Source organism: Oncorhynchus masou, chromosome 5, assembly GCF_036934945.1.
Source record: "Oncorhynchus masou masou isolate Uvic2021 chromosome 5, UVic_Omas_1.1, whole genome shotgun sequence".
Taxonomy (NCBI): Eukaryota; Metazoa; Chordata; class Actinopteri; order Salmoniformes; family Salmonidae; genus Oncorhynchus; species Oncorhynchus masou.
Window position 1 is genome coordinate 50516564 of NC_088216.1, and position 72089 is coordinate 50588652.

The window sequence follows — 72089 nt, forward strand, 5'->3', positions numbered from 1 at the left end:
GGAGCCACTCCTGCGTTGAAGCCGTGGAATATTGCATACTTTCTACTAAAAAGTACATGCTAAATAGTATGCAACGATGATTACATAGTATGCAGTTTAAGCATGTATTATGCTAGTATGGGTATTTGGACACGGCCAGCACTATTTTCAACAACAAAAAATATGGATCGTTTTTAATACAGGATGCTGATTGGTTGATAGCAGGGTGTTATCCATGACAATCCCAGTGTAATACCTATTAAGAGTTCCATTTTTAATTATTATTGTACATCCACTAGGGTTGTGATCAATACATTCCAAATGATTTTAAATTCCAATTCAATTCTTTAATTACCTAATGGAGTGGAAAATGTATGTTGAATTAAATTAGATTTGTAAAAAACTTCAAGTTATGGAATTGGAATTGAATTGGAATTAGACTTTTAAATTTGAATTGAATTTGAATTGGAAAAACATTTCATCTTCGGAATTTAATTGAAATTCAATATTTGTACATTTCCCAGTTAATGGAATTGATGCACATATGAACAAATGTTTAATGTAAGATTTGTTTTTAATCATTCCAACGTGTATTCCTATATTTCCTGTATAGCTAGGCTGTCTGAACAGTGATCAGCCTGAAAGCCTGAGAGAATTGAATTTGAATTTGTGCAATTGGTGGGGATAATATTGAATTGAGATTTGAATTCTTGGAATTGAACTAAAATTGGAATTCAGAGGAATTTAATTCTCTAAATTGAAAGACTGACCTGGAATTTGAATTGTATTAAATGGAATTTAAAATGCAATTTGTGGAATTGACCACAACCCGGGGATTAACTGTCCTACAGCCCAGCCAGGCAATTCATAAACTTAATCTCCTCTGGAGCATTATTTCCCCATGATTCTAGTCTTTAGTCTGCAACTGTGGGGTTTTGTCTGAATCTTGCTGCCTGCCTCCCCAACCTGAGCAACAATGTGTTTTTCTGTTTATCTCCACAGTGCGGGGCCTCCCAGGTGGCGCAGTGGTCTACGGCACTGCATCGCAGCGCTAGCTATGCCACCAGCGACCCTGGGTTCATGCCCAGGCTCTGTCGCAGCCGGGCGTGACCGGGAGATCCGTGGGGCTATGCACAATTGGCCTAGCGTCATCCAGTTTAGGGAGGGCTTGGATGGTAGGGATATCCTTGTCTCATCACGCACCAGCGACTCCTGTGGCGGGCGCAGTGCGTGCTAACCAAGGTAGCCAGGTGCATGGTGTTTCCTCCGACACATTGGTGCATCTGGATTCCGGGTTGGAGGCGCACTTGGTTGGGTTGTGTTTTGTAGGACGCATGGATTCGACCTTCGTCTTTCCCGAGCCTGTACGGGATCTGGCAAACATTTCATAAAACAACTCAGGAACTCACGATAATCCCCGGGTACTCATGCCACTTCAATCTCTCCTCCTCCAAAAGTGTGCACTTCTTCACTTCCCTTCACTGATTTGAAAGACAATGATTATAATGATTATAATAAATATGGTGGGAATCAACTAGCCCATGCCTCCATCAATCCTATGCTTTTAGATTGATGGGAAGTAGTGAATGAGTGTACACTTCAGGAGCAAGGACATATTATCAGGATGCACCCAGGATTTCTATCGCTACAGTGTATTTCAGTATGGACATGCTTGGAAAGCTATGTTTTTACGGCAATTTACTAATTTACTCATCATCACAAAGCATCATACATCCATTATAAAAGCTTAGATCTTGTTTAAATTATTCTTTTCTTCACATGTAGGGTCTTGAGACAGCCCCAAAGGCCTTATTTCAAATCCACAGTGTTACTCTGGAACCTGCAGGGGGAGCCAAATACCTTTAGAAGACTTTCAGAGACTGAACATCTTCAGTGGCTTTTAAGATCCCCCAACCCTGACATCGTTCCCACAACCTACATAGATGGTTCCTATCTTTTGGTTCCTATCCAGTAGTGGGTGGAAGCCAACTGACAAAAACGTTGCTGCTTTCAAGATCCCTCATTCCTGACACCTTCCCAACACAACAGTATTTAGGCTGGGTTTACCTGTAGCCGCCTGTAGGGGTGTTAGCCACCTCTCATGGACGTATACAAGTTGTTCATCTCCCTCTAAAGAAGTTGGCTGGCTCCCCGGCCACCAGATCAGGCCTGTGATAAATGTATGGAAAGTTTTCGAAAAATACAAATATTTGAATACAGATCCCTCCAAAAGACTACTTTTTAAAGCTATTTGCATACAGATCTCAGAAGTGGCTACTTTTTTAAAATTCAGATCTGAGAAAAATATATTTCAATACAGATCTAGAAAAGTGACTACATTTCAGACACTATCCGTTGATCATCCTTGAGATGTTTCTACAACTTTATTGGAGTCCACCTGTGGTACATTCAATTGATTGGACATGATTAGAAAAGGCGCACACCTGCCTATATAAGGTCCCACAGTTGACAGTGCATGTCAGAGCAAGAACAAGCCGCAAGGTCGAAGGAATTGTCTGTAGGCACAGATCTCGGGAAGGGTACCAAAACAATTCTGCAGCACTGAAGGTCCCCAAGAACACAATAACACAGTGGCCTCCATCATTCTTAAATGGAAGAAGTTTGGAACCATCAAAACCCTTCCTAGAGCTGGCTGCCTGGCCAACTGAGCAATCTGAGCAACTGAGCCAACTGAGCAACCAGATGGTCACTCTAACAGAGCTCCAGAATTCCTCTGTGGACAACCATCCCCAAGGCACTCCACCAATCAGGCCTTTATGGTGGAGTTGCCAGACATAAGTCACCCCTCAGTAAAAGTCACATGACAGCTTGCTTGGAGTTTGCCAAAAGACACCTAAATGACCCTGACCATGAGAAACACGATTCTCTGGTCTGATGAAACCAACATTTAACTATTTTGCCTGAATGCCAAGCATCACTTCTGGAGAAAACCTGGCACCATCCCTACGGTGAAGCATGGTGGTGGCAGCATCATGCTGTGGGAATGTGTTTCAGTGGCAGGGACTGAGAGACTAATCAGGATCAAGGGAAATATGAACGTATCAATGTAGAGAGATCTTTGATGAAAACCTACTCCAGTGTGTTCAGAGCCTAAGAGTGGGGCGAATGTTCACCTTCCAAAAGGACAACAACCCTAAGCACACAGCTAAGTCAACACAGAAGTGGCTTCGGGGCAAGTCTCTGAATGTCCTTGAGTGTGCCAGCCAGAGCCGCTCCCCATCCAACCTGACAGAGCTTGACAGATCTGCAGATCAAAATGGAAGAAACTCCCAAATACAGGTGTGCCAAGCTTGTGTTGTCATACTCAAGACAACTCGGGCTGCAAACGCTGCCTAAGGTGCTTCAGCAAAATACTGAGTAAAGGGTCTGAATACTTATGTAAATGTGATTTTTCAGTTTGGTATTTTTAAGAAATTTGCAGTAATGTATAAAAAACGGTTTGCTTTGTCATTATGGGGTATTGTGTGTAGATTGATGAGAAAAAAAATGTAATCCGTTTTAGAATAAGGCTGTAACGTATCAAAATGTAGAAAAGGTTAAGGGGTCTGAATACTTTCCGAATATACTGTATTGCGTGTGCCAAGTTTATAAATCTATATATTTGTGAAAGTCAAATCAAATCAAATTGTATTTGTCACATGCACCGAATACAACAGGTGTAGACCTTACAGTGAAATGCATACTTACAAGTCCTTAACCAACAGTCTTCTTAGAAATAGTGCACACAGTGCACATATCTGTATGTGAAATGTATACAAAAATTATAAATGAGATCCCACGACTTCCGTTGAAAGGTTTGTTATGCCACACCTTTCAAAAGAAAATCAAATTAATTCTCCCCTAGAACAGATCTGCCCCAGGAACTTTCAATTGCATTTGCCAGGTAAACAAATCCAAAGCATGGATTGCTGTTATACCGTGTGTTATGTACTTGAGTGAAGACCCAAAAGCGGTTTTAACAGAAAACAGAGTTCTTTAATGAAAAACAGGAATGGCATAAATCCTCTTCCAACGTTGACAATGGAACAAAAAGAACGTAGTATAGTGCAGGATGCACCTGCCAGGCAGACTCCGACAGGATAGGACAAGGTGGAAGCAAACGAGACGACAGCTTGCTTCTGGCATCAAAAACACAAACAAGAATCAGACACTGAAAGTAGCAGGAACAGAGAGAGAAATAGAGACCTAATCAGAGGGGGAAGAGAGAACAGGTGTGAAAGAGTGAATGAGCTAGTTAGGGGAGATGTAGAACAGCTGAAGAATGAGAGACAGAGAAGGTAACCTAAAAAGACCAGCAGAGAGAGACAGAGTGAAGAGAAAGGACAGGAACAGACATAACAAGACATGACAGTACCCCCACTCACCGAGCGCCTCCTGGCGCACTCGAGGAGGAAACCTGGCGGCAACGGAGGAAATCATCGATCAGCGAACGGTCCAGCACGTCCCGAGAGGGAACCCAACTCCTCTCCTCAGGACCGTACCCCTCCCAATCCACTAGGTACTGATGACCACGGCCCCGAGGGCGCATGTCCAAAATCTTACGAACCCTGTAGATGGGTGCGCCCTCGACAAGGATGGGGGGGGACGACGCGCGGGGGCGCGAAGAACGGGCTTAACACAGGAGACATGGAAGACCGGGTGAACGCGACGAAGATGTACGCGGGAGAAGAAGTCGCACTGCGACAGGATTAATGACCTGGGAAATACGGAACGGACCAATGAACCGCGGGGCCAACTTGCGAGAAGCTGTCTTAAGGGGAAGGTTCTGAGTGGAGAGCCATACTCTCTGACCGCAACAATATCTAGGACTCTTGGTCCTACGCTTATTAGCGGCCCTCACAGTCTGCGCCCTATTACGGCAAAGTGCCGACCTGACCCCCTTCCAGGTGCGCTCACAACGCTGGACAAAAGCCTGAGCGGAGGGGACGCAGGACTCGGCGAGCTGAGATGAGAACAGCGGAGGCTGGTACCCGAGGCTACTCTGAAAAGGAGATAGACCGGTAGCAGACGAGGGAAGCGTCGGGGGAGGCATCAGTTGTGGGCGTACTCTGCCCAGGGGAGCTGTTCTGACCAAGACGCAGGGTTACGAAAAGAAAGACTGCGTAAAATGCGACCAACAGTCTGATTGGCCCGTTCGGCTTGACCGTTAGACTGGGGATGAAAGCCGGACGAGAGACTGACGGAAGCCCCAATCAAACGGCAAAACTCCCTCCAAAATTGAGACGTGAACTGCGGGCCTCTGTCGGAAACTTACGTCAGACGGAAGGCCATGAATTCGGAAAACATTCTCGATAATGATCTGAGCCGTCTCCTTAGCAGAAGGGAGCTTAGCGAGAGGAATGAAATGAGCCGCCTTAGAGAATCTATCGACAACCGTAAGAATAACTGTCTTCCCCGCTGATGAAGGCAGTCCGGTGATGAAATCTAAAGCGATGTGAGACCACGGTCGAGAGGGAATGGGAAGCGGTCTGAGACGGCCGGCAGGAGGAGAGTTCCCAGATTTAGTCTGCACGCAGACCGAACAAGCGGCGACAAATCGACGCGCATCACGTTCCCGAGTGGGCCACCAGAAACGCTGGCGAATGGAAGCAAGCGTACCCCGTCACGGGGTGGCCGGCTAACTTGGCAGAGTGGGCCCACTGAAGAACGGCCGGACAGTAGGAACGGGAACGAACAGAAGGTTCCTAGGACAAGCTCGCGGCGACGGAGTGTGAGCGAGTGCTTGCTTTACCTGCCTCTCAATTCCCCAGACAGTCAACCCGACAACACGCCCTTCAGGAGAATCCCCTCGGGGTCGGTGGAGACCTCAGAAGAACTGAAGAGACGAGATAAAGCATCAGGCTTGGTGTTCTTTGAGCCCGGATGATAAGAAATAACAAACTCGAAACGAGCGAAAAACAGAGCCCAACGAGCCTGACGCGCATTAAGTCGTTTGGCTGAACGGATGTACTCAAGGTTCCTATGGTCAGTCCAAACGACAAAAGGAACAGTCGCCCCCTCCAACCACTGTCGCCATTCGCCTAGGGCTAAGCGGATGGCGAGCAGTTCAAGCGATTACCAACATCATAGTTACGTTCTGACGGCGATAAGCGATGAGAGAAAAACGCGCAAGGATGGACCTTGCCGTCAGAGAGAGAGCGCTGAGAAAGAATGGCTCCCACGCCCACCTCTGACGCGTCAACCTCAACAACAAACTGACTAGAGATGTCAGGTGTAACAAGAATAGGTGCGGATGTAAAACGATTCTTAAGAAGATCAAAAGCTCCCTGGGCGGAAACGGACCACTTAAAGCACGTCTTAACAGAAGTAAGGGCTGTGAGGGGAGCTGCCACCTGACCGAAATTACGGATGAAACGACGATAGAAATTAGCGAAGCCCAGAAAGCGCTGCAGCTCGACGCGTGACTTAGGAACGGGCCAATCAATGACAGCCTGGACCTTAGCGGGATCCATCTTAATGCCCTCAGCGGAAATAACGGAACCGAGAAAAGGGACAGAGGCGGCATGAAAAGTGCACTTCTCAGCCTTCACATAAAGACAGTTCTCCAAAAGGCGCTGGAGGACGCGTCGCACGTGCTGAACATGAATCGAGAGAGACGGTGAAAAAATCAGGATATCGTCCATGTAAACGAAAACAAAAATGTTCAGCATGTCTCTCAGGACGTCGTTAACTAGTGCCTGAAAGACAGCTGGAGCGTTAACGAGGCCGAAAGGAAGAACCCGGTATTCAAAGTGCCTAACGGAGTGTTAAACGCCGTCTTCCACTCGTCCCCTCCCTGATGCGCACGAGATGGTAGGCGTTACGAAGGTCCAATTTGGTGAAAAACCTGGCTCCCTGCAGGATCTCGAAGGCTGAAGACATAAGAGGAAGCGGATAACGATTCTTAACTGTTATGTCATTCAGCCCTCGATAATCCACGCATGGGCGCAGGGACCCGTCCTTCTTCTGAACAAAAAAACCCCGCTCCGGCGGGAGAGGAGGAGGAGACTATGGTACCGGCGTCGAGCGAAACCGACAAATAATCCTCGAGAGCCTTACGTTCGGGAGCCGACAGAGAGTATAATCTACCCCGGGGGAGTAGTTCCCGGAAGGAGATCAATACTACAGTCATACGACCGGTGTGGAGGGAGAGAAGTGGCCTTGGAACGACTGAACACCGTGCGCAGATCGTGATACTCCTCCGGCACCCCTGTCAAATCGCCAGGCTCCTCCTGTGAAGAAGAGACAGAGGAAACAGGAGGGATAGCAGACATTAAACAGGTCACATGACAAGAAACATTCCAGGATAGGATAGTATTACTAGACCAATTAATAGAAGGGTTATGGCGCACTAGCCAGGGATGACCCAAAACAACAGGTGTAAAAGGTGAACGAAAAATTAAAAGAAATGGTTTCGCTATGATTACCAGAGACAGTGAGGGTTAAAGGCAGCGTCTCACGCTGAATCTTGGGGAGAGAACTACCATCTAAAGCGAACAAGGCCGTTGGCTCCCTAACTGTCTGAGAGGAATGTCATGTTCCCGAGCCCAGGTCTCGTCCATAAAACAGCCCTCCGCCCCAGAGTCTATCAAGGCACTGCAGGAAGCAGATGAACCGGGCCAGCGGAGATGGACCGGAAAGGTAGTGCGTGATCCAGAAGGAGAGGCCAAGTAGTTGCGCTCACCAGTAGCCCTCCTCTTACTGATGAGCTCTGGCTTTTACTGGACATGAGGTGACAAAATGACCAGCGGAGCCGCAGTAGAGACAGAGGCGATTGGTGATTCTCCGTTCCTTCTCCTTGGCCGAGATGCGGATACCCCCAGCTGCATAGGCTCAGCATCCGAGCCGGCGGGGGAGGGTGGCAGTGATGCGGCAGGTGGCAGTGATGTGGAGAGGGGAGCAACGGAGAACGCGAACTCCTTTCCACGTGCTCGGCGACGAAGATCAAACCGTCGCTCTATGCGAATAGCGAGAGCTATTAAGGAGTCCAGACTGGAAGGAACCTCCCTGGAGAGGATCTCATCCTTAACCTCGACGAGGAGACCCTCCAGAAAACGAGCGAGCAAAGCCGGCTCGTTCCAGTCACTAGAGGCAGCGAGTGCGAAACTCAATAGAATAATCCGTTATGGATCGATTCCCCTGACATAGGGAAGACAGGGCCCTGGAAGCCTCCTCCCCAAAAACAGAACGGTCAAAAACCCGTATCATCTCCTCCTTAAAGTCCTGAAACTGGTTAATACACTCAGCCCTCGCCTCCCAGATTGCCGTGCCCCACTCACGCGCCCGTCCGGTGAGGAGAGAAAAGCGTAGGCATGCGGGCTGCGCTCCTGGAGTAAGTGTTGGGCTGGAGAGAGAACACACATCACACTGAGTGAGGAATGAGCGGCACTCAGTGGGCTCCCTGAGTAACAGGGCGGGTTGTTGATCCTGGGCTCCGGAGACTCGGAAACCCTGGAAGTGGGCGGTGGATCGAGGTGGAGTTGGTGAACCTGTCTTGTGAGGTCGGAGACTTGGACGGCCAGGGTCTCAACGGCATGTCGAGCAGCAGACAATTCTCCTCGTGTCTGCCTAGCATCGCTCCCTGGATCTCGACGGCGGAGTGAAAAGGGTCCGGAGCCGCTGGGTCCATTCTTGTTCTGATTCTTCTGTTATGTACTTGGTGAAGACCCAAAAGCGGTTTTAACAGAAAACAGAGTTCTTTAATGAAAAACAGGAATGGCATAAATCCTCTTCCAACGTTGACAATGGAACAAAAGAACGTAGTATAGTGCAGGATGCACCTGCCAGGCAGACTCCGACAGGATAGGACAAGGTGGAAGCAAACGAGACGACAGCTTGTTTCTGGCATCAAAAACACAAACAAGAATCAGACACTGAAAGTAGCAGGAACAGAGAGAGAAATAGAGACCTAATCAGAGGGGGAAGAGAGAACAGGTGTGAAAGAGTGAATGAGCTAGTTAGGGGAGATGTAGAACAGCTGAAGAATGAGAGACAGAGAAGGTAACCTAAAAAGACCAGCAGAGAGAGACAGAGTGAAGAGAAAGGACAGGAACAGACATAACAAGACATGACACCGTGTCCATAGACTGTTTACAGGGTAAGAAAAACATCACATAACTCTTCCTTTAAGTAAACTACAATCAGGGCCGGAGTACCTGCCGAACTCCAGGGGGCCCCTAACCCTCCCTGAAAAAAAATCTATGTTTTTGTGTTGTTGGGAGTCTTCGTGCCCTTTAGGGAATCCGGCCCTGGCTGCAATGAGCTAGAATGCTTGCTGATGTACTTTAAACACAACATTAAAGGGATAGTTCATCCAATTAACTTAACAACATTTAAATAAATACATAATCCTTACTTTGAAAGCATGGACAAGGGGAGACCGCAATCACATTTTTTATTTGTATTTATTTACAGTAAACTACTCACTGGGCAAAAACTGGTTGAATCAACTTTGTTTCAATGTAATATGTCAATGTGCCCTTGATCTACATGGAAAACACTTTGATTTGAAAAAAAAATTGTCAAACTGTTTTGCGGGTGACATTTCTAGCAATCAATCAAATGTATTTCTAGTATTATGTTGAATTTGTACCTTGAAAACAACGTCTATCAGGACTCAGGCTAAGACCCAGATGCAGAGGCGGATAGTACGAGCCTCAGAGTTTATTATAGTACAGTGGGCAGGCAAAAGATAAGTCAAGACAGGTAATGGTCCTAATCCAAATCAGAGTCAGGCAGGTACAGGACGGCGGGCAGGAGCAGGGTCAGGACTGGGAAAATTTCAAGAACAGCCAGCCAACAGCCAGTGCAGCCAGCTGGGTCTGATAAAGTCTGTCCTCTGTCCAGTTAAACGAGAGTCATTGTAGGCATTGTGTAGAACGGATTCCTACTGCTCTGGGGCTGCCTCCGAGGGGTCTGTTGGTCCTGCAGTCGTATCAGGTCTTATTCGGGGTAAAGCTGCATCGGGGGAGGCAGCTGAGCGGGGTGCTGTTGGACAACCAGGGCAGGTGCTGGTGCATTGGATACAGGGGTATAATAGAAAGGTGGAAAGTCATTATCATCATCCCTGTCTGTCCTTCTCTTCTTATCATCCTTCACCATTTTTCCTTACATTTTCTTGTCTGCCCTTCTCTCTAATTCTCTTTCCCACTTTCCTAAAATCCTCCCAGTCTATTCTTCTTGCCTTGCCTTTTTTGGTTTCTTCAAAGTCCTGTAACTTATTTCTACTGCTTATTTCTTCTGCTAATAAAGCTTCACTCAATGTGCCTTTTATGGGAACGCCTAATAACTTGTGCCAGAGCGGTACCTGTTCCAGAATGTCCCTGACCAACTTATTCAACATTACCTTCACCGGTCCAGTCAGAGGGTCGAGCAGGCAAAATTCTGTACCCATACAACATTTTGTATAGTAGGAAATACTGTATGTGTTGTATGCAGGTAAACAATTATTTCCCAAGTATATCCAATTCTCCTATGGCTCCATTGGTCAAATTGTGCAAACTTGCAGGAATATTTTCTTGCTTCTATCTCAGGACCCTTTCCTGGAATCAAATACTGTAGTTCATGCATTTACATCTGACGATTGCAAACCATGGCATATCAATAAATATTAAATAATGCACATTTACACAGGAATACCTCTGTTATAAAACAGCTTTTTCTCCACACACAGCCCTCCTTGTCACTATGACAAGGTCTTTTTCACACACAGTGAATTCTCCTCCACACACAGAAGAAACCTCCTTGTCACTAAGATAAGGTCTACTTCACACAGTGAAAACTCACACACAGTGAAACCATGTTATGTCATCGCATAGCCTCTTCTTTGCTTCAACAGAAACCCCTACCCTGGGTAACTCGTCCCAGAATATCTCCTTTAATTAAAGATATCTCTGTTTCAACAGAGTTCCGAAACAGAAATTCCATATTGTGATTCCATATGTGTTACTTCATAGTTTTGATATCTTCACTATTATTCAACAAGAACATTTTGAAAAAAGGGGCGGATCCGTAAGAGGTTTCAACATTTAGAATAAAGGAGCATCTTACTCAGTTTTGTCTTTTCAGAGCACTCTGCCATACAGTAAGTCCACATAGGCAAATATAGTGCAACATTCAAGTCATAAAAATAGGTTGTGAATGAAGTTGAGGCATCCAGAGGAAATGCTTGAAGAATGCTGCTCAGCTACAAAGCGTGGAGAATGGTGAGCACTACAGATTTCATTATTTTCTTTGAGCTAGATGTTTTGGTAACACTTATATTACAGTGCCTTTATTACAGTGGAATTATTCCTGTAAGTACAGTGCAACAGTATTGTAATTACTCATTATTATACTGTACTTACACTGTAATGTAAAATGTAACAGATTTTCTTGACGTGACCCTCACCTGAAGGTCACTGGATGTGTGTACACTACTTTAACATAATTACTGTGTCATTAACATGTTATTTCTTAGTAAATGGCTGGTCATTTATGTGCTGTAAAATACAGTTTGGACACACCTACTGTACTCATTCAAGTGTTTTTCTTAATTTTGTACTATTTTATTCATTGTAGAATAATAGTGAAGACATCAAAACTATGAAATAGCACATATGGAATCACACTATGGGCCTTAAAGAGGCCTTGACAGAATGCTTTTATTTAAATCATATTTCATTGGCTGAAGTTTTAGATTCCATCCACAGTCATTAGGCTCCGTCCATCAAACTAGCAATTGCTGATCATGCTGATATGTTGAAATACTACATAATGTACAGCATATTTAGACTGTTGAAATCAATGGACTTATGTAATACAAAATATATATCTGTCAAACTAGATGTAACATTATCACTCTCCATTACATTTCAATAGTTTTGCAAGAACTGTACATTAGATGTATTATGCCCCCTTTTCCAATTCATTTAAGTGCTCGTATTCTGTCACTTCTCTATCCTCTATCCATTGTAAAGTCATAATGCAGAGAGTTCATTTGTTCACATTCCAAAAATCTATGGGCAGCAGGTAGCCTCGTGGTTAGAGTGTTGGGCCAGTAACCGAAAGGTTGCTGGATCGAATCCCAGAGCTAACAAGGTAAAACTCTGTACTTCTGCCCCTGAACAAGGCAGTTAACCAACTGTTCCCCAGTAGACTGTCATTGTAAATAAGAATTTGTTCTTAACTGACTTGCCTTGTTAAATAAAGGTTAAAGCAAAAGCCTGCCTGCTGCTGTCGCTTTCACAGAGCAAATCTCCTCCTCTTCCCCTCAATGGAGGAGCCACTGTTACCTTGACTCAATAGCTCTGCCACACACAGGCACATGAACACACACTCCAAACTATCCACATGGGTTAGTTCTGGGAAGGGCATTTGACAGGGAGAAACGCAGGGTCTCGGTTTGCTTCCAATGAAAGGGACCAGAACAAGTCTTCCTTAATGGAGAAGTGTACTACTACAACAGACTTCATCCTTAAAACCTCTTCAGGAACGGACAATTTTCGCCAAAAATGACAAACCCAAAACTGCCTGTAACTGAAGCAAAGATGTGCAAATTCTTGGTGCCATTTGAAAGGAAACACTTTGAAGTTTGTGGAAATGTGAACGGAATGTCGGAGAATAACACAATAGATCTGGTAAAAGATCTCAAAGACAAAAACAACCATTCTTTTGTATTTTATTTATACCATCATATTTGAAATACAAGAGAAAGGCCATGATGTATTATTCCAGCCCAGCTGCAATTTAGATGTTGGCCACTAGATGTCAGCAGTGTATGTGCAAAGTTTTAGACTGATCCAATGAACCATTACATTTCTGTTCAAAATTGTGTATCATGCTAATCGCATTAGGCTACATTAGCTCAATGTCCCGCAGGGGACCCACTGACCCTGAAGAAGTAAGGTACTCTCTCTCTCTCTCGCTTTCTAGTCTCCTCCATTTCTACCAATAAACATTTTATTTAGACTGTTTATCACTGTTTGTATTTGAAATCTAGCAGACTTGGCAGGTGGGGGCTGTGATAACACCTAGACATCTCCCTGGTTGTATAGAGAGACAGAGACAGACATGAGGCTTCAGACAGTGGTACTGTAGCGTTCTCTCTTTCTCTTTCTCTCTCGCTGTCTCTCTCTCTCTCTCTCTCTCTCTCTCTCTGCAATCAGTAGCACTTGTTATAGGCACGGAATGAAGGCCAAAGGCTGCAGGCTCAGCAGTGCCAGTGAGAGAAGCAATGTCTTCCTGTTTTGTGCAAGTCTAATAAACGTAGAATTCCTCTTATCGCTTTCTTTCGATTTGAAAGCAGAATTACTGGTTGTTGATGTAGATATTAATCTCATAATTAAAGCTACAAACCTTAAGAAAAAAAAAAAAAAAAAACAAACACGACAGTAAGCTAAAATATTAGACAGAGACGACTCAGACATGAACAATGAACCTATAAAATCTAATTTATTTATCATGCCCTTTTTACATCATGTCACAAAATGCTATACAGAAACCCTGCCTAAAACCCCAAACAGCAAGCAATGCAGATTTATCCAATGCATGGAAGAAAGGGGCTCATGTTTTGCTGTACTAGACCTTCCCTTTTTCCCTCTATTCAATTTTTCTTACCAGTTGTGGTGGTTAATTTCTTTTCTATCAAATGAGGAGGGACAAAATTGTCACACAAGTCAGAGTTGTACTTAAACTAAATCTTTATTCACTTATTTAAAAAGGCGCAAGTCAATACAACACACACATATAAAGTGAATCGATTGAGTGCTCTATTTGTCTGGTCGACAAATCACCCTCAGATGATTCGTTGAGAGCCTCGAGATAAAGGTGCAAAGGTCTTTTATAGCCAAGATACACCAACTTCAGTCCACATTACAAACAACAGATGTATGGAATGGGTCACAAGGTAAACGTTTGTATGAAAGATACTTAGAATTCACAGCAGACAGTATCTGCTGAAAACACTGTTCTCATTGTGTAGAAACCAGGGTCTGGCCCCGAGCCATCTCTCCCTGCTACCTTATAGAACAGAAACATTAACTCATGCTCTGGAATGCGGTATCGCCCAAAGATGACGTGAATCTCCTGTCAGTGTTAAATCTCCCAGAGGCCCACTTTCAGTTCACACAAACACAATAGAGTCATTACAAACCTTCTATTCTGCTGCATAAAACAACTATTTGATGGAATTACAGTATTATAACATAATCTTACAATTTTGGGAGTCCTCTCAACTTAAAAAGAAAACTACAAGATTTAAAAACATTGATTCAGATGAAAAAATGCAAACATTCTTCATAAAACAAGAAGCATAAAAGCAATAATTCATTGCATGAGTTGCTGCACGTGACCGGCTGCTATAGCACTGGCTCAGCCTCCTCCCGAGAAACTTAGCACTCCATTTCATTTCATCCTCCAACACTTATTCTAAGTATTCTAACATTTTGTCTGGGGAGGTCATGATACACAGTCACCTGCACGAATCCATGAAGAAAAACAAAAGATGCATACAGTTTGTACGATTCAAGGCTATATCTTCATAGACAGTGAAAATCGAATATTTAATGCTTAATGCAGTGCATGCAACAATGGAGTTTAATAAAATAAGCTTTAGTTATTTATCACACTCCAACCAATCTGCATGGTGGGAACAAAATATTTCTTTCCGGGAAACTAAAATTAGCATATCTTGTTGGACAAATCCAGGTCGTAACTCCTGGTTTAAGTAAAACATTATTCCGTTGGTGCCCAATGAACATGACCCAAGACAAGCATCATGATTCCACTATTTATAAGGCAATGCCTATAGATCAAATAGATTAGGATCAGTTTCACTCTCCGGATCAGTTCTCCTCTCTATTCACCAGGGCATGCTGAGAATATTGTCAACATCTTTAGTTCATAACAGCAATCAAAAACAATCAATCCATAATAAATGAATTGCTTCACTCGTATAATTATTAACATACTAAACTCAAATCAATCCTTCCGTTTCAAAAAGCATTCAGTTCAGAACAACAGTTTAGTTCAGTTTATATTTGATTCAGGAAATCCAGACAAGCATTGAATATATGATAAATTAATACTTTTACCAATTATTATAAATACTAATGTCTAAACATATGTCAAAGAGAATAACAACACATTTTATTGAAACGTGTATTTTTTCAAATTGGCTTATATTCCCCATCACACTGTCAACTTCATCACAGAGCCACAGGATCAGGAAATTAGACCTATAAACCATTGGGAGAAATCCCAACAATCCAGCAGTCCTAATCTGATGAGATTTGTATCAAAACAGAACAGAACAAACAACACAAAAATACACTCCTTCACATATCACGCAATACACTCCTACATATCACTCAAGGCGTGTAAACTTCAATCCAAAACCTCAGATGACTGTTACCTCCCCCATTTTGACACATAACTCCCAATGTGAGTAATGTGTATAAAAAAACACTACTACTGGTTAAAAATAAAACAAAATCATTTAAAATGACAAAATCTAACTAGAATCACTACCCTTAATAACTAAAGAAAATATTTGTACCCATATGGTCATAGGAAAATAGACTTAAGACAGTCTACCCTTAGTCAAAGGCAACACCCTCTCCTTCTTCACTTTGGTCCAAATCACAAATATGGCTAAGAACTATAAATGTCATCATAATTATTAATATTACAAATGCCCATCAAATCAGTATTACAAATGACCTTAAGTATCATTATCCAAATTGCTTTCCAATGAGGGTGATCAAACCACACTGGAAAGTCATGACAGAGGTCAGAGGTCATACAAACCCTTCCAATAAGTGTTTCTTACTATATTAGACTAATTAATAAAAACAGTCAAGCATTTCATACATTTCGTGTCCCAGGTTTCCAGTAAGTTTCCAGTGCATGTCTTATAAAATAATTCACGTGTTCAATTAAAACTCAGAAAATAAAAACTTCATGAAATTCCATGTGTGTGTGGTCCCCTTTAAGATACCTTAGCAAGAGACAAATGGAAAACTCACAATGAATCAAATATAGTATTTTAAAAACACCAACAAATAGTCATATGAAGTGTGTTGTGTGTGTGTATTTGAAAATCTCAAGGTAAAAACAAACAAAAATGTCCAGGCCTTAATTAATTTGGTAGTTTACAGCCTCAATTTCACTCACTGCTCTCCCTCTCACTGCTCTCCCTAGTCCTTAGATCGCTGCTCCTCACAATTAACAGGAAGAGTAGGCTCAGGTCTGACTCCTGACTCTGCTACTCTCTCCCTGAGCCCTCCCCCAATAAATATTTGGGGGTGACTTTCGGGTTTCACTCTGCGCCGCTGTGTCTTTCTTTTCGACTCCATTCGCCTATAGCCCTCATCGCATCTCATTTCTTCCCACGTCGTATACTCCAAGCCTCTGCTGTCCATAACGTCCTCCCTTCGCTGCTGCCTGTTAACAAGCTGCTCGGTCCGAGTGTGGTGGGTGATTCTGTAACGGCGTTCTTCGTTTGTCGAAAGAGAGTCGGACCAAAATGCAGCGTGTTGGTTACTCATGTTTTTAATGAAACAATCGCGGTACATGAAATAACTGAATACAAATACAAAAAACAACAAAACGGAACGTGAAACCTAATTACAGCCTATCTGGTGAAACTACACAGAGACAGGAACAATCACCCACGAAATACAAAGTGAAACCCAGGCTACCTATATACGGTTCCCAATCAGACGAGAATCACCTGACTCTGATTGAGAACCGCCTCAGGCAGCCAAACCTATGCAACACCCCTACTCAGCCGCAAATCCCAATACCAACAAAAACCCCAATACGAAATACAACATAAACCCATGTCACACCCTGGCCTGACCAACAAATAAACTAAAACACAAAAATACTAAGACCAAGGCGTGACACTTCCTACTTATGAAATGTCCAAGACCTTAAAAGTAACATGTAATGCGCCAAATTGATCAAATACATCAGTCAATCCATAATATATATTTTTTAAACATTTAGGTGGGCACAATACTACAGCGATTTACTACCCACAACTTCAGATGATTGCAGTTGTATCCTGCAATAAGTAATACCCATGTTTAGATTTCAATTATGATCATGGTCATAGCTCTATCGCAATTACCTATCCGCTATTATCAGAATTCATGAGATGTAAGTAACTGTCCCTTATTTAAATCAGTTATTTAAATACAACTCAATGTAATGAGTGTGCTGAGAGTCAGGAAGCAAGTTCAGTGAGTGAGTGTTTTAATAAATTAAAGAAACAATGAACACGAAACACAAACAAAGCAACACATGAAAACAGAGTCAATAACACATGAGGAAAAACCAAGGGGAGTGACAGATATAAGGAAGATAATCAAGGAGGTGATGGAGTCCAGGTGAGTGTCATGAGGCGCAGGTACGTGAGACGATGGTGACAGGTGTGCAGGATAATCAGCAGCTTGATGACCTAGAGGCCAAATAGGGAGTATACGTGACATTCCATTCTCAATATGTTATTCCAGCAGACAATTTAGGCAACAGACAACGTATTACAACAAAATCACCTCACTAGTTATGTTGAATAAAATAGCCTTTCAATTTGAACTAAGCAAGTTGCTAAAATGTTCAGTTTATGTCTTAAACAAACACTGGCAGTAGTATCTGTCCAGACAAAACATGTCAATACTTGAAATACAATCAGAAACCCATTTTTTTGTCAATATCATTTGTCAATGCTATTGATGAAATGACGAATAAATCCTGCAAATAACCCATTTACAATGGTTTGTAGTCTTAACATCTGGCTCATAATAACGACACAATTCCCAGAAAATAGTCTTAATGAATGGTCCAAGCTTTCTCCGCAGAGATTCTCACAAGCGCGAAATGAATAGATTTGCAGTCAATGAGTTAAATTAACATTCATTGACTAGGAAACAGATCTTGCACTTTTTAATAGAAGCTGATTGTTTTCTCATGCAACATATTTCAATTACTTTACTACATCACGTTAACTTCTTGAAACTCCCCATCCCGGATCCGGGATCGTGACTAAAGCCTCAGGCTCATTAGCATAACGCAACGTTAACGATTTCTGAAAATCGCAAATAAAATGAAAATAATGCGCCTGCTCTCAAGCTTAGCCTTTTCTTAACAACACTGTCATCTCAGATTTTCAAAATATGCTTTTGAACCATAGCAATTGACTAATTTGTGTAAGAGTATGCTAAGCTAGCTTAGCATTTTGAGTAGCATTTAGCATGCAACATTTTCACAAAAACCAGATAACCGAATAAATAAAATCATTTACCTTTGAAGAGCTTCGGATGTTTTCAATGAGGAGACTCTCAGTTACATACCAAAGGCACAGTTTTTCCTGAAAGCGTCTGTGTGTAGGAGAAATCGCTCCGTTTTGTACATCACATTTGGCTACCGAAACGAACCGAAAATTCAGTCACCTACAACGCCAAACTTTTTCCGAATTAACTCCATGATATCGACCGAAACATGGCAAACGTTGTTTGGAATCAATCCTCAAGGTGTTTTTTCACATATCTCTTCATTGATATATCGTTCGTGGAAGCCTGCATTCTTCTATAAATTCCATGGAAAAATACTTGCAGCTGACTTTTGCGCACCAATTTCGGCGCAGGACACCGGGCGGACACCTGGTAAATGTGGTCTCTTATGGTCAATCTTCCAATGATATGCATACAAATACGTCACAATGCTGCAGACACCTTGGGGAAACGACAGAAAGGGCAGACTTACTCCTCTCGCATTCACAGCCATATAAGGAGACAATGGAAAACAGAGCCTCAAAAATCCTGCTCATTTCCTGGATGCCGTCTCATCTTGGATTTGCCTGAAGCTCACGTTCTAGGGCACGCACAGAAAATATCTTTGCAGTTCTGGAAACGTCAGAGTGTTTTCTTTCCAAAGCTACCAATTATATGCATAGTCGAGCATCTTTTTGTGACAAAATATCTTGTTTAAAACGGAAACGTTTTTCATCCAAAAATGAAATTGCGCCCCTAGAGTTTCAACAGGTTAATCCCGCAATGATAATTAGTTTGATGGATAGCCTAGGCTTTGTACGACATTATAAGTTACGTTGAGATTCCATCTTAATTCGCTCTAACTTTATGGAAAAAGGTTTATTCAACTCAAAACCTATGTACATCTACGTATGGGTTGTTTAAGATGGGGCTACAGGTTCCCAACTGGGAACACCCCCCCCCCCCTTCAGCCCAAACGGTGGCGCAGGGAAAGCAAAAATATTCTTAAAAATATTTAACCTCCACACATTAACAAGTCCAATAGCTTAAATGAAAGATAAACACCTTGTTCATCTACCCAGCATGTCAGAATTTTAAAATGTTTTACAGCGAAAACATAGCACATATTTATGTTAAACCACCACTAGGAAAACATACAATATGTAGCCACATGGCTATGCAAAATAGCACAATCACAAACACAGGATTAAAAGAAAAATAATTCACTAACCTTTTGAAAATCTTCATCAGATGACAGTAATAGCACATGTTACACAGTACATTTATGTTTTTTTCAATAATATGCAATTTATATCCATAAATCTCCATTTACATTGAGCCATGTTCAAAAAATGCAGCAGAAATGACCGGAGGAATTATAAATATCTCCGGCAGCTAACGCCAGATAACAGCAATAAACATCATAAACTTTGACTAAATATACATGTTCTACATATATTTAGAAAGATACACTTCTTCTTAATGCAAACGCTGTGTTACATTTATTTTTAACGTTACAGAATTCGTTCACTATTCAATAATCTGAGACGGCGCTCAGCCATTAGCATTATTTCTCTACTATGTTGGATTCGACAAAAATACAATTTTATAACATAAATATTCCCTTACCTTTGATGGTCTTCGACAAGAATGTCGTGGAAGGAGTTATACTTACCTAATATAACGTTTGGTTGTTGTTGGTGTGTCTTTGTATTAGCAAAAGCTAACATCTTCAGGTGAATTACCCCAAAAAGGACTTCTGATCACAAAAATTGCGCATCAAAACTTCAAATTTACATATTATATGTCGACTAAACTGGTCAAACTAAGTGCAGAATCAAGCTTTAGGATGTTTTTAACGTACAAAACAATTGGCGATTAAATCAAACATAACGAACTCTCTTCAGGCAAGCTGGAAAAAAAGACCCTTTTCACAGAGCGCGCACCTGAAAACTCGTGACACCTCAGTATTTTGCCCTCCAAGCAGTCAAAGCTCGTGCTATTTTCTCCGTTCCACGTCTCATTGAAAGACGAGAGCGCGCTGAAGAAATAGAAACTGTTCCCAGATCCGTAGCTGGTTGGGAAGGGTGGGGGCGATGACGTCAAAGTTGGAGCAACTTTCTTAGGAGAGAGAGAGAGTTTGGGAGAATGGCTGCCCTGTGAGTTCTGCTTTACATACAGACATAATTTGAACGGTTTTAGAAACTTTAGAGTGTTTTCTATTCAATAATAATTATTATATGCATATATTAGCAATCTTTAACAGTTTTTTTAAAGTTTACTTTGGGCACACAATTCATCCAAAGGGGGCAGTATCTCCCTTAGCCCCGTCTCATTATATTCCCAGTATTACTTTATCAATCTCTAGTAATAGATGATACACACATACAATTCATCATATTTTCATATCTTCACAAAATGCATATGAAATGTAAGAATTTCTTAGGTACTCACATCAATCATTCCATTTGTGTTTTCAAGGACTCTGCACAACCACGAAGCAGCTCTCCAAACAAACTCCAAACTTTTGTTACCCGGACAATGACCGGCCCGTCATAGGTTCTTCAACTGTTCTCTAACCTCTCAGAAACCACTGCAAAGTCTAGCCTCCAAGAAACTAGATTTGCTGCTAACGTCCCTCTTTCAATGGCACCCAGAGATATTCTATGATGGGCAGTGATGGACGGAACAACAAAATAACAATATATCAACTCTTATTAACCAAATTTCAATCATCTTATAATGCAAATGTATTTATCTTATTTATACACACACAATTCTCATAACAAATTCACACAATGCTATTCCCAAACATGCATAATCAATTAGTTTTTAACTTGCAGGAATATTTTCTCATTTCTATGTCATGGTTAGTTCCTAGGATAATGCAACTCATACATTTTACATCTTTCAATACTTCTAAAATGGGGTACAGGTTTAAAACAATTACAGGTGTACATTACTAACTTATACTATATCATAAATGGTCTTACCTAGTTCACACAGATTCTAGTTTTCATCCAGTTCACACAGATTCTGGATGTTTTAACATTACCTTTGGTGGTTAATTTCTTTTCTATCAAATGAGGAGAGACAAACTTATCACACAAGTCAGCATTATACTGAAACTAAATCTTTATTCACTTCAGCAAGTAAATACAACACACACGTATAACGTGAATCGATTGAGTGCTCTACAATAATGATGGCTGGTCGACGAATCAACCTCAGATGATTTGTTGAGAGCCTCGAGACAAAGTTACAAAGGTTTTTTATAGCCAAGATACACCCCCTTCAGTCTACATTACAAGCAACAGATGTATGGAAAGGGTCACAAGGTTAAGATTTGTATGAAAGATACTTATACTTAGCAGCAGACCGTATCTGCTGTAAAAACTATTCTCAACATCTTCTACTCACGAGACCAAGCCCCGAGCCATCTCTCCCTGGTACCTTATTGAACAGAAACATTAACTAATGCTCTTGAAGGCGGTATCACCCAAAGATATTGTGAATCTCCTGTCAGTGTTAAATCTCCCAGAGGCCCCCTTTCAGTTCATGCCGACACAGTAGAGTTATGACAACCTTCTATTCTGTTGTATAAAACAACCATTTCATGCAATTACAGTATAATAACCTAATCTTGCAATTTTGCTCTCACACAGGTCACATTTAGCTGGTCATATGTACTGTAGCTGTTCATATGTAGAAGGTCATATGTAGCTGGTCATATGTAGCTGATCATATTTAGGTATGCAAATGTAGCTGGTCATATGTAGGTGTGCCTATGTACCTAGTCATATGTAGCTGGTCATATGTCATATGTCATATGTAGCTGTTCATACAGTGGCTTGCGAAAGTATTCACCCCCCTTGGCATTTTTCCTATTTTGTTGCCTTACAACCTGGAATTAAAATAGATTTTTGGGGGGGGTGTATCATTTGATTTACACAACATACCTACCACTTTGAAGAAACAAAATATTTTTTATTGTAAAACAAACAACAAATAAGACAGAAAAACAGAAACCTTGAGCGTGCATAACTATTCACCATCCCAAAGTACTTTGTAGAGCCATCTCTTGCAGCAATTACAGCTGCAAGTATCTTGGGGTATGTCTCTATAAGCTTGGCACATCTAGCCTCTGGGATTTTTGCCCATTCTTCAAGGCAAAGCTTCTCCAGCTCCTTCAAGTTGGATGGGTTCCACTGGGTACAGCAATCTTTAAGTCGTACCACAGATTCTCCATTGGATTGAGGTCTGAGCTTTAACTAGGCCATTCCAATACATTTAATGTTTCCCCTTTAAACACTTGAGTGGTGCTTTAGCAGTGTGCTTAGAGTAATTGTCATGCTGGAAGATTGAACCTCCGTCCCAGTCTCAAATCTCTGGAATTCTGAAACAGGTTTCCCTCAAGAATTTCCCTGTATTTAGTGCCATCCATCATTCCTTCAATTCTGACCAGTTTTACCAGTCCCTGCTGATGAATAACATCCCCACAGCATGATGCTGCCACCACCATGCTTCACTGTGGGGATGGTGTTCTCGGGGTGATGATAGGTGTTCGGTTTGCACCAGACATAGCGTTTTCCTTGATAGCCAAAAAGGTACATTTTTGTCTCATCTGACCAGAGTACCTTCTCCCATATGAGTCTCCCACATGCCTTTTGGCAAACAAAAAATGTGTTTGATTCTTGTTTTCTTTAAGCAACAGCTTTTTTCTGGCCACTCTTCCGTAAAGCCCAGCTCTGTGGAGTGTACGGCTTAAAGTGGTCCCATGGAGAGATAATTCAATCTCCGCTGTGGAGCTTTGCAGCTCCTTCAGGGTTATCTTTGGTTTCTTTGTTGCCTCTCTGATTAATGCCCTCCTTGCCTGGTCTGTGAGTTCTGGTGGGCGGCCCTTTCTTGGCAGTCTTGTTGTGGTGCCATGTTCACCTATTTTTAATAATGGATTTAATGGTGCTACGTGGGATGTTCAAAGTTTTGGATATTTTTTTATAACCCAGTCCTGGTCTGTACTTCTCCACAACTTTGTCCCTGACCTTTTTGGAGAGCTCCTTGGTCTTCATGGTGCTGCTTGCTTGGTGGCACCCCTAGCTTTGTGGTGTTGCAGAATCTAGGGCCTTTCAGAACAGGTGTATATATACTGAGATCATGTGACAAATCATGTGACAATTAGATTGCACACAAATGGACTTTATTTAACTAATATGTGACTTCTGAAGGTAATTGGTTGCACCAGATCTTATTAACGGGCTTCATAGCAAAGGGTGTGATTTTTTTAAAATTTCCCTTCACCAATTTGGACTATTTTGTGTATGTCTATTACATGAAATCCAAATAAAAACAATTTAAAACAGGTTGTAAATGCAAGAAAAAACGCCAAGGAGAGTGAATACTTTTGCAAGGCACTGTATGTAGCAGGTCATACAGTATGTAGCTGTTATCTGTGTGTTCTTATACTGTCTTCATAACACACAGACTATGCTAGATTAACGCGTGTTCACTGCATAAAACCAACTTTGTATTTGTCTTCCTCAGTGTTATGGAAAAGCATAATGATCCCAATTTGAGGTTCAATATGCTTTCCCAGCAGGAGGTGGGTCTGGTCCAGCCTGTCCCTGTGCCAAGCACCCAGACCAGGGGACAGTGGTCAAGCAAGCTGGAGTTCCTCCTGGCTGTGGCCGGACAGATCATAGGCTTGGGGAATGTATGGAGGTTCCCATATCTGTGCTACAAAAATGGAGGAGGTGAGTCTCACATCACATCTTTACATGGTCATACAATTAAGCTCACATTAAATGTATGGCAAGGTGAGCCTTTGTCTTTTACATTATCAATGCAAAAGAGCTAGTCACCTCATTTAACCTCATTGTGGTGGAGACAGTACAGAGTTGTTCTTTTCATATCTTAGGCTAATATTGAAATCACACAATTGGAAGACGGTAATGGAATAATCATTCAAATATGTGCAATCATGGCCTGATATAAACATGTCAGTGGTTGCTATAATATTATAGGGATATTTACACACTAGGGCTAGATGTTATCAGGCAGGCACTATAATAAAAACAACAGTGCATGCCTTGGTGCACAAAAGGCACCAAAACCTTCTAGGTGCTTCCAGAATCTCTATACTGATATGCACATCACTACTGTACAACATTTTGTTACGCTCTGATAGAAATATTCTATGGAGAAAACATGTCTCTCTGACATGTAGAATTAGGAATCAGGTCGACTCTATTCATGGCCTTTCTATCTGCAATGTTCAATGATGTTAGGCTACTGAACGTGTCCCAGATACCCCACAAGAATATCCCTAACACTTACATGCCAAATGGACACACAACACTTCGGGTGGTAGCTAAGTCCGTTGGCCACACAAACAAATATTTGCGTTCCTGTGGTTAAACTCAAATATAATAATTGATTAAAAAAATGTATTTTTCAATACATTTCTTTTTTAAATGATCATCTTTGTAAATTATATCATAAATAGGACTGGTGGAGTTATGTCACACATGCAGCTAACACAGACATGTGGAACTGTCTACTCTACTCAAAATTACAAGTAATTGCAGCATTACCAAGAGGCAAGTGGAAGGGGCATAAAGTAAGGAACTTGTCTGTCGGCCCTGCCTTAAAGACCAAAATTGGTTAAAGAAAATTGTGATAAATGAAAATATATACCTGTTTCATTTAAGGACCAGAAAATTGACAGCTGTGCCATATAAATTGCAAAATAGTTGGGAAGAGATTTTGATGTACCTATTCCAAGGCACATGGTTTATGAAATGACACGCATAATGACACCGGATTCAAAACTTCTAATTTCTCAATTGAAATTATTATTCAAAATTATCGCAATGAATAGAATGTTATATATATATATTTATGGGGGATGCAATCTTCTCAGCTCTGCAGATTTTGCTGCGAGGAGGCAGTCATCCGATCATTTATTTTGGTACTGTCCAGATGTAGCTCTTTTTTGGTAACAGGTTCAAGAATGGCAGAAGAATTGCAACATTTACCTAGATCTAACGCTGCAGATAACTATACTCGGGGATTTGAAAAGTCATAGTCAAGATAACAAATGTAAAACATATGGGGTCTATAAAATGTATATAGGTTCAGAACTTTTGTGATATAGCACAGTTACAAATGTATGGCAAATATAAACATCTGAAATAGAGGAAGGCCAGGACTAAAAACAAACAAAATATAACTATTGTAAAATAGATTATGTCTGTAAAATGTATTAGCTGGAAATAGAAGCCTAAGTGTCATTGTTTTTTCATTTACTCCAATTGTGGGAGGGGTGGTAGGGTTTGTCAGGGTAGGTTACTTGTTCCTTGTCAATCATTGGCTTATTGGTGAAATCAGCAATCAGACAATATCTTCTTTAAGTAAATAGATCAAACCAAACCTTTATTAATGCAATTGCAGACAGAAGTTGACAACGGAAACATAGCAGGCATGTTTCAGAGTAAGTTCTGCAAAATAAAAAGGTAAAAGTTGCTTTAATTTGTTTGCAGTCAACCCCAAGTGATGCAACTGCCTACGTCAACACCTTCTACTCACGAGACCAAGCCCATGCATGTACAGTTTACAAACTTGCAGGATAAACAGTAGTCCAGTGTTTTCTAAGGGCTCAGCAGTAATTTTCCATTCCCGTGTGGCTTATAGTGGTATGTCTGACTTGTCTCATCTCTTTTACTCCCCTGCAGGCTTCTGTGTCTATGATTCTCTTTTTGTCATGCATAGGTGTAATAGGTGGCAGGGAAGTCAGGTGCAGGAGAGTCAAATAGAGTGTAAAATGGAGTCTTTTAATAAAGTTCACGGAGTATGCTCCATAACACTAAATGTACGTAAACAAACAAACATGGGTACGAGGACCCGACGCGCACATATACAACATCACACTACACTGACAATAAAACAATCTCTGACAAAGACATGAGGGGAAACAGAGGGTAATGAATGGGATTGAAAACAGGTGTGTGGGAAGACAAGACAAAACCAATGGAAAATGAAAAAAGGATCAATGATGGCTAGAAGACCGGTGACGTCGAAAGCCGAGCACCGCCCGAACAAGGCAACTTCGTCAGAAGTCGTGACAGTACGCCGGAACTCCATCGATGTCTAGAGGAGGCGGCGGAACATTACGCACTTCAGCCTCCTGGAGCGGGCCAGCCACCATCGGCCTGTGGAGAGACACATGGAACGAGGGGTTAATACAGTAATGAGTGGGTAGTTGTAACCTATAACATACCTCGTTCACTCTCCTCAGGACTTTAAACGGCCCCACAAACCGCGGACCCAGCTTCCGGCAGAGCAGGCGAAGGGGCAGGTTTCGGGTCGAGAGCCAGACCCTGTCCCCTGGTGTGAACACTGGGGCCTCACTGCGGCGACGGTCTGCGCCAATTTTCTGGCGCCTTATGGCACGCTGAAGGTGGACGTGGGCTGCCTCCCAGGTTTCCTCAGCGTGCCGAAACCAATTGTCCACCGCAGGGGCCTCGGTCTGGCTCTGATGCCAAGGAGCCAGAACCGGCTGATACCATAATACACATTGAAAGGGAGTAAGGTTAGTGGAGGAGTGACGTAGCGAGTTCTGAGCCATCTCTGCCCAGGGCACGAACATCGCCCACTCCCCCGGCCGATCCTGGCAATAAGACCGCAGAAACCTACCAACATCCTGGTTAACTCTCTCCACCTACCCATTACTCTCGGGGTGAAAACCTGAGGTAAGACTAACCGAGATCCCCAGACGCTCCATGAACGCCTTCCAGACCCTTGATGTGAACTGGGGACCCCGATCAGACACTATATCCTCAGGCACCCCATAGTGCCGGAAAACATGTGTAAACAGGGCCTCTGCAGTTTGTAAGGCCGTAGGGAGACCGGGCAAAGGGAGGAGATGACAGGACTTTGAAAACCGATCCACAACGATCAGGATCGTGGTGTAACCCTGTGAAGGTGGAAGATCAGTCAAAAAAATCCACCGACAGGTGCGACCACGGCCGTTGAGGAACGGGTAGAGGTTGTAGCTTACCTCTAGGCAGGTGTCTAGGAGGTGTCTAGGAGGTCTTGCAGGTGTCTAGGAGGTCTTGCACTGGGCGCACACCGAGCAGGAAGAAACATAAATCCTCCTTAGCTAAAGTGGGCCACCAGTATCTCCCTTCAAGACAGCTCATCGTCCGACCTATCCCAGGATGACCAGAGGAGGGTGACGTGTGAGCCCAATATATCAATCGTACAGACGACCAGCTGGACACTCAGGGGGAGAAGGCTCTGCACGTTACGCCCGCTCAATGTCCGCGTCCAGCTCCCACACTACAGGCGCCACCAGACACGAAGCTGGGAGTATGGGAGTGGGATCCATGGACCGCTCCTCTGTGTCATACAGCCGAGACAATGCGTCTGCCTTAATGTTCTGGGAGCCTGGTCTGTAAGAAAGAGTAAACACAAAACGAGTGAAAAACATGGCCCACCTTGCCTGGCGAGGATTCAATCTCTTCGCCTGCCGGATGTACTCCAGATTGCGGTGGTCAGTCCAGATGAGAAAAGGGTGTTTAGCTCCCTCAAGCCAATGCCTCCACACCTTCAAAGCTTCTACGACAGCTAACAGCTCTCGGTTCCCCACATCATAGTTTCGCTCCGCCGGTCTGAGCTTCTTCGAAAAGAAAGCACAGGGGCGAAGCTTCAGTGGCGTACCCGAACGCTGCGAGAGCACTGCTCCTATCCCAGCTTCGGATGCGTCCACCTCCACTATGAATGGCAAAGAGGGATCCGGATGAGCCAGCACAGGCACCGAGGTAAACAGAGTCTTCAGGTGCTCAAAAGCCCTGTTCGCCTCAGCCGACCACTGCAAGCGCACCGGGCCCCCCTTTAGCAGTGAGGTAATGGGAGCTGCCACCTGACCAAAAACCCGGATAAACCTCCGGTAGTAATTGGAAAACCCCAAAAAACGCTGCAACTCCTTTACCGTGGTTGGAGTCGGCCAATTACGCATGGCTGTAATGCAGTCGCTCTCCATCTCCACTCCTGAAGTGGAAATCCGATGCCCTAGGAAGGAGATGGATTGATGGAAAAACAAGCATTTCTCAGCCTTGACATATAGATCATGCTCCAACAAGCGACCAAGCACCCTGTGCACCAGGGACACATGCTCGGCGCGTGTAGCAGAATATATCAGAATATCATCGATATACACCACTACACCCTGCCCGTGCAGGTCCCTGAAGATCTCATCTAGAAATGATTGGAAAACTGATGGAGCATTCATCAACCCATATGGCATGACAAGGTACTCATAATGACCTGAGGTGGTGCTAAATGCCGTCTTCCACTCATCACCCTTCTTAATACGCACCAGATTGTACGCACTCCTGAGATCCAATTTTGTGAAAAAACGTGCCCCGTGCATTAACTCAATAATCGTATTGATCAGAGGTAGCGGGTAACTATATTTCACTGTGATTTTATTAAGACCTCGATAATCAACGCACGGGCGTAAACCGCCATCCTTTTTTTTTACAAAAAAGAAACTCGAAGAGACGGGTGAAATGGATGGATGAATGAACCCCTGATGCAGGGATTCAGAGACATATGTCTCCATAGCCTCCGTCTCCGCTTGCGACAGGGATACACGTGACTCTTGGGATATGCAGCGTCTACCAGGAGATCTATCCCCCTGTCGATGGGGTGGTAATTGAGTCGCCTTCTTTTTACAGAAGGCGAGAGCCAAATCGGTATATTCGGGGGGAATGCGCACGGTGGAGACCTGGTCTAGACTTTCCACCGTAGTAGCACCAACGGAAACCCCTAAACACCTACCTGAGCATTCTCGCGACCACCCTGTGAGAGCCCTCTGTGGCCAAGAAACAGTGGGGTTATGACAAACTAACCAGGGTAGGCCTAGCACCACAGAATACGCAGGAGAATCAGTAAGGAAAAGACTAATCTTCTCCTTGTGACCCTCCTGCGTTATCATACACAAAGGTGCGGTTACCTCCCTGATAAACCCTGACCCTAATGGTCGACTATCTAAGGCATGAATAGGGAAACGCATATCCACAGGAACAATAGGGATCCCTAAACTATGAGCTAGACTTTTATTAATGAAATTCCCAGCTGCACCTGAATCTACTAGCGCCTTATACTGGGAATGCAGTGAAAAATCAGGAAAAGAGACAGAGACAAACATTAGTGCAGCAGAGGGCTCTGGATGAGAATGGTGCCTACTCACCTGGGGTGACGCCAGAATGCCCTGCCTGCCCTGCCTGCCCTCTCTATTCCCAGAGGAACCAACCCGGCACCGACCTGCAGTGTGCCCTCTGCAACCTTGAATGGTGCTCGAGCGGGAACCCCCTCCGGTCTTCCTGCGCACCATCCCTCCCAATTCCATAGGTTCGGGAGGATGGAACAACCAGACCCCGATCTAGATGTCCACGAGTAGCCAGCATGTTGTCCAGCTTGATGGACATGTCCACCAGCTGGTCGAAAGTGAGGGTGGTGTCTCTACAGGCCAGCCCCCGACGGACGTCCTCGCGTAGACTACAACCGTAATGGTCGATCAGGGCCCTGTCGCTCCATCCAGCCCCGGCAGCCAAGGTCCTAAACTCCAAAGGAAAATCCTGTACACTCCTCGTCTCCTGCCTCAGATGATAGATGAGCTCACCCGCTGCTTTGCCTTCAGGTGGATGGTCGAATACTATCCGGAATTGGCGGGTGAACTCCTCAAAATGGTCCAACGCCGCATCCTCCCTTCTACACACAGCGCTGGCCCATTCCAGGGCTTTCCCGGTGAGGCATGAGACGAGGGCGTAACTCTTCTCACGGTCAGATGGTACTGGGGAGACCGTGGCTAGATATAAGTTCAGCTTAAGGAGGAAACCCTGGCAGCCGGCAGTATCTCCGTTGTATCCCGTAGGTAGGGATAAATGGATCTTTGATTCCGGAGAGGAAAAAACGTTCACGGGAGATTCCGGTTGTGGTGGTAGTGGCGCTGGAGAAACTCCCTGTCTCTCCCAGCGATCCATTTTCTGGACAATGTGATCCATGACGGAGCTGATAACGTCAAGCTCCCTCGCCTGTTCCTGAACGCGTTCCTCCAGCTCCATGGGCATAGTGTCCTCTCCTGCTGACTTCATATATTTGGTCAGAGATTCTGTCATGCATAGGTGTAATAGGTGGCAGGGAAGTCAGGCACAGGAGAGTCAAATAGAGTGTAAGATGGAGTCTTTTAATAAAGTTCACGGAGTATGCTCCATAACACTAAATGTACGTAAACAAACAAACATGGGTACGAGGACCCGACGCGCACCTATACAACATCACACTACACAACATCACACTACACTGACAATAAAACAATCTCTGACAAAGAAATGAGGGGAAACAGAGGGTTAAATACACAACAGGTAATGAATGGGATTGAAAACAGGTGTGTGGGAAGACAAGGCAAAACCAATGGAAAATGAAAAAAGGATCAATGATGGCTAGAAGACCGGTGACGTCGAACGCCGAGCACCGCCCGAACAAGGAGAGGCAACGACTTCGGCAGAAGTCGTGACACTTTTAGCCTTGAGGCGCTTTCTCACAGACACCTTGTTTTGACTGCAATAACTCACACATCTCTCAGATCGTTTCTTATAAGAGGCAGAGGCCAGAAAATAACTGTGGAACAGTATTAACCTTATAATGCATATATTGCTAATCTGTGGTCCAGGACCCTATGAATATAGTGGGGGAGGGTCTTACAGCCCTTCCCCCTCTATTAATACAACATAAGCATAATCAATTATTATAATACATCAATCATTTGGTGCAACCCCTATCTTGACCCCAAGGTGAACCTCATCAGGTTTGTGGGGAAAAATAAATGATAAAGATATTCTAAATAATATGTATATTTATATATGTATGTGTATTTGTATTTAAGTATATGTATGTGTATATGTATGCATGTTTATGTATATATATGTGGATATGTGTATGTATATAAATATATATATTTACCCCAAAAATATATGGGGAATTAGAAATGATGCAGACAATTACATTGATGGAAGCGACAATCTATCCGGAATATTAAAGCCGATCCACCCCCCACCCAAAACAATATATATAAATAAAAAATAATTGCGTTCTCTTCTCTGGACAGTAGAGATGTACTCAAACCTGAAGAGTGTGTGTGTGTGTGTGTGTGTGTGTGTGTGTGTGTGTGTGTGTGTGTGTGTGTGTGTGTAATCACATGATGTGAAACATTAAGTTATGGTCTTGGGCCATATGTTGAATTGTGGTTTAACTTGTGTTGTTCATAAGGGGTGTTCTTCATCCCTTATGTGCTCTTTCTGTTCACCTGTGGCATTCCACTCTTTCTCCTGGAGACCTCCTTGGGCCAGTACACCACGCAGGGCAGCATCACCTGCTGGAGGAAGATCTGCCCCCTGTTTGAAGGTAAATATCAGAGCTCATTTTTTATAAGCGTCATTGAGTAAGAATGCTGATCGAGAATCAGGCCCACTCTGTCCATATAAGCTTACTCATTATGATCTAAAAGGCTAATATGAACCTAGATCAGCCATCCTAGGGATGGCAGGTAACCTAGTGGTTAGAGCATTGGGCCAGTAAACGAAAGGTTGCTAGAACTAATCCCCGAGCTGACAAGGTAAATATCTGTCGTTCTGCCCCTGAACAAGGCAGTTATTAACCCAGTGTTCCGAGGCCATCATAGTAATTCATTTTTTTCTTAACTGACTTGCCTAGTTAAATAAAAAAAATCCTACTGGTATGCTATATAAATGTGGCCACGGGGTCTTGTTGTACGTATTGCATCCATTTTAGGAATTAAATTGTCAGTGTTTGTCTGACAATTGATAGCATTTACTTCCTAATGTAAATGCCATATTGGGGAAATAGACATGAAAGCCTTTCTTCCTTCTAGCTATCAGGTTATAGCCTTCAGAAAAGTAAAAATTTGATAGTACTGTAAACTGTTCCAAAAGAAAATATAACATTCAGAGGGACATGAGACCAAACTTCGTCTGTTTTTTGTATTCGTACTCAGGAAAACTCCTAGCTGCAATATCAAAACTTGAGAAAGTAGCATTGTAATCCAAAGCAATGTCAATATGATTTAAATTGGTATTCAGCACATAGACTCAAGGTTTCTGTCTGGAGTCTTTGTCAAGAATGTGCTGGTTGAGGGTGACATATTGGGCCAGACAATTAGCCATAATAGGTACAATATATGCACAGTACATGCAGGCTTTTCCTTCTGTAAATGATATTGCACTGTTGCATTTGTAAAAGACAATCCACCATGATTTTAATCACATTGCTTCACCAGTTTGAAACAATATAAGGACACATTTTAGATTGCTTGGGGGGGATGACCGGTCTGTTTCTGACCTGATTTCACTTCAAAAATGAAAAAGGGATTAAAGTAACAAGACATTTCATTCAAGTTATTGGATGAAGCTGGGATTAAACATCAACAGATTTACTCAGGCTCACACCAATTTATGAGCTATTACATGATAGAGTAAGTGGCAGTCCTTAATGTGACATGACACATGCATTCAGGACACTTGTCTTGTGTTCAAACATTCACAAATGTCTGTCTTGTTGGAATGGCACCATCATTCATTAATCATGGTTGATGGCATTGAAAGGAGTCTCCATGTTTGTCTGTAAAATCTCTTTCTCCTCAGGACTGGGTTATGGTAGTCAGGTGGTGGTTCTATATTCCAGCATCTATTACATCATCATTCTAGCCTGGGCCTTCTTCTACCTCTTCTCCTCATTCAGCTCTGAGCTCCCCTGGGCCAGTTGTAGAAACAGCTGGAACACAGGTATGTATATCAGTGTAGCCTGAGTGCCAGTCTGCTTGTGCTGTCATACCAACTGCCTGTCATTCATTGTCATAGCAAACCTGTTTGGATTGACAAGGATAGCAATGGAGTTGGCATTGCATAGAACACAAACAGATCTAGGACCAGGTTAACTTCAGTGTGTAGACCAGTTGATGGTGACATAATTTTGTTATGCCCAAATGATAGAAAGTATCTTAAAATTATGGACACTACTTCAAACTGAGATATTCTGTTTTTGACAAGTGAGTTGTATTTTTGTAAATGTCTCCTTATCCAGGAAAGGTTACGAGAGTTCTAAGACATGCTTGTTATTGTCTAATTTCCTCCTAACCAGCAACCTGCATAGAGTTTGACAGAAGAGTAGTGGGACATTTAAATTGGACAGTAGCAGGAAACGCAACATCACCAGTAAGAGAGTTCTGGGAGTGAGTACACAAAATCATTCTAATTTATCAACTCCTTATTAAGTCCTTACAGATGAAAATCATGGCTATGTGCCTTAGGAGGCGCAGAGAGAAAGGTGAAAAGCAAGTTTTGGGATTGTAACTCAAAATTTGATTTTCAGGAGAAGAGTTTTGAGTCTCACAGACAGTCCAAGCAATCTAGGCAGTGTTCGCTGGGAGCTGGCTCTGTGTCTTCTACTGTCATGGATTCTCTGTTACTTCTGTGTCTGGAAAGGAGTGAAGTCTACTGGGAAGGTAAGGGGGGACTCTGCCATTCAACCTGATGACACCATGAATACTGTAGAGTTGTTAAGATGAGTCATAGACTGAGGGAATGTAATGCTGGTCTGGTCCCCCTCCCCTCAGGTGGTCTACTTCACTGCCACCTTCCCCTATCTGATGCTGGTGGTGTTGCTGGTCCGTGGACTCACACTGCCGGGGGCAATAGATGGTATCAAGTTCTACCTCTACCCAGACCCAGCCCGCCTCACTGACCCACAGGTAGGAACACACTTCACTGTATAATTTGTGTCCAGGTGTAACAGAAACTATCAGTACATACTGTAGTGATTGTTGGGGATAGATGGTAACGTCTCTGTCGGTGTTTGAGCCAAAGTCAACATGACCGAGGGCAGCAACAATTACCACTGGCACAAGAAACGTAACTCCCTTGGTGCAACAGTTTGTGGTTTTAAGAGCATCAGATTTGTTACAACATCAATACTTCATTAAAAATATTACTCTGAATTTCAAAGCAAATATATTTTATGTTGACTTATTACAGCTACAAGGTCGAAATAAGTACCATTTTAATTAACCTCTAATACCCTGGGATGAGACTAGTATATCGGAATTGTGAAACTATGAAGACTATTGTGTCTCTCTCTGGTGTGTCTCACAGGTGTGGATGGATGCTGGAACACAAATCTTCTATTCCTATGCTATCTGCCTCGGCTGTCTGACTGCTCTTGGCAGCTACAACAAGTATGACAACAACTGTTACAAGTGAGTGGAAGAATTAAGTACATAAACAGTAAATGTGCCTTGCTAGATAAAATGTGCTGGCAGAACGTTTTCTGGACAGTTTGTTGATCTCCACATTGTAGGTCATTTGGATGCCTTCGTGTTGTGACTAACAGGGAAGTGAATCTCTTTTTAGGGACTGTGTGTACCTGTGCCTGTTGAACAGTGGAACCAGCTTTGTGGCCGGTTTTGCGATCTTCTCTGTTCTGGGCTTCATGGCTTATGAACAAGGGACAGACATCTCAACAGTGGCCGAATCAGGTAAGTGTTGCAGCAGTGAGATATGAATGAATTAATTAATTAATCAAATAAACCACCTTGAAAAATGTGCAAACAAACAAATGAACATACCCTTGTAAGTTCTGCTTCGTTACAAGACAGGTGTCTTAGCATTTCAGGGATCTAACTATTCCCTCTGCCCCTGAGAGTTCAGTAATGAGTTTACCTGTATTGCTGCAGGTCCTGGCCTGGCATTCATCGCCTACCCTCGTGCCGTGGCCATGATGCCATTACCCCAGCTTTGGGCCATCTTCTTCTTCATCATGATAATCCTACTGGGTTTAGACAGTGAGGTGTGTTAGTGTGGTCCTGAAGGCCTACGGAATATTTCCTTAGTGAAGGATAATTACATAACCTACAATAGTTGCTACAATCATCACTAAACTAATGGATGTGAAACTGTGAATGATTAGCTAGTATTTAAAAGAAGAGAGTTTCCACTGAACCCCATCATCTCTCCTTCAGTTTGTAGGTCTGGAGGCTTTGATGACAGCCATCTCAGACATGTATCCCTCCTTCTTCCTGGTTGGCCATCGGCGTAAAGTCCTCCTCCTCATCATCAGTGTGGGTAGCTTCTTCATCGGCCTGGTCATGGTCACAGAGGTGAGAGGTCATTTGAAGTCATCATTATATAGGTTATAAAATATAGAATTTCAAGGCCATCGTTATTAGATCAATCATGACAGTAACCAGATACATGATGGATAATGCACCTCCCAAGTGATCTGTTTCAACGTATCCCTGTGTTTCAACATACCTCCTCGTTCCGCAGAATTGTTGGTTGATTCCACTTATTCCGATTGGGCTGCAGGACACACCTACGATCATTGTCTGAGTGTTTTGTAGACTCTGGAGGTAGATTATAGTCTCAGTAAGACTGTACCTTATACTTTATTTCTAACCCTCCTCTATTTGCAGGGAGGCCTGTATATCTTCCAGCTGTTTGATTACTATGCCTGCAGTGGGATGACTCTTCTTCTCTTCGCTATACTACAGTCAGTGTGTATCAGCTGGGTTTATGGTGAGTTAGCCCGGCCTACTCCCAGTGTCGCTTAGGGCCCGCAACCACTTTTGTTCAATGTCAGTCGGGGTCTCAACTTACTCTTAGTTAAGATTGTGTATTCTACTATGTGACATATTGAAATGTGGTAGTGCACCCAGAGTTTTCCTCTTGTTATGTCAGTCACTGACAGTCACCCAATTAGCCCATGTCAGCTACCATGGTATAGAGTTTGCTAGGTAAGTTAGTCTAGCCAGCTATCTAAACCTTGTATTATATTACAAACATTTATGAAGGCATTTTCATGTAAGTTATTAATTGTTACCACTATCATTGTGGGTGTTATGAAAAGATAATAGTAAAATATGGTCAGTGCTATCAGGGATCTGTGGGATGTCCCTACCTTAAACTTAACCCCTCCCTTACCCTAACCCTTACCTTAACCATTTTAAATGTCAACTTCAATGGAGGAGGATCATCCCAAGGATCCCTGATAACAAGGATAGCATGGCCCCATTCCATCAATCCCAGATAATCAATCACAGAAACCCTAATTGCTGGTCAGCTTCCCTAAGGATGTTTCTGTTCAAGTGTTTATTGTGTTTTCCAAGCTGTTCCTCTGGCACACATTGCCAGTTTGGAAATTGATGTGAAACGAAACCTCGTTACTTTGGGATTATAAGGTTCTGACATGTGAATAACTAATTTTTGACCAACATCAAGTTGCTCTTTCGGTGGTCCCTTACGTGTGAGATGAGTCAGGTTTTTGAAAAAGTCCATTTACAATGACAAAATGAAAAATCAGAAGTTCTATCTATGCAAACACCTTTTTTCTTGGTGCTTTAAGGTTCTATATGCAATCCAATCACACAATGCTGGGTTGTCAATAACAAATAGTTGTATGTACAGTGGGGCAAAAAAAGTATTTAGTCAGCCACCAATTGTGCAAGTACTCCCACTTAAAAAGATGAAAATTACAGGCCTCTTTCATCATAGGTACACTTCAACTATGACAGACAAAATGAGAAGAAAAAACCCCAGAAAATCACATTGTAGGAATTTTTATGAAATTATTTGCAAATTATGGTGGAAAATAAGTATTTGGTCAATAACAAAAGTTTCTCAATACTTTGCTATATACCCTTTGTTGGCAATGACAGAGGTCAAACGTTTTCTGTAAGTCTTCACAAGGATGCAGATCTCCTCTAGAGCAGTGATGTTTTGGGGCTGTTGCTGGGCAACACGGACTTTCAACTCCCTCCAAAGATTTTCTATGGGGTTGAGATTTGGAGACTGGCTAGGCCACTCCTGGACCTTGAAATGCTTCTTACGAAGCCACTCCTTCATTGCCCGGGCGGTGTGTTTGGGATCATTGTCATGCTGAAAGACCCAGCCACGTTTCATCTTCAATGCCCTTGCTGATGGAAGGTTTACACTCAAAATCTCACGATACATGGCCCCATTCATTCTTTCCTTTACACGGATCAGTCGTCCTGGTCCCTTTGCAGAAAAACAGCCCCAAAGCATGATGTTTACACCCCCATGCTTCACAGTAGGTATGGTGTTCTTTGGACGCAACTCAGCATTCTTTGTCCTCCAAACACGACAAGTTGAGTTTTTACCAAAAAGTTCTATTTTGGTTTCATCTGACCATATGACATTCTCCCAATCTTCTTCTGGATCATCCAAATGCTCTCTAGCAAACTTCAGACGGGCCTGGACATGTACTGGCTTAAGCAGGGGGACACGTCTGGCACCGCAGGATTTGAGTCCCTGGCGGCGTAGTGTGTTACTGATGGTAGGCTTTGTTACTTTGGTCCCAGCTCTCTGCAGGTCATTCACTAGGTCCCCCCGTGTGGTTCTGGGATTTTTTGCTCACAGTTCTTGTGATCATTTTGACGCCACGGGGTGGGATCTTGCATGGAGCCCAAGATCGAGGGAGATTATCAGTGGTCTTGTATGTCTTCCATTTCCTAATAATTGCTCCCACAGTTGATTTCTTCAAACCAAGCTGCTTACCTATTGCATATTCAGTCTTCACAGCCTGGTGCAGGTCTACAATTTTGCTTCTGGTGTCCTTTGACAGCTCTTTGGTCTTGGTCATAGTGGAGTATGGAGTGTGACTGTTTGAGGACAGGTGTCTTTTATACTGATAACAAGTTCAAACAGGTGCCATTAATACAGGTAAAGAGTGGAGGACAGAGGAGCCTCTTAATTAAAGAAGAAGTTACAGGTCTGTGAGAGCCAGAAATCTTGCTTGTAGGTGACCAAATACTTATTTTCCACCACAATTTGCAAATAAATTCATTACAAATCCTACAATGTGATTTTCTGGATTTTCTTCCCTCATTTTGTCTGTCATAGTTGAAGTCTACCTATGATGAAAATTACAGGCATCTCTCATCTTTTTAAGTGGGAGAACCTGCACAATTGCTGGCTGACTAAATACTTTTTTGCACCACTGTAAGTAAGGTGATATACTTGAAAACAGGAGGACATCAAACAGTTCTGAGATCTGGGACTTGGAAAAAAATACTCATTATCTCAAAACTATACACTTTGCAGATACAACCTTATAGCCCTGAGTCCTTGATTGTTCACGTCACAGGTTGTAACATGTACACTGGGAGACAGGAAGCAAGTTCAGGGAGTGAATTTAATAACTAAATGAACATAGAAGAAAACAAGAAAGATGGTAGTGTACAGACATGAACACCGGAACAGAAACAATAACACCTGGGGAAGGAAACTAAGGGAGTGACAGATGTAGGGAAGTTAATCAAATCAAATTGTATTTGTTACATTTGCTGAATCCAGTGAAATGCTTATTTATAAGCCCATAACCAACAATGCTTTAAGAAGTTAAGAAAACAAATACAAAATAAAAATAATAAAATTTAGATAAGTAAAAATAGAAAATAAAAGTAACAAATAATTAAAACAGCAACAGTAAAATAACAACCAAGGCTATATACAGGGGGTACCGGCACAGAGTCAATGTGCGGGGGCACCGGTTAGTGGAGGTAATTTAGGTAATATGTACATGTAGGTAGAGTTAACAGCAGCTTAGAAGAGGGGTCTGGGTAGCCCTTTGACTAGCTGTTCAGGAGTCAGGAAGGTAATGAAGTCTAGGTGACAGGTGTATGTAATAATGAGCAGCCTGATTAACTAGAGCGCCAGTGAGTATACGTGACAGTACCCCCTCCCAGAACGCGCAGCTTCAGTTGCAGGACGCTGCCCAAAGGTACGATCCCATGGACCAGGAGCGGACCGGTTGTCTCTGCTGAGGCACGGGAACCTGTCGAGCAGGCTGAGTTATGGGAGCCCGTCGAGTCTTGTGAACCTGGCGAGCCAGCTAAGGCATGGAAGCCTGACGAGCTAGCTGAGGCATCCTCGGCCGGCAGCGGCACCCAGACGTCACCGACCAACACAAAAAAACTAAAAACACTCCCTGATGCTCCCTTTCGGTGAGGCGTTATTCTGTAAAGTGTATGCTGGGAGTCGGGAAGCAAATTCAGGGAGTGTATTTAATAACTAAATGAACATAACAAGAAACACAGGTAGCATACTGCCATGAAAACTGGGAAGGAACCAAAAGAAGTGACAGATATAGGGAAGGTAATCAGAAAGGTGATGATGTGCAGGTGAGTCTGATGAGGTGCTGGTGCGTGTAATGATGGTTATGGGTGTGCGTAATAACGAGCGTCGGAGGGAGAGAATATGTGAAACTGTGTCACGTTCTGACCATCGTTCGTGTGTGTTTTCCTTGTTTTAGTGTTGGTCAGGACGTGAGCTGGGTGGGCATTCTATGTTGTGTGTCTGGTTTGTCTATTTCTGTTTGGCCTGATATGGTTCTCAATCAGAGGCAGGTGTTAGTCATTGTCTCTGATTGGGAACCATATTTAGATAGCCTGTTTTGTGTTGGGTTTTGTGGGTGATTGTTCCTGTCTTTGTGGCACCAGATAGGTCTGTTTCGGTTTTGTCATGGTGCTTGTGTTGTAGATTGTTGTATTTTCATCTTTATTAAAGATGGCCAAAAATAACCACGCTGCATTTTGGTCCGCCTCTCTTTCACCAGAAGAAAACCGTTACACACTGGTTCTCTTTTTATATCACCAGTTTTTCAGAAGAATGGCCATAACGTAAGCTCTCATTTTCTAAACAAAGAAATACAGGTACCTTAGACCAGTGTTTCCTAAACTCGGTCCTGGGGCCCACCCCTGGGTGCATATTTAGTTCTTTACCATAGCACTACACAACTGAATCAAATAATAGAGTTGGTGATTTGAATCAGCTGTGGGGGGCACAGGACTGAGTTTGGGGAACACTGGTTAGAGCTGTTGTCCAGGGTTCCTAATCTGTAATTGTTTAAACCTGTCTGTTACTTGGTGGTTTGAGAATGTTTACCTGGGTATTTGACAGACCAACTTTTAAACTCCTATTGACTGCTGTTATTTGGAGTCCCTGTTGATATCTTTACACCACAGGTGCAGACCGTCTGTACGATAATATAGAGGACATGATCGGTTATCGACCATTACCCATCATTAAGTACTGTTTAAAGTATTTCACTCCAGTCATCTGCACGGTAAGTTTTATTTATTTACACACCACTGTCAATAGCAAATTAATTTGTTATTTGTCCAATAAAAGTTATAGTAAACATGACATTTACATTGAATATATTAGGCTATTGTTATCATTAGCACTAGCATAGGATTAACATACATTACCGTTTAATTTCACATAAACAGTGAAACATTTTGACACCTACTCATTCAAGGGTTTTTCTTTCTTTTTACTATTTTCTACATTGTAGAATAAGAGTGAAGACATCACGACAATAAAAAAACAAGGAATCACGTAGTAACCAAAAAAGTAAAACAAATCAAAATATATTTTTGATCTTAGATTCTTCAAAGTAACCACCTGTTGCCTTGATGACAGCTTTGCACACTCTAGGCATTCTCTCAACCAGCTTCATGAGGAATGCTTTTCCAAGCCCCCACACCATCACACCTTGTCCTCCATGCTTCACGGTGGGAACCACACATGCAGAGATCATCCATTCACCTACTCTGCATCTCAAAAAGACACGGCGGTTGGAAACAAATCTCAAATTTGGACTCATCAGACCAAAGGACAGATTTCCACTGGTCTAATGTCCATTGCTCGTGTTTTTGGCCCAATCAAGTCTCTTCTTATTATTGGTGTCCTTTAGTAGTTGTTTCTTTGCAGTAATTTGACCATGAAGGCCTGATTCACTCAGTCTCCTCTGAACAGTTGATGTTGAGATGTGTCTGTTAATTGAACTCTGAAGCATTTATTTGGGCTGCAATCTGAGGGGCAGTTAACTCTAATGAACGTGTCCTCTGCAGCAGTGTTAACTCTGGGTCTTCCGTTCCTGTGGAGGTCCTCATGAGAGCCAGTTTCATCATAGCACTTCTCTGCAACTGCATTTTTTTTGCAACTGCATTTTAAGAAACTTTCAATTTTCTTGAAATTTTCTGCATTGTCTGACCTAGATGTCTTGAAGTATGGATGTGGTCTTTACCAAATAGGGCTATCTTCTGTATACCACCCCTACCATGTCACAACACAACTGATTGTCTCAAACGCATTAATTCAACATTAACTTTTAAAAAGGCAAACCTTTTAATTGAAATGCATTCCAGGTGACTACTGTACCTCATGAAGCTGGTTGAGAGAATGCCAAGAGTGTGCAAAGCTTTCATCAAGGCAAATGACTACTTTGAAGAATCTAAAATAAAATCTATTTTGATTTGTTTTGGCTACTACTTGAATCCGTATGTGTTATTTCATAGTTTGTCTTCACTGTTATTCTACAATGTAGACATTGGTAAAAAAAAAAATAAGAAAAAACCTTGAATGATTAGGTGTGTCCAAACTTATTACTAGTAATGTATATTTAATTGTTCCAATTTCATAATGTTTGTTACATGTAATCTTTTGTTTCAACTATAATGCATGATAAGCATCAACAGGGGGAACGTATTGGGTGTGCACCAGCTCATGCTTTTTATTAGACCATTATAAATGCTCCACCAGAAGCCTGACCTAAACGTACTGGAGAAACTATGACCTTGTTCTAAACCTTATCTTGTTCATCTCTGTCCTCACTCAACCCTCACTGTTACCCTAATATGTTATAATTAGTACAATGCTATCAGAAAATACATTGTGTTAATGTTTATTATTCAACCTCCATCTTTTGTTCTAGGCTACATTTGTCTTCTCCTTGATAAAGTTAGCCCCGCTGAAGTTCAACAACACCTTTCAGTATCCTTGGTGGGGTTCCGCCGTTGGCTGGTGGTTCACTCTCTCCTCCACCCTCATGGTTCCTCTGTGGATGGTTTACATCGTGAGCGTCACTCCTGGTACACTGCGACAGGTAAATAGGGACATCATTTATTATGTTTCTGTAGAGTTTCACATTGCTTGACTTGGGCAGGAGCTCTCTGGAGCGGAGTACCGGCACCTAAAATGTTTAACAGTTTGAGCTCCTGTTTCTCTTTTACAATATTATCTCAAAAGTATTGTGGAGCTCCTGCACCTAAATGTAAACAGTTCCGGCACCAAACATGAGTACCGACAACTGTCTCAGCCCAAGTCAAGCACTGGAGTTTCAAAACAGAAGCATCTCAAAGTGGTCCAAAAGCAACAAAATCAAGCAATATCATAGGTAGCATAGCTATAGCTAGTTACGTAGGTTGGCGATAGAGGCTAAGTCTTTGAGTACATTCTCCAAAGATGGAGCAATGGTCATGAGAGGCCACGGTTAATTTCTCACTGTCAATTCCAAACTTCAGATATTTTAAAAGTTGGCAGGTACCACTTGTGGTGTTATCGCTAGTTATGTCTCTATTTATACAATGATCAGATCCATTACCCAAACCCCATTTACTCCCCAATACACACTGTTTCTTCTACCAACTAAGAAAAGAAGTCAAACAATCAATGCTCTGTAAACATCACCAGTTATTTTATGTCTCAGTCCTTTGGTGGTCTTTCTTTGAAATGCTCCTCGTCCTCTATTGATTCCTCAGAGACTGTCCATCCTCACCACGCCGTCAAAGGATCTCCCCATGACCAAGGCCCAGAAGAATTCCCTCTTGGCCAAGCAGTCAGAGCAGTACAGGCCCCTGGGGGACACGGAGATACCAGCCTGGGGCCACAACCTCCTAGACAGAGACACTGCCCCCCTCTCTCAGCTACCATCCCTATAGGACTAGAGATAAGCAGGTCCAGCGAGTCACTCAAGGTCCTGACATAAACAATACAAATACTTCCCGTTGTGTAACAGAGACTTATGTGACCCTTTGCCTCGTCTGAGAGGCTTGGAAAAGTATAGAACATAATCCACCCCATGCCTCTACATACACTATTTCCTGTATGTAGAGCTAATGAGACGTAGAAGCACTGGTTATGGGAAGTCTTGGTGTGAAAAAAGAGATGCGGTCATTCTGTTTGGCCCAGAAAACCCTGAATGAATAGAATTGCAGGTCAATCTTGCTGACTCATGTCAGAATGAGGAGAAACATATTGAGTAAGGTCCGGCACAAAATATGGACCTTTGCAGTTGTCCTTTAATTAACCAGGACTGTGGTCATGGCAGAGTAATGGATGAATGGATCAAACACCTGTCACACAACATGGTGGAAACAAAAACATGACATTTATGCTATTAGTCCCTGTTGGTTAACTGAGTCTGTATATACAAGTGAACAAACTCTTTTTTTGAAGATACATTTTTATCTTTGGGTGGGTTTAATAATCATATACTTGTATAGTTTTTTCTACTACTATGTAATTTCTTAAGACTTTGTGAAGAATGACATTTGTGAAAAAATATTGATGGTTAAAGAGAAGGGATTGTGTTGATACATATATTGTCACGCCCTGGTGGTAGTATATTGTGTTTGTCTTTATTTGGTCAGGCCAGGGTGTGACATGGGTTTATTGTGGTGTGTTTTGTCTTGGGGTGTTGTTGGGTGTATGGCTTAGTGGGGGTATCTAGCATAGTCTATGGCTGTCTGGAGTGGTTCTCAATCAGAGGCAGGTGTTTATCGTTGTCTCTGATTGGGAACCATATTTAGGCAGCCATATTCTTTGAGTATTTCGTGGGTGATTGTTCCTGTGTTTGTGTTCACCAGATAGTCTGTATAGGTTTTCGCACATTTATTGTTTTGTTTAGTTATTTCATGTTGAGTTCCTTTTCATTAAAGAACATGAATAACCACCACGCTGCATTTTGGTCCGCTTCTCTATCGACAGACGAGAACCGTTACATATATAGTAGAAACACTGTAAAATACTGTGATTTGATGCCAATATCAATAAACTCATCAAACCTTGTGCCATGATTTATATCTTTTTCCACCCTTATTCTTTGGAGTACGTTAAATTAAGAGTGTAATTCGCTGCAGAGATATATTCAGATGTAACATTAATCTGAGACCTGCGGCTCATATTCCTAAAGCGTCCTAGAATAGAAGTGATAATCTAGGATCATAAAGGCTAAACTGAACCTAGATAAGCGCTCCTACTCTGAGGTAATTGAACAGAGACATCGTTATTGCACTGACTATAAATACGTTTTCCCCACAGGGTACAGACAGTTTTCTATAGCCGAGCTGAAGACTAATACAGGAGCAATGCCCTTCTATGAGTTACAGATAAGACCAGTTAACAGCAGTTATCATTAGTTCAGACTAAACCAACACAGAGCACACACCACCTGCAATTGTGTCTGGGGTGAATTTAGCCTGATATGAAAAATGAATACTTGTAGCTTTAGACAGTAGTTTGTAGAATATCTATATTCATCCTTTAATGAGGTACTGTGGTCTGTATTACAGTGTACAAATGTCTCTGATGATTGCTGACCAAAGGAGCAGCACCAGCTCTACTATCCCTGGTGACAGTCTGTGTTTTATCATTCATAGATACCATTATGTCCCACAATGTAGCAGGTTAGGGTGATAATGGTGTTTCAAGATTTTGATATATATTTGTTGTTCTCGTGATCATTTTACACAATTCCCCAGCTGCACATGACGTATTACAGTAGTATTTGACATTGAGGTCCAGTGATTGGCTGTGTCACTCCACATGTCAGGCTATCACCCTTAGTGCTTCAGCAAGTTGTAATACTAGTTCTAACAGAGATGTTACAACTCCACTGAGTTTAAAGACTCGGAGCTCTATTCAATCTGTAAATCTGAAGCGTTACAGATTCTGCGATAGAAATGTGAAGGTAATTTCCGATTGGACCAACATATACAGCGTTTACGGTGAATGCAGTCTCCACTAAAGCAGGAACATTGCCTTTAAATCTCAATCACTCTGCAAAGATTAATTTATGCAACACAGTTTGAATAGAGCCCTGGGTCATTCAGGTTTTCTGGACAAAGAATTATAATTATAATTAATGAATTCACACAACATCTCTCTCAGAATCTCCATTGAGAATGCCTTTTAGTCCTGGGTTAGGCTTAATCTGTGTCTGGGAAACTGGCCCATTATTTCCTACCTTTTTAATACTGATTTGAAATTTCAAAGTCCAGGGAGAGACTGACAAGGTATAATGCCAAAGTCATCTTAACATAAACAAGCATTTGAAAGGGTCCCTTGTTGCCCTGTTATTTTATTGCATTACAGTAAATAAAGAAGAACAGAACAAAACTGATATCCATCAGATAATTCCTGGGCTTCAATACCCCTTTTGCCAATTGGCCTGGACCGTTTGCTGCCGACACGGAGCCCTGCCGATCCATCACTACTGATCTGCCGATGTAACCGTCCGAGGGGGTTTAAATGGGCTCTCCCATTGTGACGTCCCCTTTAGGCACATCTGCTAGCCTGTAGCTAGCCCGGGCCTGCTTGCTGTCTGAATCGCCGTGCCACCAGCTCGCCTAGCTACTCTTTGGACCCTATGATCACTTGACTACACATGCCTCTTCCTAACGTCAATATGCCTTGTCAATTGCTGTTTTGGTGATTATTTTTTGTCTTATTTCACTGTAGAGCCTCCAGCCCTGCTCGATATGCCTTAGCTAACCCTTATGTTCCACCCCCCACACATGCAGTGACCTCAACTGGCTTAAATGGTGCCTCTAGAGACAAAACCTCTCTCATCGTCACTCAATGCCTAGGTTTAACTCTAACGTATTCACATCCTACCATACCCTTGTCTGTACATTATACCTTGAATCTATTCTTCCACACCAAGAAACCTGCTCCTTTTACTCTCTGTTCCGAGAGCACTAGACAACCAGTTCTTTCACCCTTTAGCTGCACTCTTATCCTACTCCTTCTTTGTTCCTCTGGTGATGTAGAGGTTAACCCAGGCCCTGCAGCCCCCAGAATCACTCCCATTCCCCAGGTGCTCTCATTTGTTGACTTCTGTACCCGTAAAAGCATTGGTTTCATGCATGTTAACATTAGAAGCCTCCTCCCTAAGATTGTTTTATTCACTGCTTTAGCACACTCCGCCAACCCGGATGTCCTAGCCGTGTCTGAATCCTGGCTTAGGAAGGCCACCAAAAATCCTGAAATTTCCATCTCTAACTCTAAAAATTTCTGACAAGATTGAACTGCCAAAGGGGGTGGAGTAGAAATCTACTGCAGAGATAGCTTGCAGTGTTGTGTCATACTATCCAGACAATTCGAGCTTCTAAATTTAAACATCCACCTTTCCAGAAACAAGTCACTCACCATTGCCGCTTGCTATAGACCCCCTTCAGCCCCCAGCTGTGCCCAGGAGACCATATGTGAATTGATCGCCCCACATCTATCTTCAGAGTTCGTACTGTTAGGTGACCTAAACTGTGACATGCTTAATGCAACCGCTGTGTCTGATTTAAAAAAAAAACTTTACGGAATAAGCAAAACCATGCAATAATCTGAGACGGTGCTCAGAAGAAATAGTCACAATAGCCGCCATGTTGGCGTCAACATAAACAAGAAATTACACGATAAATATTCTCTTACCTTTGATGATATTCAATAGAAAGCACTTCAGGAATCCCAGGTCCATAATAAATGTTTGTTTTCGATAATGTCCGTTATTTATGTCCAAATACCTCCGTTTGTTGGTATACATATCCAAAACGCTCATTCTGGTCAGCGTTACATCGGACAAAAACTTCAAAAAGTTACATTACAGGTCGAATAAACATTTCAAACTATGTACAGAATCAATCATTAGGATGTTTTTTAAAATATAGCTTCAATAAAGTTCCAACCGGAGTATTCCTTTGTGTCTTGATGAGCAATGGAACGCAAGTGGATACCATGAGGAATGCGCATGATCACAAAATGGCTGACTGCCAGTCACCTGATAGATTCTGCTCTCATTCAGTCCCACACACAGTAGAAATCTCATTCAAATTTCTATAGATGGTTGACATCTAGTGGAATCCCTGGGAACTGCAACATTAATATCTCAAAGGGATTTCATTGGGTACTTTGGTGAATACATACCAAGCTCAGATTTCTCACATCCTGTTTTGATTTCTCCTCAAGATTTTGCCTGCCATATGAGTTCTGTTATACTAACAGACATCATTCAAACAGTTTTAGAAACTTAAGAGTGTGTTCTATCCAATACTACTAATAATATGCATATATTAGCAACTGAGACTGAGGAGTAGGTGGTTAATTTTGGGCAGCTTATTCATCCACGCTACTCAATACTGCCCCCCAGACAGTTTTTGGTCTAGAGTGTCTCACCCTTTGAAGAGGGGGATGACCGAAGCAGCTTTCCAATCTTTGCGGATCTCAGACGATACGAAAGAGAGGTTGAATAGACTAGTAATAGGGGTTCCGAATTAACTCCATAATATCGACCGAAACATGGCAAACGTTGTTTGGAATCAATCCTCAAGGTGTTTTTTCACATATCTCTTCATTGATATGCAGTTCGTGGAAGCCTGCTTTCCCCTCAGAATCGCATGGAAAAATACCAGCAGCTGAAAAAGACGCACCAATTTCGACGGAGGACACCGGGCGGACACCTGGAAAATGTAGTCTCTTATGGTCAATCTTCCAATGATATGCCTACAAATACGTCACAATGCTGCAGACACCTTGGGGAAACGACAGAAATGGCAGGCTCATTCCTCTCGCATTCACAGCCATATAAGGAGACAATGGAAAACGGAGCATCAAAAATCCTGCTGGTTTCCTGGATGCCGTTTCATCTTGGTTTTGCCTTTAGCTCCCGTTCTAGGGCACCTACAGAGAATATCTTTGCAGTTCTGGAAAATTCAGAGTGTTTTCTTTCGAAAGCTATCAATTATATGCATAGTCGAGCATCTTTTTGTGACAAAATACTGCGCTTAAAACGGGCACGTCTTTTTATCCAAAAATGAAATAGCGCCCCCATAGCATCAAGAGGTTAATTAACAACACTGTCATCTCAGATTTTCAAAATATGCTTTTCAACCATAGCTACACAAGCATTTGTGTAAGAGTATTGATAGCTAGCATAGCATTAGCCTAGCATTCAGCAGGCAACATTTTCACAGAAACAAGAAAAGCATTCAAATAAAATCATTTACCTTTGAACAATTTTGGATGTTTTCAATGAAGAGACTCTCCGTTAGATAACAAATGTTCAGTTTTTCCAAAAATATTATTTGTGTAGGAGAAATCGCTCCGTTTTGTTCATCACATTTTCGAAAATTCAGTTTGGCAAACCATTTTTTCCAAATTAACTCCATAATATCGACAGAAACATGGCAAACGTTGTTAAAAAATCCTCAAGGTGTTTTTCACATATCTATTCGATGATATAGTTGCCTCTGAAGCTGCACGCAGCTGGAGATTAGCATAATTTCGATGGAGGACACCAAGCGGGCACCTGGTAAATGTAACTATCTTCAAAGATATGCCTACAAATACAAAATGCTGCAGACATGGGGAAACGACAGAAATTAAATAAATATTGCTTCAAAATCTGGGCCATTTTCTGTTTGAAATGTCAAGCCTGTAGCATCAGTTCTTCTCAGTGTAGTGTTTTTTTTCCAAAGCTGTCAATTAACAAGCGCCCCGTATATCGAAAGATTAATCACTGTCATCTCAGATTTTCAAAATATGCTTTTTCAACCATTGCAAAACAAGCATTTGTGTAAGGACTTCATGTACACAATGTATGTTTTGTTTGATAGTTTATATTTATCAAAATATAGTTTACATTGGTAGTTTTAGTTCCAAAAACATTCAGTGATTTTGCATAGCCACATCATTCAACAGAAATACTCATCATAAATGTAGATGATAATACAACATTTTCACTCTGTTGAAAAAACTAGAAAAGCGGTTCAGAAAATATGGCAAATCAGGTTTGTTAGCACAGTGTCCAAAGAAGGGCCAGATTTGAAAGAACTCAGAGAATTGGCAACATCATGATTTTCAATTGAACCCTGTGGCACTACAATAGAGACTCAGAGGTCAGGACAACAGTTAGAAGTCTATCTGTAAATGTTTCAGTCATTTTTTTCTGTCAAAAAGAAAATGGCGATTGACAAAAGATTCAGGTTTGTGTAGTCTTTTATCGATGGGGGTAAATATCGTTTAGGACCTTGAGCATGACGTTTTGAAACCATATTGCATCACGTTGAGATTTGAAATTGATATGTTTATTACTACCAAAATAAAACTCTGGACGGTTCTGACTTAAATATGGACAACAACAAATACCTAGTCACCAAAACATTAAGCCTTGACTTTTTTCCAAAATTAACATACCCTCGTAAACTGAATATCCTTCGACTGAAACTATGGCAAACTGGATGTAAACGTTGTTTTCAGAACTTCAATACACACCATTGCGATCAGCAGGCTGTCCCTCAGTAGATATCAGTCGCCAAACCCATAGGTCATCTTTATTTGCTATAAAGCCCCACATTATCTCAGCTCACTGGTCACCATAGCCTAAACGCACCGTAGCCAGCGCTCGGAAAATTATATGCACTGGTCAACCCAAAAGCCAAAACTTCCTTTGGTTGCCTTTCCTTCAGTTCTCTGCTGCCACTGACTGGAACAATTGCAAAAAATCTCTGAAAGAATATTTCCCTCTCTAACTTTAAGCATCAGCTGTCAGAGCAGCTTACCGATAACTGTACCTGTACACAGCCACACACCCGACTACCTCATCCTCATTTATTACTTACCCTCTTGCTCTTTTGCACCCCAGTATCTCTACTTGCAAATTGTCATCTGCACATCTATCACTTCAGTATTAATGCTAAATTATAATTATTTTCGCCTCTGTGGCCTATTTATTGCCTACCTCCCTACTCTTCTACATTTGCAAACACTGTTCATAGATGTTTCTATTGTGTTATTGACTGTACGTTTGTTTATGTGTAAATCCGTGTTGTTGTTTTTGTCGCACGGCTTTGCTTTATCTTGGCCAGGTTGCAGTTGTAAATGAGAACTTGTTCTCAACTGGCCTATCTGGTTAAACAAAGGTGAAATAAAATAAATGACTAAAAAAAGAAATGTGCTCCTTGCAATTCAAATATGAAGCTTGAAGCTTGACATCTGCGGACAAACCATTGTAAAAAAAGAAATGTGCTCCTTGCAATTCAAATATGAGGAAGCTTGACAAGTCTGTCAATCGTAAACATTCCTACAGTATGTGGTACTATGAGATCTCTCAGTGTGACTGTGATGACTTCTTCAGTCAAAACGTCACCGGTCTTTAGCCATCATTGATCCATTTTTCATTTTCCATTGGTTTTTTCTTGTCTTCCCACACACCTGTTTTTCAGTCCCATTCATTACCTGTTGTGTATTTAACCCTCTGTTTCCCCTCATGTCTTTAGTGTTTTTGTATAGGTGCGCGACGGGTCTGATTTATTTATTATTCATTTTGTCTATTTAGAGTTTGGAGCATGTTACTTGGACTTTATTAAAAGACTCCATTTTACACTCCGTTTGACTCTCCTGCGCCTGACTTTCCTGCCACCTATACACATATGCCTGAAAGCTGCATTCATATGTTAAATGATAATGAAATTGGATAATTTGACATAGTGAGAAGGGAAGAGAGCGCTTAGCATAACAACCAGGTATTTTTTCTGTGACAAAATATCTTATGAGTTTGTTTACAAGTTACAACAGGGAAATATGACTTGTAGTGAATTTTAATCCAAAAATGAAATACTGTTTTTATTTTCATAGATTCCCTAGAGTTCCAAGATTGAAGTTACTCCACAAACTAACCAAATTACAGAGTGAAAATAACGTAGTATGTACTGAACAAAAACATTTAAATAACTATATGTGGTATTCTTCATATTTTCAACAGACAAACTCAAAGTTTCTGTCTGGAGCCTTTTCAAGCGATTACAGCTGTGAGTCTTTCTGGGAATGTGCTGGATTTAAGCTGTTTTGAGGGTGACATATAGGGCCAGACAATTAGATTTATAACGCCATAATTCCCATGTATTTTCCACATTTTGTAATGAGCCTCACACCTTGACCTTAGACTACCTTTTTATTTCTATTTGGTTAGGTCAGGGTGTGATTTGGGTGGGCATTCTTGTTTTCTATTTCTTTGTTGGCCGGGTATGGTTCCCAATCGGAGCCAGCTGTCTATTGTTGTCTCTGATTGGGACTCATACTTAGGCCGCCTGTTTTCCAGCCTAGTTTGTGGGATCTTGCTTTTGCACAGTTACTAGGTTGCCTGCAGAATAATACGTTTGTTTATTCTTTTGTTGGTGTTCATCTTAATAAAGAAAGATGTACGCTTACCACGCTGCGCCTTGGTCTCCTTCTAACAACGAGCCTAACAGAAGTTCCACCACAAACGGACCAAGCAGCGCGGTCAGGAGGAAAGGACACGACGGAAACCCGAGAGGCAGCCCCCAATTATTATTATTTTTTTTTTTGGGGGGGACAGATGACGTGGGTGTTGGTGCTGAGGGGTGAGTCCAAGTCAGAGGAGGAGATCTTGGACCGTTCCACAAACGGACCAAGCAGCGCGGTCAGGAGGAAAGGACACGCGGATTGAACCCAATCCCCCAATTATTATTCACGTTTTTTTTTTTTTTTAGGGGGGGAAAAATTTTACGAGTCCAAGTCAGGACATCTTGGACCGTTTGGCCGGACAGTGGTTGGCAGTGGAAAGGGACAAAAGAGTTTGGAGGGGTTGGAGTCTGGAGCAAGACAGTCGCTTTGAGGAGCATGTGACCCTTCTGACACCATGCTTTGCGGTTACACGTACTGTGTCTCCGGTATGCATCCACAGCCCAGTGCGTCCTGTGCTAGTTGCCGGGCTAGGGTGAGCATTCAGTCAGGATGAGTTGTGCCAGCTCTACGCTTCAGACCTCCAGTGCGCTTCCTCGGCCCAGGATATCCTGCACCGGCTCTGCACACTGTGTCCCTGATGCGCCTTCAAAGCCCAGTACGTCCTGTGCCAGTGCCCCACAGTTGCCAGGCTAGGGTGAGCATCCAGCCAGGACGGGCTGTGAAGGCTCACCGGAGACACAGAGCCGGCGCAGAGCCAGCGCAGAATATCCTGGGTCGAAGAGATGCACCGGAGACCAGGAGCGCTGAGCCGGCACAATCCATCCTGGCTGAATGCCCACTCTAGCCTGTTCCCATTGGAGGCGATCCCTTCCGGCCAGGATCTCCTCCCACCTCCAGGTCCTTTGCCATCCAGGATGTCCTCCCATGTCCGCTCCTCCTGGCCACGCTGCTTGGTCCGTTGGTGTTGGGATCTTCTGGTACGTCCGTCGTTGGAATGAGACCAAGGTGCAGCGTGGTTAACAACAAAATACAAGACGAACGTAAAATTCTGCAGGCACAACAGCAACTATGCAAAACCATGCAACAAACAAAGACAAGATCCCACAACCTAATGGTGGGAAAAAAGGCTACCTAAGTATGATCCCCAATCAGAGACAACAATAGACAGCTGCCTCTGATTGGGAACCACACTCTGCCAAAAACAAAGACCTGTTAAGACTACCCCCCTACTTTGTGCAATTTCCGCCTGAAGACATACCCAAATCTAACAGCCTGTAGCTCAGGCACAGAACCAAGTATATGCATATTCTTGGTACCATTTGAAAGAAAATTCACATTTACACAAACTTCAGAGTGTTGAATGTAGGAGAAAAACACACAATAGATGTGGTTTAGATAAAACTATGGGAAAAAACATTTGTTTTTTCTATTTATTTTTGTATCATCATCTTTCAAATGAACAAGATAAAACAAAAATTCAGATACGACGATGGGGACAATTTTAGTGCAAAAATTAAGAGGGCAACAGTACCTGTGCAAAATTTCAAAATGATAACTTCCAAAATGAGTGTGCTACATAACATTTATTGTGACGTCACCCAGGTGTCCCACACAAGTTACCCAAATGTACCCATGTGGCCAAATTGGTGAAGTACACATTGTGAAACCAATAACTATATACAAAATACCAAAATGGTATTCTAACACACCCCCCACCAAAAAAAGTAAAAAAATTGGGAGAAAAAAAAAAAATTGGAAAAAAATTGGAAAATTGTTTTTTTTTTGAAAAACTAAATATATACATACATTTACAAATAAACATGGGTAACTATTTACACACTTTTACACACCCTCAGTCCTCTATCAAATCTATTTACATAGCTCCAGCCTAAAACCCCAAACAGCATGCAATGCAGGTGTAGAAGCACGGTGGCTAAGAAAAACAACCTAGAAAGGCAAAAACCTAGGAAGAAACAAGGCAATGAGGGGTGGAGATCACAGTGTTTTTGTAGTGTGCAACAGGACAGCACCTCAGGAGAAAAAATGTACAGTTTAGGGTTCCATAGCAGCAGGCAGAACAGTTGAAACTGGAACAGCGGCAAGGCCAGGTGGACTGGGGACAGCAAGGAGTCATCATGTCAGGTAGTCCTGAAGCATTGTCCCAGGGGTTCAAGTCCACCGAGAGAAAGAAGGAGAGAAAGAGAGCAGACTTAAATTCACACAAGACACCAGGTAAGACAGGAAAAATACTATATAAATAAATAAATATAACATAATGACCCTAGCTCAGCTAGAATGCAGACTGGTGTACTCAGACTGCAGACTGGTGTACTCAGCTAGACTGCAGACTGGTGTTCTCAGCTAGACCGCAGACTGGTGTTCTCAGCTAGACCGCAGACTGGTGTTCTCAGCTAGACCGCAGACTGGTGTTCTCAGCTAGACCGCAGACTGGTGTTCTCAGCTAGACCGCAGACTGGTGTTCTCAGCTAGACCGCAGACCCACTTTGCCATATAACCCCACCAACATTGCCAAAACTCTAGACAATGTTCTGCTGCTGATGCCAGATGCCATAGCAGTCTCTCTCTGATGTAAAGCAGAGGGTCACTGAGCATGTGCTGCATGTGATGGGAGACTTCATCTTGCAAACAACACAGCAACGCCTCCATGCTGTGCCCTTTTGGCCCTTAGGCACATCCATGCCTGCACAAATATATTTGGGCAGATGAACACTTGTGGCAGGAGCAGAAGGGACAGGGCTTGCTGCAGTGGTGCTGTAGCCAGCAAGCTCCTTGATGAGCTGCTCTCTGAAGTCTTTCTGTGAGAGGTAGGGCTTTCCACAGCTCGTTGCCATTTCCTTGTGTAGGATGAATGCATTCACTACGGCGATGTCGATGAAATGATAGAAGGTCTTGTACCATTTCATTGTCTTGTGGAGAACATTGTAGTAGCCGATTAGCGCGTCCGAAAGGTCGACTCCGCCCATGCTCTTGTTGTAGTCCTTCACTGCAGTTGGAATGGGGACATTTTTGGTGGTCCATGCCCCGGCACCGTCCTTCACACGCCTGACAACACGATCCCCACTGAAGGACTTGTGGATAGTGGAGCACATCACCACCTCTCTGGTATCCATCCACTTTACAAAAAGCAGGCCATCTTCACGGATCCATCGCATGCTCCCCCGCTCAGCCCGCTTAGGCATGTCGTTCACCTTCGTCTTCGGAAAGCCCACCCTGTTGGTACGAATGGTGCCACAAGCCCATACATCCAGCTTCCTTAGGTCTGCAAACCTGGTAGGGCTTGTGTAGAAGTTATCCACAAACAGTTTGTAACCCTTCCCTAACAGTTAAACATCCAATAACGCCATTACAGAGTCATAGCGGAGTCCCTTACCGGTAGCAAAACTGTTCTTCCCCTCGTAGACAAAGAAATTGCATGTGTAGGCACATGCAGAATCAGCCAAAACAAACAGCTTGTAACCCCACTTGGTTGGTTTGTTTCTCATGTACTGTTTGAGTCCAATTCTGGCCTTTGAGGATACCATCCTCTCATCGATCGACACGTTCTGGGCTGGCTGAAAATACGTCTTGCAGGCCTCAACAATGCTGTGGTAGAGCGGCTTGATCTTGCACAGTCTATCAAACACTGCTGTGCCCCTCTTCTTCTCATTCTCTTCATCAACCTTTGGGTCACTGATGTGAAGCGCCTGTGAAATCATCAGAAACTTCTTGCAGGACATAACAGTCATGGGGAAAGGCAATTTGTACAGAGCTGATGTTTTCCAGTAGTCCTTCAGGCTTTTCAGCTTCACCAGCCCCATGTAGATGACCAGAGAAAGGTAGCAGAAAAACTCTGACATGGATATGGGCTTCCATGCTACCTTTTTGCCCGCTTGTTTCTTCTTCCCATTCTTATTAGTGTTGGACACGAGCGAACCTACAACAGATGTGGTAAAATACAGTTGGAAAAGCTGAAGGGGGGTGTAATTGGAGGTCGGGTTCACCTGAGGCCCTGGCTTCCTTATCGGCCTAAAAGTTGGTTGTGGTGGCTCCACATCATCTTCTAGGACGGTGTGCCAACGCCCTTCTGTCCCTCTGTTAGTGGGTGGCACACTTCCCCTCTTCCTCTTCACACCTCTAGATGACCCGGGAGGTGTGGAGCCAGAGACAGCAGGGGTACAGGATGAACCAGCTTCAGAGGGGGTGGATACCTTGGCACTGGGGGCTCCCAGTCGGAGTCAGTGCCACTGTGAAAGATAATGTTCAGTTAGAATAGTTTCACATATGAGCCCTGTATCAACAGCTATAATAAACACACATATAGAGTACAGGGAGTAGCCCTGTATCAACAGCTATAATAAACATACATATAGAGTACAGGGAACATAAAGTGCTGTTCCATATCACTTTGGCAATTGACGTGGGCCTGCCTCAAAATAGGCTATTTGGGTAGACCATGCGTTCCCAAAGAAACAGGCCCTCACTCACAATGGCTAGCTAACGTGTACTTTAGCCATTGTATTCTATATATTCCTAATAAAATGTAAAAACAGCTATAATAAACATGTATAAAAAGTGCTGTTCCACATCAATTGCAAAAGTGAAATGGGCCTGCCTCAAAATAGGCTATTTGGGTAGACCATGCCTTCCCAAAGAAACAGGCCCTCACTCACAATGGCTAGCTAACGTGTACTTTAGCCATTTTATTACATCGCTATATATTCCTAATAAAATGTAAAAACAGCTATAATAAACATGTATAAAAAGTGCTGTTCCACATCAATTGCAAAAGTGAAATGGGCCTGCCTCAAAATAGGCTATTTGGGTAGACCATGCCTTCCCAAAGAAACAGGCCCTCACTCACAATGGCTAGCTAACGTGTACTTTAGCCATTTTATTACATCGCTATATATTCCTAATAAAATGTAAAAACAGCTATAATAAAAATGTATAAAAAGTGCTGTTCCACATCAATTGCAAAAGTGAAATGGGCCTGCCTCAAAATAGGCTATTAGGCTACCATGCGTTCTCAAAGAAATAGGCCCTCACTCACAATGGCTAGCTAACGTGTACTTTAGCCATTTTTGCAAATAATGTAAATGTAAAAACAATCACTAATAATATTTTATATAAAAGTCAAACAACGGCATTAGCATGAGAGCAACTTACCGGTCCAAAACGATGTCCTCTCCGTTCAAAAAAAAGTCCTCAGTTTCAGAATCGAAGCTATGGGAGCTGATGGAGTCTTCAATCTCTGCCAAATCTGTCTCACTATCCCGGTCAATCTCTTCCAAAATCATTTCTACATTCGTGTATCTAGCCTCCTCCTCCTGTTACCCAGTAACTTTCTTTGACTTATTTGCCATTTTATTCGCGAAATAAACAGTTGAAGTAGCAAATTACTGAAAAACGTCTGTGCGTAATTAGAATCACTCCTTCACGGTTCATTTGGCAATGGTGAAAGAACGATCTTTACGCCTGTCTCCAGTGTATAGGTTTGTCTTACAACAATGAATCATGGGATATTTCCAGTTACATCTGCTCATTGGCTATCTACCCAGCTAGATTTCAAGAAGATCAGTGGTCATTGGGTTAAAATAGAGTCAATCAACGAGACAGTGGTCATATAATTGCTGCGCAATGGGCTCCTCACGTGTTGTCTTCCAATCGGTATTACCATATCAATAGGTCCCGCAAAATGGCCCATCAGGGTTCATTGTCTTCCCTAACAAAGAGTTGATTGCAAGTAAACCAAACATGACTGGATAGAGAGGGAAAAGACGAGGAAAAGAGAGTCTCTTTACGTTGGACGTTACTTTGAAAATTGTATGACAGGAAATTCAACGCGATAAGCGGTCACAAAATGTTTCGTGTTAGGCTATAAAAAATGGATTTAACCGAACAAACGACCATTCATTGTGTAACAATGAGCCTTGGGATTGCAACCAGAGCAAGATTTTCAAAGGGAAGCGATTTATTTCAATACAATCTGTGACTTTGTTATGCAAGTGCTGGTTGAATAAGTAGTTTGATATGGGGGTCTATGCTCAGATAATCGCATCTTATTCTTTTGCAATAAATAATTTTTTTAATATGACAACGCAGGTGGATTAGCAAGATTCTAGGCTTTTGAAGCATGTGAGACACTTGTATTTTCATGAATGTTTAATATGACTATTTGTGGCGAACACCGTATGTTGTTGAATTCAATCCCGTATCTGGGATCGGTAGTTAAGAGAGGTTAAACCTAGACTTTCTCACCCGAGTCACACCCTGACCTAACCAAACATAGAGAATAACAAGGATATCTAAGGTCAGGGAGTGACACAATGTTTGTATGTAAAATCTCCTCCTCCTCCTATACTTTTTCCAACCTACACTGTGAATGTTTAAATTATGTTTTCAATATAGACAAGAAAATAAAATAATTTGTGTGTTATTAGTTTAAGCACACTATGTTTGTCTATTGTTGTGACTTAGATGAAGATCAGATCAAATTTAATGACCAATTTTGTGCAGAAATTCAGGTAATTCCAAAGGGTTGACTTACTTTTTTTTGCGATCTTCTCTGTTCTGGGCTTCATGGCTTATGAACAAGGGACAGACATCTCAATCATGGCCAAATCAGGTGTCAAGTGTTGCAGCAGTGAGATGTGAAATTAACAAATGCACAAACAAACAAATGAACATACCCTTGTAAGTTCTGCTTTGTTACAAGACAGGTGTCTTAGCATTTCAGGGATCTAACTATTCCCTCTGCCCCTGAGAGTTCAGTAATGAGTTTACCTGTATTGCTGCATACAGGTCCTGGCCTGGCATTCATCGCCTACCCTCGTGCCGTGGCCATGATGCCATTACCCCAGCTTTGGGCCATCTTCTTCTTCATCATGATAATCCTACTGGGTTTAGACAGTGAGGTGTGTTAGTGTGGTCCTGAAGGCCTACGGAATATTTCCTTAGTGAAGGATAATTACATAACCTACAATAGATGCTGCAATCATCACTAAACCTTTGGGTGTGAAACTGTGAATGAGTATCTAGTATTTAAAAGAACAGAGTTTCCACTGAACTTCCCAATCATCTCTCCTTCAGTTTGTAGCTCTGGAGACCTTGGTGACAGCTATCTCAGACATGTATCCCTCCATCTTCCTGGTTGGCCATCGGCGTAAAATCCTCCTCATCATCAGTGTGGGTAGCTTCTTCATTGGCCTGGTCATGGTCACAGAGGTGGGAGGTCATTTGAAGTCATCATTCTATAAGGATATAGGATATAAAATAAAGAATTTAAGGCCATCGTAATTAAATAAATCATTACAATAATCAGATATAAGATTGATAATGTACATCCCAAGTGATCTGTTTCAACATATCCCTGTGTTTCAACATACCTCCTTGTTCCGCAGAAATGTTGGTAGCTGTTTGATTACTAATCATGCCTATGACTCTGCTTCTCTTTGTTATAATACAGTCAGTGTGTATCAGCTGGGTTTATGGTGAGTTAGCCCGGCCTACTCCCAGTGTCGCTTAGGGCCCGCATCCCAATCACACAATGTTGGGTTGTCAATAAAAAATAATTGTACATAAGTAAGGTGATATACTTGAAAACGGGAGGACATCACAAATCAGTTCTGAGATCTGGTACTTAAAAGTACTCATTATCTCAAAACTATACATTTTGCAGATACAACCTTATAGCCCCGAGTCCTTGATTCTTCACATCACAGGTTCTGGTTTTTAACATGTATGCTGGGAGTCAGGAAGCAAGTTCAGGGAGTGAATTTAATAACTAAATGAACATAGAAGAAAACAAGAAAGATGGGTAGCGTACAGACATGAACACCGGAACAGAAACAATAACACCTGGGGAAGGAACCTAAGGGAGTGACAGATGTAGGGAAGGTAATAAAATCACATGTTATTTGTTACATGCTATATACAAGGGGCACCGGTACAGAGTCAATGTGCGGGGACATCGTTTAGTCGAGGTATTTGAGGTAATATGTACATGTAGGTAGAGTTAAAGTAACTATGCATAGATTGTAAAACAGAGCAACAGCAGCTCTGCTAGGTCTGTAGCCCTTTGATTAGCTGTTTAGGAGTCATGAAGGTGATGAATTCCAGGTGACAGGTGTGTGTAATAATGAGCAAACTGATGACCTAGAGAGCTGGACAGGGAGTATATGTGACAGTAGCCCCTCCCTGACGCATGACTTTAGCCGCAGGACGACCAGAGGGACGATCCTGCTGACCAGAGGGACGATCCCAGGGACCAGGAGTGGACCGGTCCCCTCTGCTGAGTCTTGGGAACCTGGGTGAGAGAATGGGTGATGCGCGGGAACTAAGCAAGCCAGCTAAGGCATGGAATCCTAACAAGCCGGCATAGACACAGACCCGACATTTAAAAAAATCTAAAGACACTGATGCTCCCCTTTGGTGAGGCATTATTCTGTAGCGTGTAGGCTGGGACTCGGAAAGCATGTTCCCGAAATGAACAAAACAAGAAACACAGGTAGCATACAGACATAAACTGGAACAGAAACACTAATGCCTGGGGAAGAAACCAAAAGAAGTGACAGATATAGGGAAGGTAATCAGGAAGCTGATGAAGTCCAGGTGAGTCTGATGAGGCGCTGGTGCGTGTAATGATGGTGAAGGGTGTGTGTAATAATGAGCGTCGGAGAGCGAGTACATGTGACACTGGTCCTCATTTGATATTACTTAGATTTTTTTTCATAACCTTTTCAGAAGAATAGCCATAAAATAAGCTCTTATTTTCTAAACAAAGAAATACAGGTACCTTAGACCAGTGTTTCCTAAACTCGGTCCTGGGGCCCACCCCTGGGTGCATATTTAGTTCTTTGCCATAGCAAAGACCCGGTCCTGTCCCCCACCCCCTGGGGCACAGGACCGTGTTTGGGGATCCCTGGTTAGAGCTGTTGCCCAGGTTTCCTAATCTGCAAATTGTTTGAACCTGTCTGTCACTTGGTGGTTTGAGAATGTTTACCTGGGTATTTGACAGACCAACTGACCAAACACTTTTATTGACTGCTGTTTGAGTCCCTGTTGATATGGAGACGCAAAACCTTAACCTCTTACATCTATGGTGGCGCTATTTCATTTTTGGATGAAAAACGTTCCCATTTTAAACAAGATATTTTGTCACAAAAATATGCTCGACTATGCATATAATTGCTACTGTTCGAAAGAAAACACTCTGACGTGTCCAGAAATACAAAGATCTTCTCTGTGCGTGCCCTTTAACGTGAGCTTCAGGCAAAACCAAGATGAGATGGCATCCAGGAAATGACAAGGATTTTTGAGGCTCTGTCTTTCATGATCTCCTTATATGGCTGTGAACGCAAGAGGAATGAGTCTGCCCTTTCTGTCGTTTCCCCAAGGTGTCTGCAGCATTGTGACGTATTTGTAGGCAGATCATTGGAAGATTGACCATAAGAGACCACATTTACCACGTGTCCGACGGTGTCCTGCGAGAAATTGGTGCGCAAAAGTCACCTGCCAGTATTTTTCCATGCGATACAGAGAGGAAAGCAAGCTTTATGAACTGCATGTCAATGAAAGATATGTGAAAAAACAAGGATTGATTCCAAACAACGTTTGCCATGTTTATCGATATTATGTAGTTAATCTGGAAAAAGTTTCACGTTGTAGGTGACTGCATTTTCCTTCTTCAGGGTATGTCATGCAATGTAGAAAACGGAACGATTTCTCCTACAACACAGACGCTTTCCAGGAAACACTGCGCATCTGGTATGTGGCTGGTGTCTCCTCATTGAAAACATCAGAAGCTCTTCAAAGGTAAATGATTTTATTTATTTGGTTATCTGGCTTTTGTGAAAATGTTGCGTGCTACATGCTACACAAAATGCTATGCTAGCTTTGCATACTCTTACACAAATTAGTCCATTTCTATGGTTCAAAAGCATATTTTGAAAATCTGAGATGACAGTGTTGTTAAAAAAGGCTAAGCTTGAGCAAACGCATTATTTTAATTTTATTTGCGATTTTCAGAAATCTGTTGCGTTATGCTAATGAGCCTGAGGCTTAGTGACAAACCCGGATCCGGGTTGGGGAGTTTCAAAAAGTTAACCTTTGGGGAGGGTCTGGCTGGGCGTCTGTCCGCGGTGGCGGCTCTGGCACTGGACGCGGACCCCTATTTTCACCAAGTCTTAGTCCGCCTTCTTGTCCGCTTTTGGCCTCCTTACCACGGTGACCCTACTAAATGACCCCACTGGACTGAGGGGCGGAAGCTCTGGACAGAGGGGCGGAAGCTCTGGACAGAGGGGCGCTGGGCAGACTGGCGGCACTGGCGGCGCTGGGCAGACTGGCGGCACTGGCGGCGCTGGGCAGACTGGCGGCACTGGCGACGCTGGGCAGACTGGCGGCGCTGGGCAAACTGGCGGCACTGGCGGCGCTGGGCAGACTGGCGGCTCAGGCGGCGCTGGGCAGACGGGCGGCGCTGGGCAGAGTGGGCGGCTTCAGGCGGCGCTGGGCAGACGGGCGGCTCAGGCGGCGCTGGGCATTTTTCGGGCGGCGCTGGGCAGACGGGCGGCTGAGGCGGCGCTGGGCAGGCGGGCGGCTCAGGCGGCGCTGGGCAGGCGGGCGGCTCAGGCGGCGCTGGGCAGGCGGGCGGCTCAGGCGGCGCTGGGCAGGCGGGCGGCTCAGGCGGCGCTGGGCAGGCGGGCGGCTCAGGCGGCGCTGGGCAACGGGCGGCTCAGGCGGCGCTGGGCAGGCGGGCGGCTTAGGCGGCGCTGGGCAGGCGGGCGGCTCAGGCGGCGCTGGGCAGGCGGGCGGCTCAGGCGGCGCTGGGCAGACTGTCGGCGCTGGGCAGACGGGAAGCTCCGGCAACGCTGGAGAGGAAGGCTCTGGCAGCGCTGGACTGAGTAGCTCTGGTGCCTCTGGAATGAGGGGCTTTAGCGCCTCTGGACTGAGGGGCAGGAGCTCTGGCAGCGCCGAACAGGCGGGAGACTCCGGCAGCGCTGGAGAGGAGGAAGGCTCCGTCAGCGCTGGACAGGCGGGAGCACCTGCAGGGATGAGACGGAGAGACAGTCTGGTGCGGGGGGCTGCCACCGGAGGGCTGGTGCGTGGAGGTGGTACCGGATAGACCGGACCGTGCAGGCGCACTGGAGCTCTTGAGCACCGAGCCTGCCCAACCTTACCCGGTTGAATGCTCCCGGTCGCCCTGCCAGTGCAGCGAGGTGGAATAGCCCGCACTGGGCTATGCAGGCGAACCGGGGACACCATGCGCAAGGCTGATGCCATGTAAGCCGGCCCAAGGAGACGCACTGGGGACCAGATGCGTAGAGCCGGCTTCATGGCACTTGGCTCGATGCTCACTCTAGCCCGGCCGATACGCGGAGCTGGTATGTACCGCACCGGGCTATGGTAAACTGGGGACACCGTGCGCTCCACCGCATAACACGGTGCCTGAGTCTCTCTCGCCCCCGGTAAGCACAGGAACTTCCTGTGTGCCACCCCCCAATACATTTTTGGACTCTCGGGCTTCATACCGCGCCACCGTGCTTGTTTCTCCAACTCCATTCTCCTATACCCCTCTTCGCACTGCTCCAGCGAATCCCAGGCGGGCTCTGGCACTCTTCCTGGGTCGACCGCCCACCTGTCTATTTCCTCCCAAGTAGTATAGTCTATACTCTTGCTGTCCAAAACGTCCTCCCATGTCCATTCCTCTTTTCGCTGCTCCTGCTGCCTCTGCCTGTCACCACGCCGCTTGGTCCTGTTGTGGTGGGTGATTCTGTAACGGTTTTCTTGAGGTGAAGGAGAGGCGGACCAAAACACAGCATGATGGTTATTCATGTTTTAATATATAAAGACACTATACATGAATGAACTAACAAAACAAGAAACGTGAAAACTCAAAACAGCCCTATCTGGTGTCAATAAATACAGAGACAGGAACAATCACCCACAAACACACAGTGAAACCCAGGCTACCTAAGTATGATTCTCAATCAGAGACAACTAATGACACCTGCCTCTGATTGAGAACATTATTAGGCCGAAACATAGAAATACCCAAATCATAGAAAAACAAACATAGACTGCCCACCCCAACTCACGCCATGACCATACTAAATAATGACAAAACAAAGGAAATAAAGGTCAGAACGTGACAGTTAAGTTGACAATACAGAGAAATATAAATCAAATGGATGCCGATGTGTAACCTATGTAAAGTAGATAATCCTAACTTTATGTTCATTATAAATGCTTCTGTAAAAACAAAGAGAGTCGCACACTCTATGTATAAACTCACCGTAATTTATTGGGTAAACCACCAATGTTTTGGCATCACTGTGCCTTCTTCAGGGTGATGTCATGAATGCTTGATTCAGGTTATGCAGACAAAACAGTGCAATTTGTGCAAACTAATGACTAGAGAGGGGTGTGTCATAGTTATGATTTTTAATTAGAATGAATTGAGTGAAACTTTTAAAAGACGATGAGAGAATATAGTGATGTCATCGAGTGATTGTTTATGCAACATGATAGTGTAGCTGTTCCTTTGAAGGAAAGCAAATGTTTGCAATAAAAATGTCCTGGTGGTTGATGTGATGTGATTGATTGATTCTGAACTGTTGAATGTGTTAGAACATTTGAAACAGTTATGAATTTCCATGGTGAATGGGGGCGGGGCTGAGGTTGAAAAGTTTTAATGTGTCAAAAAGTGATTGATGAGCTATTTTAAGTGTTGTGTTTATGCCTTTTTGTGGTCATTCTGTCCGGATGTTCTCACACTATCGAGTGATTGCTTATATTACTTGATATTGCAGCTGTTCCTTTGAATTAAAGCGAGTGTTTGCAATAAAAATGTCCTGGTGATTGATGTGTTGTGACCTTGTTGAAATGCTGAATGTGTTTGAACATTTGAAACAGTTGGGAACTTATGTAATTAATAACCAGGGTGGCTATAGAGTGGGCAAAAGTTCAACACTCAGGAGTCAATGTCACGTATTTTGTATTTTTCGTAGCCTGAGAGAGGGAGAGAGAGGATCTATTACATAAAGTTTTCACAGACACACACTATGTAACACATTATATTAATCATTCCCTAATAATTGGACGTCATTGTCTTTCATAACTGTTGTAATACAAAACATTGAAACACTGTTAAATATTTGTTACTTTGGTATACATTGATGGAAATGTTATACACTGCTCAAAACAATAAAGGGAACACTTAAACAACACAATGTAACTCCAAGTCAATCACACTTCTGTGAAATCAAAATGTCCACTTAGGAAGCAACACTGATTGACAAAAAAATGTCACATGCTGTTGGGGAAATGGAATAGACAACAGGTGGAAATTATAGGTAATTAGTAAGACACCCCCAATAAAAGAGTGGTTCTGCAGGTGGTGACCACAGACCACTTCTCAGTTACTATGCTTCCTGGCTGATGTTTTGGTCACCTTTGAATGCTGGTGGTGCTTTCACTCTAGTGGTAGCATGAGACAGAGTCTACAAAGCACACAAGTGGTTCAGGTAGTGCAGCTCATCCAGTATGGCACTGTGGCAAACCTCTTCAAGGTTAGTAGCGTTTGTCACAAACTAAGTGGTAAACTGTCACCAAATCACCCAAGAATGAGAGTTCTTTCGAACAGGACAGTACCTGTGTGTTTGTTTCTCCGTCCTGGTCCACCCAGGCCATAGGCGAGGTCAAGGATAGCAGGGTTCGGTACACGAATCGGGTTCTCGGTAGGTCCAGGTCAAACGCCAACAGGTAAGGAAACAGTCCAACTCATACACGGTAAATCCAGCCAATCTCTATTGTCTCTTTCTCTATTGTTCATAGATCCTTCCAGCACTCTCTTCTTCTCTTCCTGGTTTATCTTGACCCTTTATCTGTGGGTTGGCTCCACCTTCTGAGGGTTCCCCTTGCTTCTGGGACTTGTAGTTTTGGTGATCGGCCATTTTGTGATCTGTAGTTCTGACAGGGGTGGCCATTTTAGTGATCTGGCAGAGCCCGTTTATTAGTTCTGCTCTCACATATCTGCCATTTACCACAGACCCCTTCTTTGCCACACATCTCTCCCCTAGATCCGACCCCCTAGGTCGGATCCGAGCAAAATATGCGTGCATGCGGGATAACCCATCCACGTTTCCCATTTCCTTCCCTGCTCTGTGTTTCAAGTCAAAATGAAACGGTTGGAGACTCAAAAACCACCGCATCACCCGAGCGTTCTTCTCTTTAGCCCTATGCATCCAGGTGAGTGGGGAATGGTCATTGATGAGGGTGAAGTGGCGCCCCAGCAGGTTGTATTTCAGGCTTTCTAGAGCCCACTTTACTTTACTGAGTAGTTGGTTTCCCGTGGTTCCAGCTTCCTGCTTAAAAACAGGATGGGGTGTTCCACCCCTTCTACCTCTTGGGATAGCACTGCTCCCAAGCCGACCTCTGAGGCATCCGTCTGAACCATAAACTCTCTCTCAAAGTCTGGTACCACCAGCACTGGATTACAGCAGAGAGCCTCCTGTAATGTCCTAAATGCTTTGGTGGCCCTTTCATCCCATTTGACCATGTTTGGCCCTCTGGCTATTAACCCGTCAGCCCTAGGAAGGCTCGAACCTGCTTCTTATTTACTGGTTTCGGCCATTCTCTAATTGCCTTCACCTTCTTATGTTGGGGTTTGATTAACCCTCTTCCCACAGTGTATCCCAGATACTCTGTTTCCTCTAACCCCACATAACACTTGGCAGTGTTTGCCGTGAGCCCTGCCTTTCTAAGGCGTCTAACACTGCCTGTACCCGGGGTAAGTGGGATTCCCAATCTGGGCTGTAGATCCCCACGTCATCTAAATAAGCTGCGGCATATGCTTTGTGCGGTTTTAGGACTTTGTCCATGAGCCGTTGAAAGGTGGCTGGGGCCCCGTGTAAGCCGAATGGCATGACGGTGTATTGAAACAAACCGTCAGGTGTTGCAAAGGCTGTCTTTTCTTTGGCCCTGGGGGTCAGAGGAATTTGCCAGTACCCTTTTGTCAGATCAAGAGTCGTAATGTACCGAACATTACCAATTTTCTCCAGTATTTCATCTACTCGGGGCATGGGGTAGGCATCAAACTTGGAGATTTCATTTACCTTCCGAAAGTCGTTACAGAACCGCAAAGACCCATCGGGCTTGGAGACCATCACAATTGGGCTAGACCACTCACTATGTGGATCACTCCAGCTGTCAACATTTTCTCCGCCTAGCTATCCCCTCAAATGGTGTTTCGATTATGGGGAGTGGCACTAACGGGCTTCTAACAGCTGGTCGGGGAGCTGTTAACTGGCACTCCGGGCACTCTCCACAATGCCGAGCCACTTCAGCTTGAATTCCTGGCCAGTAAAACCTCCTTACAATCCGGTCTCGGGTTTTATCGATACCAAGGTGTCCACCCAGAATGTGCCCATGAGCTAGATCCAGTACTGTCCTCCGGTACCGAGTGGGAACCAACAACTGTTCCACCACATCAACCCCTATTTTAGAGACTCTGTACACCAAACCCTTTTTCATGATGAAGTGGGGAAAACTATTAGGCATCATACCAAAATTTATGGGAGTACCATCTACGACCTGCACATCTGCTCTAGCTTGCTGCAGGGTTGGATCCTGGTTTTGGGCCGTCCCAAAATTAGTCAAGGAACCTGCCAGGTCTGCGGGTTCTAGTTCGTCGTCCTCTGGATTCAGACCGACCCCAGCCCCACTAGTACCGGGCTGTTCGTTATCAGCGAGGTTTGCCACTTCATCCTCCTCCTCCCCTACTAGCACTTGTGATGTTGTCCCCTGGGAGACCTCTTTTCCTGGCTTTGGTTGAAGGCCCCATGCTTATTCCTGCTTGGTCAGGGTTGTTGGCTTCTCAAATATGCCATTCTTGTGGCCTAACTTCAGGGCAAAGTTAGGAAAGTCTCTACCAAATATTACATCATATGGCATCTTTGGGAGCACACCGACCTCATAATCCAGCAGACCGTCCTCTGTTTGTATGCTCACTAAGGCCGTGGGGTACAGACGGGTATCCCCATGAATGCATGTAACACTGATATCCTGTCTTGTATCCAGTTTATGATTCGGCACTAGGCTTGCAACGACCAGGGTTAGCATACTGCCGGAATCCAGCAGTGCTTCAACCTCTTTCCCTTCAACCTTCACCCTGCACATATGTTTGTTTCTTGATCTTTCAAGTACAGTGGTTACAACAGGACATGCATACCGTATATCATCTTCATTTTCACCGAGGTTACATTGCATTGGCTCTTCTTTAATAGGGCAGTAGGCTGCAATATGTCCTGGTTGATTACAATTGTAACAGATAATAGGGGTTCGGGGGAGACCCCTCGACACCCAGTCCCGGTTTCCGTTTTTCCTTAGTGTCTCGGCCTGATTCTGATTCTTTCCTCATGGCCCCACGCTGCTCTCTTCCCCTCTATATGCTGGGACAGCCTTACCCTGTCCGCTGGTTTGCCCATGCCTGGGGAACGGGAATCTTTCCTCCTGTGCCTGCTCAGCTGTTCCTGCCATACAATACCGTTCAACCAGGCCCACGAGATGGTTGGCGGAAAGTACCTCGTTCTGGCCAACCCATCGTCTCACTTCTTGGGGTAGACCTCGCTGAAACTGGTTGAGTACGATGGTCTCGACGATCTCGGCGGATGACCGGGTCTCTGGTCGCAACCATTTCCGTGCCAGGTGAATCAAGTCGAACATCTGTGTTCGTGGGGGTTGTCCTGATACATTCGCATTGCATCCTGATGAGCTATTTGTTGAGCTCTAGTTGCCTCTTGTTGGGCGGCCGCCGCTTGTAACAGGGCCTGTATGGCTCCCTCCATACTCATATTCCTGAGAAACTGTCCTAACCAAACAAAGCCACAAAGACCCTTTATCTGTGGGTTGCTCCTAACCTTCTGGGGTTCCCCTTGCTTCTGAACTTGATTTTTTGGTCTGCCATTTTGTGATCAGGCCCTAGTTCTGACAGGGGTGGCCATTTTAGTGATCGGGCAGAGCCCTTTCCCTTATTGTTCCTTCACATATCTGCCATTTACCAAACCTTCTGTTTCACAGGCATCGGGCATCAAGCGAGCTCATTGTCACAAAGGTTTGCTGTGCTCTGTAAAGTGTCCAGAGCATGAAGGCGCTACCAGGAGACAGGCCAGTACATCAGGAGACGTGGAGAGACCGTGGAGGGCAACAACCCAGCAGCAGGGCCGCTACCTCCACATTTGTGCAAGGAGGAGAACTGCCAGAGCCCTGCAAAATGACCTCCAGCAGGCCACAAATGTGCATGTGTCTGTTCAAACGGTCAGAAACAGACTCCATGGGGGTGGTATGAGGGCCCGACGTCCACAGGTGGGGTTGTGCTTACAGTCCAACACTGTGCAGGACGTTTGGTAATTGCCAGAGAACACCAAGATTGGCTTTCAAATCACCTCGACCTCAGATGTTCTCACAATGAAAAGTAGGCATGGATGTTCCACCCAGGGCCTGTTCGATCAGACCTGGTCTTATCTTAAGTAATTTTCTCAAGTGAAGTGCAGGAGAAAATGGCTTAAGATGGTTTTGTCATTGTGTCCCAGACATGAAGGCACAAAACACCTTGAATCAGTTTAGTGGTCATGTTTTCTTAGTTTATCTGTGTTAGACATGACACAGGACTAGTCTAAAACCCTTTCTTATGATCAGACAAACGCCCGAAATTACTTATTCATATCTGGGCTGAAAAGCTAACTCCATAAATTCACTACAAAAGGATTCCCAAATGTTTAAACTTTTCAAACTCAGGCCTCCCCACACACTACATAAATTCCCAACTGGCAAATGTTCAGACACAGGAGTTCAACAGGTCACTACATCATTATCAATTAACAGGATATTTTTATTGCAAACATTTGGCACTTCAAAGGAACAGCTGCGGATCATGTTACATAAACACTCACTCGATACATGAGAACATCCGGGCAGGATGACCAAAAAGAGTAATAAAACATGACACTAAAAATAGCCACAATCATTTTTTGTCATATGTTCAAATATTCTCTCTACAGACTCAGCATGAGGGTGAATATGATTAAACATTGTTATCATTCCACAGGTGGGGGTTAACATTAACATACATTACTGTTTAATTTAACACACCTACTCATTCAAGTTTGAACACACCTGAAGATTCAAGGGTTTCAAATAACATGTAGTCATGCATAGTTCTCTCAACCAGCTTTGTGAGGAACTCTTCTTTTCACACCTCCTCCATGCTTCACGGTGGGAACAACACATGCTGAGATCATCCGACCGAGCTATGTGCATCTCACAAAGACAATGGTCATCATGCCAGGATTTGGACTCATCAGACCAAAGGACAGATTTCCACTGGTCTAATGTCCATTACTCATGTTTCTTGGAGGAAATCAAGAAAATTCTTCTTATTGGTGTCCTGTGTAGTGGTTTCAGACAGCAATTTGACCAAACAGGCCTGTTTGAATCAGTCTAGGGTACATGTTGATGTTATAGTCTTTATCTGTGAAGCATTTATTTGGACATGCAATCTGAGTATAACAGTTAACCTCTTGAAACTCCCCATCCCGGATCCGGGATTGTGACTAAGCCTCAGGCTCATTAGCATAACGCAACGTTAACGATTTCTGAAAATCGCAAATAAAATTAAAATAATGCGTTTGCTCTCAACACTTAGCCTTTTCTTAACAACACTGTCATCTCAGATTTTCAAAATATGCTTTTGAACCATAGAAATTGACTAATTTGTGTAAGAGTATGCAAAGCTAGCATAGCATTTTGTTAAGCACGCAACATTTTCACAAAAGCCAGATAACCAAATAAATAAAATCATTTACCTTTAAAGAGCTTCTGATGTTTTCAATGAGAGACTCCCAGCCACATACCAAATGCGCAGTGTTTATAAAGCGTCATGTGTGTAGGAAAATCGTTCAATCACTTTTTGACATTGCGCCTGTCTAAATATTCGAACCGAACATTCAGTCACCTACAACGTGAAATTTAAACGGATTGTTATCATAATAGCGAAACATGGCAAAGTTGTTTGGAATCAATCCTCAAGGTGTTTTTTCACATATCTCTTCATTGACATGCAGTTTGAACACTTGCTACTCATTCTGTGCCCCATGGAAAAATACTGGCAGGTGACTTTTGCGCACCAATTTCGGCGCAGGACACCGGGCGGACACGTCCTAAATGTTCTCTTATGGTCACCATCTTCCAACGATCTGCCTACAAATACGTTCACAATGCTGCAGACACCGGTGGGGAAAGACAGAAAGGGCATATCATTCCTCTTGGACTCATCAGACCAAAGGAGATCATGAAAGACTAATGTCCATTACTTGTCATTTCTTGGATCCAATCATCTTTTTTCTTCACGTTGGTGTCCTGTAGTATTTGTATTTCTGGACAGCAATTTGACCAAGCAGGCAATTATTCAAGCAGTCTCCTCTGAGCAAAGTTCTTGTTGATATGTGTCTGTTAATTGTGAAGCATTTATTTGGGCTGCAATCTGAGGTGCAGTTAACTCTAATGAACTTGTCCTTTGCAGCAGTGGTAACTCTGGGTCTTCCTTTTCTGTGGCGGTCCTCATGAGAGCCAGTTTCATCATAGGACTTGATGTTTTTTGCAACTGCTCTCAAAGAAACCTTCAAAGTTCTTGACATTTTCCGCACTGTCTGACCTTCATGTCTTGAAGTAATGATGGACTGTCATTTCTCTTTGCTTATTTGAGCTGTTCTTGAAATCTTATGGACTTGGTCTGTAACCAAATAGGGCTATCTTCTGTACACTACCCCTACTTGTCACAACACAACTGATTGGCTCAAACGCATTAATTCCAAATATTAATGTTTAACAAGGCACACCTGTTAATTGAAATGCATTCCAGGTGACTACCTCATGAAGCTGGTTTAGAGAATGCCAAGAGTATGCAAAGCTGTCATCAAGGCAACTGTCATCTAATTTTTTCTTTGATTTGGTTTGGTTTCTTTGATTTGGTTGGGTTTCATAATCTGACATACAGTTTATTTCTACTACTATGTAATTTTTTAAGACTTTGAAGTATGACATTTCTGAAAATATATCGATGGTTAATGCGAAGGGATTGTGTAGATGTAGATATAAACTCAGCAAAAAAACAAAATGTCCTCTCACTCTCAAATGCGTTTATTTTCAGCAAACTTAACATGTGTAAATATTTGTGGGAACATAACAAGATTCAACAACTGAGACATAAACTGAATAAGTTCCACAGACACGTGACTAACAGAAATGGAATAATGTGTCCCTGAACAAAGGGGGGGTAAAAATCAAAGTAACAGTCAGTATCTGGTGTGGCCACCAGCTGCATTAAGTACTGCAGTACATCTCCTACTCATGGACTGCACCAGACTTACCAGTTCATGCTGTGAGATGTTACCCC

At 43.2% G+C, this 72089-nt stretch overlaps 1 protein-coding gene across 1 annotated transcript; it reads left to right on the plus strand.

Moving 5' to 3' along the window:
* The first annotated feature begins 11051 nt into the window (after positions 1-11051).
* On the plus strand, positions 11052-44236 carry LOC135539766 (sodium- and chloride-dependent GABA transporter 2-like). The gene is made up of 15 exons (XM_064965874.1): positions 11052-11183; positions 23775-23983; positions 31563-31697; positions 32954-33094; positions 33450-33540; positions 33681-33813; positions 33925-34059; positions 34460-34563; positions 34718-34842; positions 35041-35153; positions 35326-35463; positions 35779-35881; positions 40348-40448; positions 42102-42272; positions 42928-44236. Exons 1-15 carry the CDS (start codon positions 11119-11121, stop codon positions 43105-43107), a joined length of 1944 nt encoding a protein of 647 aa, XP_064821946.1. The 5' UTR covers positions 11052-11118; the 3' UTR covers positions 43108-44236.
* The last annotated feature ends 27853 nt before the right edge of the window (positions 44237-72089 follow it).

Excerpts from the sequence above, each read along its gene's own strand:
- LOC135539766 (XM_064965874.1), top strand. The coding sequence starts at position 11,119 with ATGAAGTTGAGGCATCCAGAGGAAATGCTTGAAGAATGCTGCTCAGCT. Across the intron at positions 11,184-23,774 it reads GCTACAAAGCGTGGAGAATG|TGTTATGGAAAAGCATAATG; the intron begins GTGAGCACTACA and ends TGTCTTCCTCAG. Across the intron at positions 31,698-32,953 it reads GATCTGCCCCCTGTTTGAAG|GACTGGGTTATGGTAGTCAG; the intron begins GTAAATATCAGA and ends CTTTCTCCTCAG.